The sequence below is a fragment of the Camellia sinensis genome, chromosome 10, assembly GCF_055761805.1.
Source record: "Camellia sinensis isolate YWXY chromosome 10, ASM5576180v1, whole genome shotgun sequence".
Taxonomy (NCBI): domain Eukaryota; kingdom Viridiplantae; phylum Streptophyta; class Magnoliopsida; order Ericales; family Theaceae; genus Camellia; species Camellia sinensis.
Window position 1 is genome coordinate 34,520,124 of NC_138970.1, and position 72,089 is coordinate 34,592,212.

At 41.5% G+C, this 72,089-nt stretch overlaps 1 protein-coding gene across 1 annotated transcript; it reads right to left on the minus strand.

Moving 5' to 3' along the window:
* Positions 1-14,460: 14,460 nt before the first annotated feature.
* On the minus strand, positions 14,461-47,568 carry LOC145800294 (receptor-like protein 6). The gene is made up of 8 exons (XM_082889949.1): positions 47,495-47,568; positions 47,200-47,311; positions 46,138-46,674; positions 45,951-46,049; positions 45,482-45,713; positions 16,598-17,614; positions 14,864-16,500; positions 14,461-14,814 (listed from the first exon to the last, which is right to left on the minus strand). The coding sequence occupies exons 1-8, from the start codon at positions 47,566-47,568 to the stop codon at positions 14,461-14,463; spliced, it is 4,062 nt and encodes a 1,353-aa protein (XP_082746075.1).
* Positions 47,569-72,089: the final 24,521 nt, after the last annotated feature.

A 72,089-nucleotide genomic window follows, 5' to 3' on the forward strand; every position in this document is an offset into this window, starting at 1 on the left:
CATAATGGTGGATCTGTCTGACGTCCACCAGCGCGCTCAACAGGCATAAGGGCACGGTGTTAGCCCGATCGGCGAAAAGAGTCGTCCAGAAGAGGAACATGATAAAGCCCCGCGCATACTGGTCCACCTCCTCTGGAGGCATCTGCGCCTCCTCTGCCAAGGCCGGCTGGACCCGAAAGTGGCTCTCAAACCAGGAATACCTGACGAACCCCGCTCGAGCGAGGGGAGGCTAAGTGCCGAGTAGGTACAGCTGGGTAGCGTCCCACTCATCCATATCCGTGTCGAAGGGGATCGGATCACCCCCTACCCCAATGCCAGTAAGCATCGAGAAGTCGTAAGGGGTCATCGTCATGTCCCCTGCGATGGAGAAGTGGAAGGAGTCGGTGGTATCCCACCACCTCTCCGCTAGAGCAGCGAGCAAGGGCCTGCAAGTAGTCAGTCGAGAGAGCCCCCTGCAGAAGATGCCAAAGCCGGCCTCGTCGACGATGTCACGAACCGCATCTGGCAGCTCGAGATACCAGTCCCGAGCGCTGGTGTTCCCATACCCGCGGATGGTATGGGAATCCCCCTGTAATCAAAAACAACAATTGCAAGGCAATATTCAAATGGCAGTTCTAAGAAGCATATAGATGTAGCATGCGTGCAAGTTTTAACAAATTCAAATAGATAACGGGTGCGGGTGTGCTCGCCAGTGAACTACAGCGTGTGATGTGTCAGCGTGTTTTGGTGGTTCAGCGCAGATATAGCATGCGTGCAAGTTTTAACAAATTCAAACAGATACCGGGTGCCGGTGTGCTCGCCAGTGGACTACAGCGTGTGATACGTTAGTGTATTCGAATGGTTCAGTGCAAATACAGCATGCGTGCATGTTTTCAGACTCAAGCCAATACCGGGTACCAGTGTGTATGCAGTGAAATACAGTGTGCGCCGTGTGTTTGGGTGATTCAAAGCCAGTGCAGTGTGTGTGCATGTGTCAGTCTCAAACAGATATCAGTTGCACGTATGTTTACGATCAACTACAGTATACAGTATATTAGAATTAAGCAGTTAAAGAGCATAACCAGCTACGACAGTTTTGCATCCTACATTGCGGAAAGTAAAGCAGAGAAAGAAAGTTACCTCGGAAGCGCTGAAGGACAGGTGGGAGGTAGGCTCACGCAGTAGTAGCTCAGAAGGCACGTGCCTATCAAAGCTCCTAAACTGGCGTAGTCTGTCAGCAAGCATCTCATGAACCGCAGGCCTGTAGGTCTCCGGATCGAACGGCCGGATACGGAGTGGCAAGGGCTCGGCCTCGGGGTCCATCTCGTGCTCGGGAGGGGCTCCGCCCTGTGGAAGATCGTCCGCCATCTCGAAGAGGATGTGAAAATGGCCGAAAGACGGAAAATCGGGCAAGAAGGCTAAAAGTCAATAAAAAGTCAAACCCCGAGAGGGTCGGAAAAGGCCGGAAAAGCCAGAATACGGAAAAGGCACGAGTATCAAAAAAAACTCGAGGAAACAAGCCCCGAGTGGCGAAAATCAAGAAAAAAACACCGAAACGAAGTTTTGTTCGGTTGAAAATGTCCGAAACGCGAAGGGGATCGCGAATCGAACAATGAAACGGGAGCTAGAACGCAAGAAAATGAGAGAATCGAGGGAGGAAAACACCCTAGAGAGAGAGAGAGAGGCAATTTTTGACCAAGGAGAAGTAAAAAAAATAGGGTTAGAAACCCTATTTTAAAACACCCGTGCCGAAATGACAGAACTGCCCCGACACAGGGAGTTTTTACCGGTCGGCCACACTCTTTGCCGGTCGGCAAAATATTGTGCCGATGGAATTGTATGATGGCCGGTGGACAGCCGGTGATGCATTTTGATGGCTGGTGGACATCCGGTGGTCTCCTACAGTGATTTTGGAGCCTCCTACACCCTTGTTTGAGTTATATGTGGGGTCCAGGGCCTTTAGTGCTCAAAACAGTGCAAAACAGTGCATTTCCGACGCTCAGCCGGCCTCCGTTGTGACCTCGGGTCATGTCTTCTATGCGTGGCACTCGAATTCGTGCAAGGTGTATCTTTTTTGTATCCTTTTGGCTTTTACAAAGCTCAAAAGTTGCCCCATGCGTATCGCATATCAATCGCACTGTCTTGTGCACTCGCGTTGTCTAAAGCGCATCGCGTAGTTTTGCGCATCTCATTGCATTTTGCATGTTTGTTCAATATCATTACTTGCGTAGACCGCATGTTTCGCTTGCGTAGACCGCATGATTGTTCAATTTCATTACCTGCGTAGACTGCATGTTTTGCTTGCGTAGACCGCATGATTGTTCAATTTCATTACCTGCGTGACCGCATGTTTTGATTGCGTAGACTGCATGTTTGTTCAATTTCATTACTTGCGTAGACCGCATGTTTTGCTTGCGTAGACCACATGTTCTGATTGCGTAGACCGCATGATTATTCAAATTTCATTACTTGCGTAGACCGCATGTTCTGACTGCGTAGACCGCATGATTATTCAATTTCATTACTTGCGTAGACCGCATGTTTTGATTGCGTAGACCGCATGTTCGTAATCAACTTCATTACCTACGTAGACCGCATGTTTTGATTGCGTAGACCACATGTTTGTAATCAATTTCATTACTTGCGTAGACCGCAATACTTTACTTGCGTAGACCGCATGTGTTTACCTGCGTAGACCGCATGTTTTCCTTGCGTAGACCGCATTCTTATAATTAATTACGTTACTTGCGTAGACCGCATGTTTGTTCAATATCATTACTTACGTAGACCGCATGTTTTGCTTGCGTAGACCGCATATTTGTTTAATTTCATTACCTGCGTCGGCCGCATGTTTTGCTTGCGTAGACCGCATGATTATTCAAATTTCATTACTTACGTAGACCGCATGTTTTGCTTGCGTAGACCGCATGTTTTGCTTGCGTAGACCGCATGTTTTGCTTGCGTAGACCGCATATCTGTTCAATTTCATTACCTGCGTAGACCGCATGTTTTACTTGCGTAGACCGCATGATTCTTCAAATTTCATTACTTGCGTAGACCGCATATTTTGCTTGCGTAGACCGCATGCTTGTCCAAATTCATTACTTGCGTAGACCGAATGTTTTGCTTGCGTAGACCGCATGATTATTCAAATTCATTACTTGCGTAGACCGCATGTTTTGATTGCGTAGACCGCATGTTCATTCAATTTCATAACTTGCGTAGACCGCATGATTGTTCAATTTCATTACTTGCGTAGACTGCATGATTGTTCAATTTCATTGCCTGCGTAGACCGCATGTTTTGATTGCGTAGACCGCATGTTTGTTCAATTTCATTACCTGCGTAGACCACATGTTTTGCTTGCGTAGACCGCATGTTCTGCTTGCGTAGACCGCATGCTTATGTTCAAATTCATTGTTTGCGTAGACCGCATGCTTATGATCAAATTCGTTGCCTGCGTAGACCGCGTGCTCCACTTACATGTTTGTGCTTTCACGGCATTGTTATGACATCCCACTTGCTTTGCGTTGTCACGCATTTTCAAATACATTAATATGCATTGTACCTGTTAAGTTTGTTTTCTTTTCAGGCACGATATTGTATGTACGGTTCATTTGAGGCTGGTGCAACCAGACGAACCGCACAGGTATTGTATGGTCTAGGAGACCCTAAATCCTCTAAAGGTGCAAGTCCTTCGGTGTTTGTCGTGCCCGAACGACTTTTGATAAGTTGCATTATACATGTACTTCAAGCAACTCGCGTCGTCGCATATTCAAGTTCACATGTATCTCAAAAGCCGCGTATTGTCGCGCATTCCATGCAACATGCATCATCATTTGCATTTCAAAAAACAAACAAAAATATAATTGCATTGTCATGCATCATCGTAAATAGTTGCATTGTCATGCATCATCGTAAATAGTTGCATTGTCATGCACCATCGTAAATAGTTGCATTGTCATGCATCATTATAATATAGTGTATACTGCATTGTACCTTGCATGCATTCACTGCATCATCCCCGCCTATGGCTCGCGCCTTTCCATGATTGAGCTTGGTCTGGTATGTGCCCATACTTTTCATGACGAAACATAGTTCAGTGGACCGTTCTATGTTAGTCGCGCCTTGTTTGTGTACATGCCTTTCCTAGGCAAGATTTGGTTTGGCCCGCGTGCCATTTCCATTGCATTTTAGATTGCATGTATTCATTGCATCATCTCCGCCTATGGCTTGCGCCTTTCCATGTTGAGCTTGGTTTGGTATGTGCCCATACTTTTCACGTCGAAACATGGTTCAGTGGACCATTCTATGTTAGTCGCGGCTTGTTTGTGTACATGCCTTTCCTAGGCAAGATTTGGTTTGGCCCGCGTGCCATGTCCATTGCATTGTAGATCGCATGCATTCATTGCATCACCTTCCATTTATGGCTTGCGACTTTCCATGTTGAGCTTGGTCTGGTATGTGCCCATACTTCTCGTGTCGAAGCATAGTTCAGTGGACCGTTCTATGTTAGACGTGGCTTGTATGCGTACATGCCTTGCCTAGGCAAGATTTGGTTTAACCCGTGTCCCATATCCATTGCCATCTCCCCAGCATATCTATATTACATTGTAGTGTAATTTTTGCATCCGGCATTAGGATCGTTGTCCTTTCCCCAGCGGGTCGTTTCCCCACCTTTGTCATCCCCCCAATACTTGTTCTTGCGTCTGTCTACATTACTCATAGTTCAGTTGATCGTTCTATGGTAGACAGACTTGTTACATCCATCAATCTATTTGACATAGGTATGGTTTCGAACCGCTCATGATTGGATCATGACTCAATTGCTTTGCATATAGTTTGCATTGTTTCAATTGCATTGCATTTTCATTTGCATTGTTTATACATAGTTTTGTATATATTGCATATCATTTTGCATCCACTTTTGAATTGTCATGCATGTTGCTAATAACATCGTACCAGTTGAGTTGTTTTCTTTACAGGCACGATATTGTATGTACGGTTCATTTGAGGCTGGTGCAACCAGACGAGCCGCACAGGTATTGTATCCTCCGAGTGAGACGTATCGAGAATTGCATAATTCTCTTACATCATTTCTGCATTGTAGTGTAGTTTGGTGTATGCTAGCTTAAAACTGTCGCATGTATGCTTCATTACAGCTTTCTTTGCATGATCACAAGTTATGTCCGGCTCTGTACATTGTCTTGCATTTTGCCCCTGCCTTCGGGCACATACCTTGTTTGCCTTGCATGTTTGTCTAAGTCTTCGGCCTTGTCAAAAATGGGTCGTCTCTGGGCTTTGACATTCAATCCCGTCATTGTTATGACTTCCGAGTTCTGTCAAAGAGGGGCAACTGTAGACACCCCATTTTTGACCGTCCACAAGACTTGGACGTCACCATTTGAACACTCGGTTATCATCCATGTTTGTGTTCGTCTTGAGTTCCCGGAGGTCTCGGCTCGCGCGTCTTGCCTCAGGATATCCGAACTCGACTGTTTAGTGTCTGGTTTCGCACCAAACACTTGTGTTTTGCCTTGGAGGGGCAGGGAATGCCTTGTGAGGCATCCCCACACATCACCGGCCATGGCCAGAGGCCACCGACTGGTGTTTTGTTGCCATCGGCAATGTATATTGCCGGTCGGCATTCTTTGCTGCCGATCGGCAGTCAATTTTGTCAAAATGACATTTTTGAGCAGCCGACTACTGTTCATCTGCTTTTGCAAATATTTTAATACAGCTGTCTTGCATTTGGCTCCCCTCCATACACGTGTATGGAGGGATTTCTCTCTTTAGAAGCTTGTCTTGTAAGCTTTACAAGACAAAAAGCTCTATAAGAGGAGCCCTCCTCTCCCTTGTTTAGGTTAGAGATTTTAGACAGCCATATTAGGGTTTTGAGTTCTAGGGTTAGGATTGATACACATTCTATCTCTATATCTCTCTCTCATTTGGCCTTTGTGTGTGTCTAGGTGCATGTGTGTCTTACTATTGCACACAAACACATAGTATTGCACCTTCCCTTGGCTACTGAGGTTCTAAGAGGTTGTTCTTGAGGTTCTTGGGTGGTTTTGAGCTTGGAGGAGTAGCTGGTCCGCCATTGTTGAAGAGGTCTTCAAGGGTAAGAAACTAGTCCCTTTATTCCCCATTTTTGCATTGTATTTTAGCCTATCTTAGAACTATTTTTGTGCTTAGTATATAACATAACAAAGTTCTGTTTTTAGGCCCTCTAAATAGTTTGTTTAGAGTGTTTTGTGGTTTGGAGGTGTTTGACCCCTCTTATGCCTTGAGAGGCCCCATTTTGAGCCATTTTGAGTGAGCTCCGGGACTTTGGTGTTTGGGCCTCCTCACCACTGAAATCTTGAGGGATTTTAGTGGTAAGGATGGTGCCTTGAAGTCCCAAGAAGGAGAGGGTCACCCCCTCTCCTTGTTGTCCTTGAAAAGGACCATTTTTGGCCTCTTGAGGGAGCACCTAGCTAAGCTTCATGTTGGCCATGGCATGCATTGTATAGCCCCTTTGCATTTTTGGCTTGTTGGCCTTAAGTGTGTGAATGTGTAGCATGCATCCTTGCCTTAATTTAGTGATTTGGGACCATTTGCCATGTTATTTCAGTCCCTTTAACATGCTTGTATGCTTGCCTTGGATGCCTCTTTGAAGCTTTGGAAGCTTGTGTATTGTTTTGGCATTTGTGCATGCCTTTGAATTTAGGACATTTGGATGCCATCTAAGTGATCTTTAGGCCTTGTCTTAATATGCTAAAATTCTGTTTTTAGTCATTTAATTCATGCCATGTGTGGTTTCACTAAGTGTAGTTCAATGCTTCTTTGGTGGGCCTTGGGAATTGGACCATGTTTGCATACATGTGTGCGTGTGTTTTGGGCCTCATTTCCTTGGCTTTGGCCACTGTTTTGGGCCTAGCATAGGGCTGTCCAAATTAGTGTAAGACCATCCTCTTATGTCATTGCACGCATGCCTTGCATATCATCACATATTCGCTCCATTTCACCTTGTGTTGCATGCCATGCGTAATTGCATTTTGTTGCAGTGCTTGAGTTGCGTAATATGTTGTTGTATGCTTAGGTTGTAATACATTTGGCATGTATTCTCTCCTTTAGCCACTTAACATGTTGTTGCATGTTTATGCATCGCCCATGTTCTTGCTTGCATGCTAGTTTGCATGCTTAGGATTGCATTCCATCTAGCATGCATGCCTTGTCCCTTGATCAAGTGATAGGAATTGGGCTTTGGTTTGTTGGTTTGCATTACATTTGACATCAAAATGCATAACTTGGTCTTTTGGCCCATCACGCATTGAAATGCGCGATTGATGGTCCAAGAACCAAGGATCATGGCCCTTTGAGTCACTGACATGATAGGGGACATAATTGGTGCATATATTGCTTGAATTGCATTGCCATGCTCTGTCTTGCCGTCTGTTGCTGTCAATTGCAGGTTCTGCAGGAGCTCTCTGCCGACCGACAGTGCTAAGTGCCGACCGGCAATCCTCCCTCTGCCGATAGCTTCACCAATGGTCGGTGACCACATACCACTGCCGGTGGCAGTCCTACTCAGCCGGTGATGTCTCCCAATGTCCAGGGAAGCGATCCTGAGACTATGGAAGTCTCCAGAGGAGTATAGCAAGGAAAACAGAGGCAGCGTGCGCATGGCAGTGTACTTCCGAGCAGGACCGAGCATGCATTGCATCGAGCTCTCTTCCCGAAGGCGGTTTACTGTTTTTCCTAGCTTAGTTAGTTTGTTAACTAATTAGGTAATTTGTAATAATTAATTAGCTAGGGTAGTTAATTCGTTATTCAATTTGTATTATTCTTTTGGTCCCTCCGAGCGAGGGCGAATCTGTAATAAGTGTGGGTGAGTGTGTGCATGTCTTCCAATCCCCACTTCTTTCTTCCCTTTTACTTACTTGCTTTGATGGTTAGTAATAGGACATGTTTAAATTAGCATACCTTATGCTATGCATGCATGCATCCATACATTTGTCTTGCATGCACCGGGCTCGGTACATCATGCTAACTGCATTTGTACTTCAATTCCAAATTGAATACGTGCATCAATTGATTGCATTTCACATGCCATGTTTAGGTTAGCCGAGCCTACTCTAATTACATCCTGTATGTGTCGCATTAGTCAATTTGACATAAACTAGGACCATGCATGTTGGCTAACTAGTTTATTGTTTTGGCACGGAGTACGATGTAAGTATTTATGCTTTAGCATCTCGCATGAGTGTGAATGCTATCATGACAGCATGCTTACCATGTGGCTAGATGCCTATGTGTTAAACTGTTTGAATGCCTGTGGGTGAAGGTTGGATTGTCTGAGTTGGAAAAACTCGTTAAAATCCGTATTTTAGCCTACTTGCGAGTAGCAAATTCCAAAGTGTTTTTCAAGACAAACGGATATGCAATGCTTATTTCCAAATTAGGCAATCTAGTCTATACTTGTGTGCTGTGCGCATAACATAGTAATTCTAGGATAATAATTGGAACAAGAACACATAACGTTTTCAAAACTGGATATCACGGTTAGTAGAGGCCGATCTTCGGATCGGGCGAGAGGGGGTGCTCACAGCTGACCTTCCCCGATCGTACCCTAGCTCCCGAGCCAAGGCAACTTTGGTAATGACGGACGCGTGGCCTTTGGCACCGAGTCAGGGTTTCCTAAATTCTCCCATTTTAAAATATTTAGGTGGCGACTCTATATCTGGCGAAGCAGTCCATGTTTGGCACTTCTTTTCAAAAATCTGTTTCTCAAAACGATTTGCCGGATTTGGACTCTTTGGTTCAGATTAGGAACCGTGACACAAATCAAGTCCGAACTGTAGCGAGGCCCACGCGGGCGCGTCTACAACATGTGTGAGTCACGTGCTTTTAGGGTAGTGTGAGCAACTAAACAAGTCAAATCATCTTTTCTCACCCAAATCTTTTTGGTCTTGGTAAATGTCTTGGCGTTGTGAACACCCTCATGAATTTTGGTATTCCGCCTAGACATGTAAGGTTGTCTCCTAACCCAAAAAGTATTCGAATTTCTACCCTTTTGAGACACCTTACCAAACAATTCATAGCAATAAGGACGAATGTGGCCATACCTACCACAGTGATGACAAATAAAAACAGGTTTTACCTCCTTTTTGTTGATCTTACCCCATTTAGGTAGATGAAGAGAAGGATCACCCTGGTCTACCTTCAGCTTTCCCTTTGCTTGAGTCTCCAGGTCATGTGAAGTAGAGGCCTGTCCCTTGTGAGCTGTCGCACCATAGCCTAGCCCACTTTTGTCACAACCCATTTGTTGAGACCCGAGGATGTCTTCTAAAGATTTGGAACTGTTGTTCCACATGGAAATAGTCGCTCTAGCAATACGGAGTTCTTCATCTTTCTGACAAACTATCTCTTCCAATGTGGTTTGTGACATCTCAAGACTTTCAAGCTTCTCTTTATATGTGGAATACACCTTCAGAAGTTCGTTCCTTTCAGTTTCATAGGATAGAAGTTTTCCACATAAGTCTTGCCTAGCACTTGAGATCTTGATGATATTCTGCTTTGCTGCTACAAGTTCTCCTTTCGGCTTGACATTCTCACTTTCACATGTTTTGAGCTTGAGAGTGAGTTTGTCATTGATTTTAGACAGATTCAGAGATTCATCATAATGCTTTTCGTAAGCTTGTTGTAGATCATCACTGGTAATCTCATCATTGTCTTCAGATGTAGATGTTTCATCATCATCTTTTTGCTCCTCATCCATCTTGACCTCATCCAGTCGGGCAACTAAGGCAAAAACGTTGCTGGATAGTAGTGAAGGTGAATCTCCTCTTTCATGGAATTGGCTCAGAATCTCCCATGCATCTTTAGCCTTTGTGCAGTGAGCAACCCGTTGCTGTTCTTCATCAGAAATTGCACCACGAATAGAAATCAGGACTCTCTGATTGCTCGGATTGTCAGCACTTTCTGTATGTTCTTCAATGGCTTGCCAGCCTTTTGGATCAGAAGCTCTCAGAAACGCCCTCATTTTGATCTTCCAATACAGGTAGTTACTCCCGTCAAAGGTAGGAGCATGATGCAGGTTCTGACCACGAGCTAACTCTGCTGGCTTTGGAAGAGGTTGAGTAAAAGTGGACCAAAATGCCATGAAAGCGCTATCCCCGTCTTCGCCGGATTCGGGTTCTTCGGGTTCTTGCTCCGACCCGCTTTCATCATCCCAAGTTACAGTGTAGACTTTCTTTCGATTCTTTTTCGAAGGACATTCAAGGGCAATATGGCCAAACCCTTGACATTCATAGCACTTGACCCCTTGCCCCTTTACAATCTTCTTTTCAGTTTTAGGAGCAAGTTTTGGTGGAAAGGTTTTGGGTTTTTCATTACTCTTGTCTTTTGAAATAGGGTCTCTAAAATTAGGCTTCTTTTTCTTCAAAATTTTTTTAAACTGTTTAGTAAACATAGCCGTCATCTCAGACTCTAAATCAAATTCAGTTTTCGGAGTTTTTGCAGTCTCATGAGCACTAGTGAAAGCCACACTATCTTTTTGTTTTTTCTTTGAAATCTGGTGCGCTTCATAAGTCTGCAAGTTTCCAACCAACTGATCAAGCTTGAGGGTATCAACATTCTGAGCCTCCTCAATGGCTGTCACTTTTGATTGGAACCTCTCGGGTAATGACCTCAAAATTTTTCCAACAACTTTAGCTTCTGGGATTTTTTCACGGAGTGTGAAACAGGAATTCACGATATCACTAAGTTTTGCATAGAAATCATCAAACGTCTCATCATCGCGCATAAAAAGAGTTTCAAAGGCGGATGTGAGACATTGAAGTTTTGACCTTTTGACAGAAGTAGTTCCTTCGTGAATCGTTTCAAGAATGTTCCAAGCCTCTTTTATTACCTCACACGTGCAGATACGACGAAATTCTTCAGGTGTGACGGAGCAAAACAGGGAATTGAGAGCCTTACTGTTCCAACTCGAGTTTTGGTAATCAGTTGTGTCCCATTTATCAAGGGTTTTAGGAATATCAACACCATCAATGGTGACAGTAGGTTCACTCCACCCATAGATCACGCAGTGCCAAACTTTCTCATCGATGGATTTTAAAAACGCTCTCATACGAGCTTTCCAATAAGAATAGTTTGTACCATCGAGTAAAGGAGGTCTATGGGTCGAGTTACCTTCACGAATAGAATCCATATCACTAATCACACAAAATCACACTCCTATAGTTTTGATAAAAACAAAGAGTTACCTGCTCTGATACCAATTGAAATTCCTAAGTGATTCGTGATTAGATCAAGATTAAAATATTTCAAATCCCAAATATTCAAAACACGCAATCTAAATCATCAAGCACTTACGAAAGTGATTTAGATTGTTGTTTTTTTCAATAAACAATAAATCGACACAAACGATTTTTACGTGGAAAAAACCACAATTGAAGGACCTTCAATTCTAATCAAAAACCACGGGCGAAACGCCACTAATCAATTCACTACTGAAGAAAGAAACATTACAAAGATAACACAAAATTACCCAACTCAGTCAATTTGTCTTCGAATCTTCTGTAACTCTTTCACCACGCCTTCGTCTTGGAACTGATCAATCCTGAAGTTGAATCCACAACTTCACTTGTCGAATTAACGACTATGTACAGAATCAAACGCCTTTTGAAACTCTACGTTTGAATCTTCGGAATCCACCGAAGAATAACACTCTTGTATGTATACGAACAATCTCCTTGATAGGTGCTTCTCAATTCATGAGTTGAATACTCATTCAATTTTATCAAGGAAAACTCACAAAAATCTCCAGAAGAAACCTCAAACAAAACCCTAAAAAACCTTAAACAAGATCTTGGAGAAGTAATCCTAAACCTGACCCAACACGTGAATTTGTAGAGCTGAGTTCATGTGGTCTGCTCGAGCGTGGGAATTCTCGCTCGAGCGGAGACTTCAAAATTGTGTGATTCATATTGGTATCAGAGCTTGCAATCCCCGCTCGAGCGTCACTTTCCCTGCTCGAGCGAGGAGAACAAAATTGGAAAATCTGGAAAACTGGATCTTGTTACAACCTTGGTTTTGATCCATGGAATTTGACAACAAAGGGTCCTAACAATATCACGTCAAGCTAAAAGTCATCTTCTTTTTTTTGGTAACAGGGGTATCTAGGGTTTTTCCCCAACCAATCTCCGGGTACATGCAGTTCCTGTCCCACACATACATACTAATTACTGGAAACAGATGCTGGAGTGGGCCAAGTAGGTTCATGGGATTCGAAATCATTGTGACTTTTGTTTTGCTCAATTTGCCAATTGGCTAATCCCCTGGGGTTTAGAGTCACCCTTCTATTTGTCTATTTACCCACTACATGTAAACAAGCTGATAATTCTTTCCTCATTAATTGATATCCATTTCAAATTCTCTTCACTACAATCTTTGTCTCACGAGAACTAGCCAAAATTTGTGAATTATGAACAACTTTCTCGATCAATTCCACAAAAAGCTTATCTTCCAACACCAAAATATAAAAAATTAAAAAATTAAACTATTCTTCGGAAACAAAATACTGAATTATAAAACAATTGTCATACATCACTGGACAAGTCACAACAATTTTTCACATCACAAAAGCATTTGTCAATTCAATTAGAACAATAGATTAGATGAAGCGAAACACATGTTGTTTGTGAATAAGGAAAACATTTTCTTTTTTGTACAAACTATGAACAACATGTAACAGTGGCAAAACATTTTCTGAGACTGGGTTTCTACTTTCATCAATATCTGCTTCGATTTGTTCGTTTATTTTTGGGAAGTGGTTTGTGTAGCATTTTCTGAGCTAAGCATTTCCTTTAAAAAAATTTACTAGGATAGACTGGAAAGAGCATTTTTATTTTTTTTTATTTTTGAATAATATGGTTAAGTTGTTGTTGTTGTTGTTGTTTTTTTTTTTTTTTTTTTTTGCAGCCTCTCTTGGTAAAATAAGCTAACCTAAACTTATGGATTGTCAAATACGTCTTACAAGTCACCTGATAATCTTTCTTTCGCTTTTTTCTTCCTCTTTTCGAATAATATGGTTTACCGATGCTATGCGACCAACAGCTCATCCAACAGTAATACTAACATGAAATTTTTCATTAGGGAATTATAGCCCAGTGGGCTTTAGCAATTTTTTTTTTACAAATACATGAAAATGTTTAGAATTTTAATTATTAATGTTTATAAGTTTACCACTTACGTGTAATCTTTTTTCTAATTGGGGAGAATACATCCCTACTATACATATACTGGATTAGTAATTGGTGAAATACCAAGAAAACTACACAAAATTTCAATGGACTATTGAAGCTATTAGTGTGATTGATCAAACAAGCGAAATTGAGATGAAAATGAGGGCAGTGGGCATTTCAAATCCGCACAACGCAAGGCAAGGAAAACAAGTCTGAAAGGGCTAGCTAAGACAAGGCAACTATAGCTAAAGGCAAGCGAGGATGAAGAGAGGGAAGAGAAAGAATCCCTGCCTGCCCTGCAGCTAATCGAAGGAGTGAAGAAAGCAACAATTAGCGCAGCCGTTTTCTAGCTACCCAAGCGAAACTTGTTTCCAGCTGACCCCTTGAATTACAAAAATATGGAGGGGTGCAAGTCTACAGTTTTTTATTTGCACCCCACCACATAATAACTTGCACCGCACATGTTTTTATAATTTTTTTTTCTATATCCCACTGCACTGTAATTCTCCCTTTTTAATTTTGCACTGAATTTTTATTTTCCCTTTTTCTTTTTCCATACTTTTCGCCATCAACCTCTGGTCGGTTAGTCTAGCAAAACAATAAATTGAATAATTAACACAAAAAAAAAAAAAAAAAACTCAATTAGTAGATATTAATGTGTGTTTGAGATGGAAAAGATTAGGTATATACTTAACCTTTGGCATAGTGCACAAAGTGGTTGTCTCGTGACTTGAACCCATAATCTCAAAGTTACTAGGCCAAGAATTTACCATTAAACCAATAGCCACCCCCTCCCAAACAAATATTATAAATAAAAAAATAGATAGTAGAAAATAAATTAGAGTTGAGAACATAATAACTTGTGAAAATCTAGGAGTTGCGTTGTCACTGTCCTAAAATTGGTTTTCTTTCCCTCATGAAGGTATTAACGAAGTGAAATAATTTCAAGAAAGTGACAGAATTAAATGGGTAATTAAAACAATGTTTGGAACACAATAATTGGAATAATAATATTTTATTTTTATTAAAAATATTCTAACAGCCTACCAATTTGATTTCTAAATTCTTGTATTCATTGGTGTTCTCGAAAGAGAATCTTGAAAAAGAACTTGATCAGCATGATTGACATTTTTTTTTTCTTTTCAGTCGACTTAACTTAGATCAATAGCATGATGAACCAAAAGGTTTCTAGGACCTATTATTAAGAATTGTGAATTACAATTCTCATTAACAACATTAATCAACATGGCAACCGAGATCAGAGCCTCCTTCTCTGAGCTGTGTAAGCTCTGTTTCCAAGATTGCCTCTTCCTAGTTGTTGCTTACCAAAAATCCTCCAAAGAACATGATCAACATGTCCATAGTACCATCTCCTCCATCTCTTGCAGAATACAAGAGACCATATGATGATTCCCAACCCAACCGCAAATTCAATTTCAGCGCTTATGATATTCCAATCAATCTCAAGCCCAGAATTCAAATGTTTATTTACTTCAAATGTTGGTAGTGACAAGCCTTCATCTATGCAGCTTGCCTTTAACGGAGGCCCGCATAAGCCTTTATTCCCTTGGAATGAAGCTACTGTGAATGTTTGGATTTGGTTGCCTCCCCTCTAGTTGATTGAATGAGAGGTTCAAGACTAAAAAGAAAGTGAGGCTTGCAAGCTGTAGAGGGATCTCCCCTATCAGGTTGTTAAGTGAGAGGTCGAGCGATTCAAGTTGTTTCAAGTTTCCCAATGTTGAAGGGACTTGACCTGTGAAGCCATTTTGCGATAAGTTGAGAACATAAAGAGATTTGAGGTCTCCAATCTCCTTCGGTATCACCCCTTGGAAATTGTTGCATGAGAAGTCGATGCTGGTGATGACATTCAAAATTGTCACAAGCTTCATCTGTAAACTTTTGTTTCTCACTGTTACCACGTCTTGGTAGTAAAAATGGTTTAGTGATAAGAATTCAAAGTGTAGGTGATTAAGCTTGGATGATGCTTCTTCTTCATTGGCCATCATTGTCTTCCAGTTGAAGAAAAATTGTGGTAGCAGCTTCCCACTAAAATTGTTGGAAGCAAGGTCAATAATTTGAAGCATTGGCCATACGGGTTTGATTGCTGGACATCCTATGGATCCATGAAATTTGTTGGATCGCAATACAAGAACCTGTATACTGGTTGAGTTCATCAACCAGCAGGGAAAGGTACTACTTATCAGATTGTTCCCAAGGTTCAAAACCTCTAGCATTGTGCAGTTAGCCAGAGATTCTGGAACCTCCCTTTCTAAGTGATTGTCACTAAGGTCTAAGGTTTGTAAACCACAATTTTCTGGAAATGTCATTGGAATGCTGCCACGTAGATTGTTTTTACTTAAATTTAGCACCCCGAGTGTGTCATTCTGTCCACTGGAATTCCTTTCAATTAAACATCGCGGTATTGTACCACTAAAAGAATTGTTAGACAAGTCGAGCACTTCAAGGTAAGTAGCATTGCACATTGATTCGGGGATAATTCCAGTGAGGTTATTATCTGAAAGAGAGATAAAATAAACAGAGGAGATGAAATTGCCAATATCGGTAGGGATGGAAGAGGAAAATCTATTGCTCGAGTAATCCACATAGAAAATGCATCTCAATGGTACTGGGATTTTCCCAAGGAGCTGGTTAGAATGCAGGTCAAGGACATCGAGACTACAAATTTCATAGGGTTCTTGAATCTCCACAAGGAAATTATGGGAAAGATTCAAGTAAAGAAGACTGCCATTACCAACTTCCCAAATCCAATTAGGTATTTTCCCATAAATTTGGTTGTTAGAAAGGTCCAAGTGAAACATTAGTGATTGGTTCCTTAGATCAGGAAAACTTTGCAACTTGCAAGAAGCCAGTCCTAATGAGTAAATCTTGGGGAACAAAGGCAGGCTAGAGTAACTTCCATTTCTTTCGATTGAGAAACTATTGTATGAAAGGTCGAGCCTTCTAAGTTGATGGAGGGTCTGGATCATTTCTAGTTGCATAATGCCACTGAAGTTGTTGGAAGAAAGATCGAGGACAGTTAAGCTTCTAAGCTCAAAAGCTGACATGGAAACAGACCCTTCTAATTTGTGGCTACTCATGTCGAGGAAAGCCAAGGAAGAGGAAGATGCATTTGGAAATTCAGCAATTTGACCTTCAAACTGGTTAAAGGGAAGATCGATTATTTGCAGTGATGAGAGTGTAAACAGAGACAATGGAATATTCCCTTTAAATGAATTGTGGCGTAGATTGATATCTACAAGATTCCTAAGGCCTTCAAAGTGGGTGAAAGGAATACGACCTGATAAATCATTATGAGAGAGGTCTATGTCGAAAAAGATTTTTCGAAAATGAAGGGATTGGACCAGTGAACATGTTAAATGGCAAATCCAAATTGCCAAGTTGGGTAAGGTTTACCAAAGAATTTGGAATTGGTCCGGTGAAATTGCAACTTCCAAGAATTAGTATAGACAACCCCTCAAGATTACCAACAGAATTTGGTAATTTCCATGAAAAGTTTGTGTAGCCAAGTAAAAGGGTATGAAAAGAGGTTTTCTGAGGAAATTCAGGCAAAGGGCCTTCAAGTAATCCATTGTCTGACATGTCAAGAGTTTGTAGTGTTGGTACCTTGATGATCTTTTCTGGTAATGTTCCAAACAACTGACAATTTCTAAGACGTAAAGAAGTCAAATTTGAGAAATTCACAATGAATTCTGGGATAGGGCCAGACAAATTGTTGTCACTTAATTGAATTACTGAGAGAGACCGGAGCGTCTGGAGGGAGGGGTGAAGAGGGCCCGAAAGATCACAGTTGGACAAGCTCAGCACTCTCAAATTTGGCAGTGACAATGAAATGGTCTGGCACCAATCATCTCCTTGAGCTGAAATTTTCGTGCCATCAAGATAGAGTTCTGTGAGCTTTGTAAGGTTCCTGACAAGGATTCTTAGACTTGGATTCTCAAGTTTTAGTCTAAGACTTCCAAGGAAGTAAAATGTAGATAGATCGAGTGTAATTAGCCTTGTCAAGCTAGAAAACTCTAGGGGAATTTGACCAACAAAGCATGAGTTAGAGAAGTTGACATGAACTAACCTAACAAGCTTTCCCAACCCAGATGGAATTTGAGCAGCATTGGAGGAGTTGTTGGCCAAATTCAAGCTCTGAAGATATTGGAGATCAAAGAGATTGCTCGTGTTGCCAATCCCACCTGATATTGATTCGCTACTGAGGTCAAGACCGGTAACATGGCTATCATTGCATGTCACACCAGCCCAAGAACAGCAATCAGTACTTGAATTCCATGACGTGAGTTTGGACTTGAGCTTGGAGGAGGAAATATAAGTGTCGAATGTGAGGCCTTGCTTCAATTTGAGCAATGTCAATAGTTCATGGTCAAGGCATTGGCTGGGAACAAGATCTAAATTTATTGAAAGTGTGATGAACAAGAAAAGCCATGTGGAGAGTGAGATGTTCATCGAAGGTGGATGCAAGAGGCTCTGGCAAGGTTGAACAAAGAGCTGTGAATATTTTGGCATTGATGTGTGGTTGTCACGACCCGAACCCGCCCCCATGGGTTAAGGACGTAACCGGCCAGTAATCATGAGATTACCTACGGCCTCAAACCAAACCAAATGTATTTTAACAGAGTTAATGCGGGCCAAACGGAAGCAATTTAAAACTTTGTCCATAGAGCCGTGCTTATATGCACATCATAACATTCCAGACATACATATGTTAATAACTCACAACAGAAACTGTAATGACATAAGATTCTATACAGACAGGATCATCCAAACTAAGTCAACCCATGAAAGCTATATACAGACGGATTCAAAACTTCGCCAACCTGACAAAATGTAAATACATAACAAAAGGGCGAAGACGGGTCTCGTGCGTGAGACACGAGGGCTGACTCTCTCAAAATCTTAGTTGTTCCATACAGACTTCACTGAGGCTGGGTCTGGACCTCTCTTGGCTCACCTACAAACACATGAATGAGCGTGACCGAAAGCCCAGTGAATAATATCAAATCAATTACAGAAGTTACCTAACAATGTAGAACAACATGTTCCAAACGGCCTTGGGCCCAATTCATATTTCTATTTAACAGATATATAACTATACGAAATTCAAATCAAGTGACTGTAGTTCAAAACATTCTGGCCTTTGGCCCATTCAGATTTCCATTCATGTCAAAACGGCCTTCGGCCCATTCATTTCTGTCAAAACGGCCTTCGGCCCATACATTTCTGTCAAAACGGCCTTCGGCCCATTCAGTTCTGTCAAAATGACCTTTGGTCCATTCATTCACATCAAAACGACATTTGGTCCATTCATTTATATCAAAACGACCTTTGGTCCATTCATTTACTTCAAAACGACCTTTGGTCCATTCATTTACATCAAAACGACCTTTGGTCCATTCATTTACATCAAAACGACCTTTGGTCCATTCATTTATATCAAAACGACCTTTGGTCCATTCATTTACATCAAAACGACCTTTGGTCCATTCATTTACATCAAAACGACCTTTGGTCCATTCATTTACATCAAAACGACCTTTGGTCCATTCATTTACATCAAAACGACCTTTGGTCCATTCATTTATATCAAAACGACCTTTGGTCCATTCATTTATATCAAAACAACCTTTGGTCCATTCATTTACATCAAAACGACCTTTGGTCCATTCATTTATATCAAAACGACCTTTGGTCCATTCATTTACATCAAAACGACCTTTGGTCCATTCATTTATATCAAAACGACCTTTGGTCCATTCATTTATTCCTGTCAGACTTTTGTCCACAATCCCAATTAACAACTCATAACGTTTATAAGGGAATAAACAATTGGACATTGACAAGTTTTCAAATATTGATATTACTCACAGTGATCAGCTTGTGGATTTGCCCTGGAGCTTGACCCTACACGTTTCATGAACACAAAAGGGTCATTAACAGTTCAATCCGTTCTTTAATTCACATATTCCTCTTTAGGCTTTATTATTATCTCATTAACTCATTTACAATGCTTAACATATGCCTAAGAGTGCTTGCAAGTGAAAGAGAACGGAAAACAGAACACAAAATGCAAAAACAGGATTTCAGAAAATAGGGTCCCCGCTCGAGCGTGGACTTCCCCGCTCGAGCGGACCCAATGGGTCTGCAAAAGTGCTGGATGTATCAAAAATACGCTCGAGCGTGAACTCGGGAGCTCGAGCGGAATGCTTGTCTACTTAGCTCCCCGCTCGAGCGTGAAATACCCCGCTCGAGCGGACACTAAGCCTGCAGAAAATGCTGGGAGCTCGAATTCCCCGCTCGAGCGGCACTACCCCCGCTCGAGCGGACGTCAAAAATTTTGGGTTTTTCCAGAACACTTTCTTGAGTTCAATTTCAACATCCCAACCACATTCTTGCATATAATGGCTCCAATTTCACATATATTCGTACTAACATGATAAAAACACCAAAACACATCATTATGGAGCTTAATTTCAAGGATCAAACACTTGCATGTCTCAAATTGACACCAAACTCAATTTTATAATACACATTCATGCACTCAAAGCTCCTATCTTTAATTATTCAACATGCATGCTAATCTTGACTTCATTTCCATTCCAAATAATGCAAATGGTGTTCATTCTCATGGAACACAACAAAAACATGCTTGCATGCATGATTCAACACTCATATTTCCATATTCAACTTAATACATGCATGATTATGCAAAATCATGGTGATCTTACACATACATGTGCACATTAGCTTCAAATTCATCAATTATAGCACAGCTCTTATTCTTGATCACCAATAAATCTTTAATTCACAAAATCACAAGTTCAATCTCATGAATTTACTCACCTAGGAACCTTAAACACCCAAGCTCTAGCCAAATCTTGAGCTAAATCCCCAATTTCCCAAGCTTGAGCCAAAAATTACACAATTCTCTCCTTCTCTCTCTCTATAGCCGGCTCTCTCTCTATTTTGAGTCCCAAATTCAGCCAAATGAAATGAAGAAGAGAGGATGGAGAGTGTAGTGACTTAACAACAAAACCCACTAAGGCCAATATAATATTAATAAGGTAATTGGGCTCTAATTCATCAATTTAATCAGTTTAAATTGACCAAAATCAATTTTCAATTAAATTTTGCCGTAGGCTCTAAAAATTATGCCAACCACAATGGCGTAATCAATTTCGAGTTCTGTGGCCGATGAGGCCCTCAATTTAATTCCAAAGCAGATTATTCAAACAGATATTCCTACGGTGGACAGATAGAATTCTAGAATCACATGTATTCACATAATTGGCACACAAAATTATATCAAACGTATAATCACATCATATTAAGGACCAATTAACATATTACGGAACAGGGGTATTACAGTGGTGGTGGTGCTATAAATTTTGAAACTACTTGGGGAGAATTTTGAAAGAGTAATTGTATTCACACGACATGCTTATGACTAAAGATTTACTTGGAGTTATGAAATCTTCATTCCAGACTCTGTATTCTTCATTTGACATAAATTTTGATGTGATGTTTGAGTTTAAATCTTACTTTTACAAATGTAATTTTTCTTCCCTTATTTCATTCCTATCAATTATAAAAATAAAAATAAAAATTTAATTCTTTGTTTGGATTTTAAATTTATGTAAGAATTTTTTGAGAGAAAAATGAAATAGATTTGTTAATAAAATTGAGAAATTTTTTTATTTTTATTTTTTTTCTTTGTAAATTTTCTCTCAAATGTAATATCCAAACATAACCTCAAATTGTTATTTGACTACTAATGTATAACTTTGTGAGACATTGATACTTTGAGCGATTGTGGATTATATTAGATGATATGTTTTGTTAATCATATGATTTCAGTGTACTGTGGTTAGAAATGTGAGGGAATTAATTAATACAAATGTTATGAATCATAAAAATATATTTTGAAATTTATCTTGAATTGAGTTGTATGGTGAGCTTTAAAATTGGTGTAATATGAATTTTATCTAAAATAATTATAACCCATAGATGTGTTTTTTTAATTTTTAGAATATATATATATATATATATTCTAAATTTATAATGCCATAGATTTGTCCTTCGATAGAAGGAATTGGAAGCCATTGGATTGAAGGCATTTAGATCCTCTAGAGTTTCATTCTCTGGAGTTTCTTTCAATTATTCAAAATGATGTCATTTTGTTGATGAAGAAAAAAAAAAGAGAAAGAAATAAACAGAGCAACAAGCAACGCCCTTCCAACTTTGTCATGTATGACAATTCAATTGGAATTTGCACAGCAACATTTGCATTTGACAAACTCAGATATAGACCAGTGACATGACCTACTTTGTTGCAAGTCATCTCCTTCCAACCACAACAATCGTTTGTTTGAGTCCAATTTAGCTACTTGACAGAAAATGCTGAATTGAATGTGAGGCTGTTCTTCAATTGCAGCAACAATGAGCTCTGATCATTGAGTTTGAGGCATTGGCTGTGTACTGGAACAATACAAATGCAAAAGATCAAGAAAATAGTGATAGAGAAAAGCCAAGCAAAGAATGCAATTCTGATGTTTAAGGGTATTGTGAAGCACAAGCACAACAATGGAATTGAAATGAATTGCTCAAGTTGGGAGTGGTGGCTTCTTTACTGAGTCTATTCTTCTAGTAAAAAGCCACTTGCAAAATCTAGAGGCTAGTGTTCCAATTTTTCTCCTTCAGTTGGTGCAGTTCCTTTGACTGTTTGGCAAAATAGCATCACCTTTCCTTTGTCATGGGATGATAATCTAAAAGGTACTCTTTTTGGATATTTTGTCTAGAGATTTCTCTCTAGACCCATTCCCAATGACTAGGTATATCATTTGGTCATTTAATTCATAGGATTTAATACAAGAAATTTTAAAAATTCTTACAATCAAAAGTTCTAATTTTTTAAAATTGTGATATTCTAAGGTCACGTTTTAATATTTGGACGAAATTCAAAACAAAAACACTAGAGATTCTAAAAACTCTATCGAAAGTTTTACTAAATGTCTCACATGGGTGTAGGACCTATATGAGACTCGCATTGTGTGAGTCTCACACCCATGTGAGACATTTGGTAAAAACTTTAATAGAATTTTTGGGTCTCTAACATTAATCAATTCAAAAAATCTAATCCACTACTGTTCTTGAGTTGATTCAGGTACACTACCCCTCAGCAAAGGTGCTAAAAGTTTTGGAAAGACTAGCAATAATACACAATAAGGGCTTGTTTGTTTGGCCATGGGAGTGGATTGGGTATGAGATGGGGTCCACCAATGACATGTTTGGTTTGGGCATACACTAGAGGATTAAGACTCTAGGTGGAATATTAATCTCCTACATGGGTGGATTAGCCTGGTTAGATTTTGGGTGGGATTAAGAAAATAATGAGTAGATTGAGTTTATTTTATATAAAAATGTTATTTTTTAAAATTTTATTTTTATCTTTATCAAATGCACCTGTTTATTTTAATATTTTGTTTAGTTTTTTTTTTAATATAGATATAATTTTTTATTTGTTTTATATAAAAATAATTTAACAATCCAATCGCTAATCATCTCCAATACTATCATCAAAACAAACACATTTTTACTTAGTCCTTTCATTAATAATCCTCGCATTAACAATCTCTTCACTAACTATTCTGTCACTAACAATCTTATCCAATCTAATCCGTCAAACAAACATGGCATAAGGAAAGTAGAGATCTCCATTTCAATTTATATGATTGTAATATATTAATAAATTTTAAATCAATGATTACTAGGTCAATATGAATTTAAAATCTACTACCTTAACTACTTTTGAAATATAGCAACCTACTCTGGCTGTTTCAGTAAAGGCCACGAAAATTTTCCACATACTCTGTTTTTACTATTTGTTTCTTCTATTTTACCTAATAGTTGGCAATTATGTTTGATAAAATTCCTTTTAGCTGCAACTTTATTCGGTTTTATGTTTCAATGTGGCTGTGAGTATTTAGATGCAAATTCAATCAGAATTATGGTTGTGTAGAGGAGTTTGTACTAACATTCCATATCTTTAGTCTTACTTGTTTGTCACTTCGCTGACTATGTACGGTCATTTGTTCACCCGAAACAGTGAAGTGGAACTTCCAATATTTCAACCTGCATTCAGAACTTCTGGAAAACTTGTTTTACCGCTCAAGAGGTGAAGTGTGCGCTCGAGCGGTTGGCCTATATGATTTGCACCACCATTACTCACACTGCTCAAGCGGGCAAGTGGTGGCTCGAGCGGTCAACACAACTCTATTTGTTATAAAATATGCCGTTTGTTCGTTTTAGGGTTTAACATGTCCAGATTCACAGAGAAGAAAAATACAAAGTGTTCTACTTTAAAAGGTGTTTTTATATAAGTTTCCTTGATGTATAGAAGGTAATCGATTGATTAATGAACTACAGAGTGTCAAACATCAATTGTTGGTTTTTTTATTTTTTTATATATTAAGAGAGAGGTGTTCTTCGGTAGATTCTGGAGAACTTGGACCTAAAACTTTTACATTATCTTTGATCACTTTCCTACATTGGCCCCTAAAGTTTATTTTTTTTCTCAATTGGGCCATTTATGTTTAAGTTTTTCTCATTTTACTCCTAAAACTAACTTATGTTCAAAATTAAATAGAAAATGTTACGATAACAATCACATAACATAAAAAATCTATTATTATATTCATATTTGAGTTTATGTCAAATGTGTGAGTTATATATAACAAAATATTTTTATGTCACGTGACTATCAATGTGTCATTTTCTGTTTAATTTTAACAAAAAATAGATTTAGGAGTAAATTGGAAAAAACTTGAAACATGAAGGGTCAAAGTGAGAAAAAATAAACTTTAAGGTCCAAAGTGGGAAAGTGACAAAAAATAAAGGGGGCAAAGTGTAATTTATCCATGTATTTTTGTAATATATCTTATATATTTCCGTGATAAATGTTACTTAATTTTTTAGTAGAATTACGATAATTTGTAATTCAAAAATAAAATTGCACATTTTTGTAGTAATATTACATATATTTATGGTAATGTTACACTTTTTATGATAAAATGTAACTTTAATTATGAAATATAAATTATCATAACTTCACCAAAATTGCGTAATATTTATTACAAAAATAAGCAACAAGTTACACATTATTTGCTATTAATTATCAAAAGATACTGCCAACTATGGTCTTTAAACAACAATGATTAACTGCCATGTGGTTGCTATAGTAAGCAGGAAAATGCTAGGAAAATAAGTAGGAAGATGTTAAGAAAATGAGTAAAACATAAGCCATTGAAGACACTGATGGCTTGAAAAGGTTTGTTAATGAGGTTAGCTTTTTTTAGTTTTTCGTTGTGTTTGGAAATATTTTTGAAAAACTTTTGATGTATCACTTATTTGATGGCTTTTTGACTATGAACAGAAGTTGATTTTTTCTTATGATGTTATTAATTGGCGCAAGATTTGGTTGAATGGACTCGACAAGAAATTGCTAGGAAAATAAGTAAAGTCCAGAACCATGGAAGACGTTAAATACTTACTACAACTAGAAATTTAATATAACAATGTTTATTATTTTATCATTGATATATAGTATTACAATTTAATAACAAATTATCAAATAAAATAAGGGGAGGTTTCTCTCTAGTCCACTGTTGGGTCTACGGGATCCACCACAGGTCTTTTTTTTAATAATTCGAACCATTCAATGTATAGAACTCGTCGAGTATTTTATGCTTGCAAAAAATCACATTGATCAGATATCGGTAGCCTCTTAATCGGAACACATTTTTGTCAATGGTAAATATAATTTTAAAAATTAACTATTAACAAAAATGTGTTCCGATCAAGGGGTTACCAATATCTGATCAAAGTGATTTTTGCAGGCATAAAGTACTCGAGGAGTCCTACATATTCAACGAGTCGGATTATCGAAATGAGACCCATGGTGGAGCCTACGAACCCAACAATATATTCCAATCCACTATGTGGATTGGAGATAAGTCATCTCCTAAAATAAGTGACTCTCTCCATTTAAATGTAAGTACAATTCAACTAACTGATTATAAAAAATTAAAAAAACAAAAAAGAAAACATGTGAAGTCTGGGTGATTTCCGGCACGACCTCTGGCGACTTCTAGCGAGTTCCAGAACCACTCCTCACTCATTTTCATCTGACCGCATCTCTCTCCCAGGAGGGGGAGTTGCAAAAGTATGATATAACAACCCTGACCTGTGATTAGCCTATAACCTATTATTAAGAATGCTTAATAAGTAATTAAGATGAAATTCTACATTAATTTCATGTGTTATGTATTATTTGCATTTATATATGTTCATGGTAGGAATATCTGTCTGCATTACTGATATGTTATGCAAATTGAAGGCCTTATTGGCCACAGAACATGAAATTGACTTGGTTTATGTGTTATTTAGAATTTTTAGAAAATTATGATAGGTTTAATTTAAATTTGATTTGGAATCAAATAATTAGAATAAAATAATGTAAATTAATTAACTTAAGCCTAGAATTAATTAAGCCCCACTAAGTAGCCTATATAAGGCCAAAATGACTCTAGGATTCTCTCATATACCACTTCATCTTCATTCCTTGAGCTAGGAAACGTGAGAAAGAAAGAGAGACAAAGGAAAGAGATTAAATTCAAGAAGATTAAGGGAGAATTGCTAAGATTGATCAAGAATTGAAAGGAATTGGCGATAGTTGTTCAAGCCTAGCTAGAATCTAAGGGAATTGTCGACTTTAGGTAAGAAATTAACTCACACTCTATGAGTTTAAGTTACGTTATACATGATTCAAAGAGAATTATGTTTAGATGGTAGACTTTAACATGATTTATGCATGCATGCTCATTTTTATCATGATTTGAGGTTGTTTTCCAAGAATTCCCACATGTATGTGTTCATCTTGCCTTTGTTTTGAGAATTCATGAAGTTTCATACCAAATTACTTCAATAGCTCATGTTTTGAAAGGTTTGAAGTCAAAAAAAATTACATGCATGTTATGTTTTCAACATTCCAAGTTTGATTTTGAACAATTGGGATGCTTTTTGGCCTTGATTTTGTGTAATGATCTTTAATTCATGATGTTTTGTAAGTTTATAAGTGTTTTCTCAAGTTTTGGGCCCAAAAAGATGTGTTTTGTTGGTTTGAAATTGACTTTTGAAGCTTGAACATCAATCTGGAAATTCCAGAATTTTGCATCTCTGCTCGAGCGACAGAACCTACACTCGAGCAACCACACTTATTTTTGTACCTCCGCTCAAGCGAAGAAATCTAAGCTCGAGCATAAAATTCATACTTCTAGAAATTAATTTACAAGTTTTGCAGACCGCTCGAGCGACAAGAATTGCGCCCGAGCGAGGATACTGTTTTTTTAGTCTTGCGCTCCAGTGATCGTCGAATGACCATTGAGCAAAAAAAATCATGCAACCAATACTTTTGCAGAGTTTACAGACCGCGACATCCTCATTGCATCCTAGGCATTCTTAAGTCCTAATTAAGACACAATAATGAGGATAAGACTTAGAAACACACCAAGAACGAAACAAAATTATTTAAGTACTATTTGAGTGTGTGTTTCAATATATGTATCTGTTCTGTGTTTGTATAGGTCACGCGCCATAAATCGCTTGATCGGTCTGCTATATATGTTTTGCTCTTAGAGCCATCTATGAGTAATAACTTTGTAAAGCTATGTTCACGTTTAAGTATTTTCCTATATGATATGACAAGAAATGATCTGTTTTAGGAAAATATTAATGAATGATTGTCCATATATTGAATAGTATTCGTGGCATCCTTAGCATATGGCCCTTGCTCGGGGGTAAAAATACGGTGATCTATGAGCACAAGGCCCTTGCCAGAGGATAATAATACTGTGGTCTTATGGCCCTCGCCCAGGGGTAACAATACCGTGGCTTAAGTATGTTATCTGTTCCCGGTACTAGAGATTCCTTTATGGAACTGGTCAAGTATGACCCTTAGTGCTCTGTATCTGATCTGTTAGTGCTAATGGGTGTACTACGTATGATCATTTATGAAATTGAATAAGTACATGCATCTGAACTCTAAATAAGAATATGAATTTGTTTTTAATCCGGAACTCTGCTTTTCGAATCTGATATGGGACATCATTAATTAAACTCTTTACTCTGTTATTATTCACTAGACTATCGCTCACTGTTTATGTTATGTATGTAGGTGATTAGGAGTGTGACCAGGCTTAGTGATGGCTGCCTGGAAGTCTGTTGTCAACCAACCTTTGTGCTTCCCGGGGAGGTTACCGTCTGAAGAAGTCAAGTTTTGTGGATCGTGTTAAGGACTTATTTTGTTTTTGTTTATCCATACACTAGGCTAAGTCCCTTTTGATAATATCTGTATGGTGATGCATGACTTATGTCATTTTGACGTCATATGTATATATTTAAGTTTCACATTTATTGTCTTATATATGTCTGCATAGCTCTATGGACATTGTATTTGTATATTTGCTTCCGCAATTCCTTATATTTTGTTATTCTAATCAGAGGCATTTGGTAATCCCAGGATTACTGACCGGTTATGGTGCTAAACCTATAGGGGTGGGTTTGGGTCGTGGCATATGATCTATCTATTGGCTATGCAATGAGCCGTATTCGATCTCCTTTTCCGGCAGTGAACTAGTCTTTCCATCCTTTGTTCTCACTCCATATTTAGTCTTGGTTTATGCTTTGGTTTTCTTGAAATCCCTATTAACTTGCAATATTTAGGAAGTTCGTAGGTGTGGTTCTTCTCTGCACTTAGGGTTCTATTTGTTTGGTGTTTTTTAAGTTTTTGTGATGTAGTTTCTTTACTATTTGAGGTCTCATTCGCTAGTGTAGACACCCCATTTTTGACCGTCCTCAAGACTCGGTTGTGCTTGCAGGTACATCCAGACACAAGTTCGATTGCTCGTCAGGCATTTGACTTTCACGACGGAACGTCACAGGTTCGAGCTTTCTAGGCCTTGTATCCTTTATGCCCCATTTTTGGACCTTGACTTGGTCCTTTCAGAGTGACCTTCTTGGTGCACTGTCGGCCATGTTCTGGCACTGCCGGCTATGGCTTTGTTCTGCCAGCCACTGATGAAGCCTGCCGGCCATCAGTGAGCTACTGCCACCCACCACTGATGGCCGGCACCCCCCTGTCTCTACTTGTTTTACTCCAGATCTTTTGAGCCAGGTGGTTTTTTGTTATCTGCCCTCCATACACGTGTATGGAGGGATGAAGCCCTTGCTAAGCTTCTTGAAGAAGCTTTGCATTGCCTTCTTCTATATAAGGAGGAGGCCTTCCTCTACATCAGAGGTTTAGCCATATTTGAGAAGAAATATCTCTCTCTCTCTCTCTCTCTATATATATATATATATATATTGTTGTATATTTGTGCCTTGAAGTTGATTTTCCTTGCACTTTTACACTACAACACTTAGAGATACACCACCACCACTGAAACAAGGTTGTTAGGAGGACCTCTTAAGCTTTGAAAGTGAGGTTCTCCCCCCTGAAGTGGCTGGTCTTGAAGTTGATCATCTAGGGTGAGTTTCATCCCCTTTTTAGCACTATTTCGTACCACATTTTGGCCCTCCTTGCATATTGTTTTAGTCGTTGCTTATAACTGAAAAAAGTCTTGTACTTAAGTGCATTTGAAGTTTCTTTAAGGTCTTTTTGCTGTTAAGGGTGTACAACCCTCTTGTATGCTTTGTTTAGCCTTGTTTTAAGCCATGCCTTAAGGCCTCCGAGCTAGCCTTGGTTTGGCCTTCCTACCACTGAAATCCAGTGGATTTTCATTGGTAGGCATGTGGTTTTGAGGTCTCAAATCAGAGGGGGTGGCCCCCTCTCTTTGTGTTCTTGTTTGCTTGCATTTTTGGCCTTCCAAAGGAGCATGCCTCTATGTACTTTTGAGGCTTGGTTCAGGCCTCTTTTTTTGATTTTTAGGACCTGCCTTGGCCCTGTCCATGGCTGGTTTGGTCACTTTTTACATGCATCTTGTATGTGTAGCGTATTCCCATTTGTAGCTCATCAAAGTAGCATGTTTGCTTAGCTTGTGTTGAGTCCATTTCAGTAGGTTTTTGGTGATGTTTTACCATGCCTTGGATTTTTTTTGGGTTGGTTTTGTCACTTCATGCTTGCATCACACGCTTGTAGTGTAAATCACCTAAACTAGCTTCATATGCTTCGTGCTTTGTCATGTCATTTTAGCTTGTTTGGTTTCCATTTCAGCATGTTTTTGGTGATGTTTTTCCATATCATGACTCTCTCCATAGCTGGTTTGGTCATCCTTTGCATGTTCCATATACTTGTAGAACAAATCTTGCTTACTAGCTTTATGTGCATGATGTTTTGACTCATCAACCTAGCATATTTTGGCTTTGCTCCAGCAAGATTTTGTCCTTGTTTTGGGCTGTTCTAGAACTTTTTTGGGCTGCCATGGCCATATCACTCATGTTTTGTATAGCTATAGTGTAAATGCTTAGGCTAGTCTTGGATTTTGAGGCCCCTACTATGCCATACATGTGATGTTTGCATGCTTTGCTATCATTCTAAGTGTTATTTCAGTCCATGAAATGTGGTTATATATTTGCATTTACCATGCTTTTAATGCCTTGAGGAGTTTGTGCTTTATGCCTCAAGAATGAACTTTTGTGCATGCCATTAAGCCTAAGCCTTTGGCTCATCATTTCAGTGCATTTTTGGTCTTGTTATACCATAATGTAACTCTGTTTTATGCTGTCCAAGTCATGCCATGTTTGGTTCCAATAGGTGTAGTGCATTGCTTCTTTTGTAGCCTTGCATGCTCCATGTGTTTTAGCATTGTATGCTAACTTGTTTGGCTTACTTCCATGCATGTTTTAGTCTCATCTTAACATGTACTAGGACTATTTTAGGTTGCCTTGGCCATATCACCCTTGCTTTGTATAGCTGTAGTGTAATTGGCCTTGCAAGCTTTGTGTTTTGGTGGCTCATGCATGCTGTCCTTGAGCTATTTAGATGATTTAGCATCACTTAATACTTCATTTCAGAGCATGTAGCATTGTCACATTCCCACTTCATTCATGCTTTAAGTGTCTTTGAGTGTTGTGCATTATTGCCTAGTTTATGGCTTAGCTTGTATGCTTGCATGCCTAGGTGTTTGAGCCTTCATTTCAGCATGTTTAAGTCTTTGTTTAGACCTAATTAAGCTCTGTCCATGCTTAGTTCATGTACTCGTGCCATGTATTGCATGCCCCCTTTGTATAGTCCTTTTGACGGCTTTATGCCTTAGTCCTTGTGTTTTGGTGACTTCGAGTGATGGAACGTGTCTCAATTCTCGGTCGCCGACGCTCTTGACTATCCATGATAGAGTTTTAGGCTTTATGTGTTTATTTGTGCATTCATTTCACATTGATTTGCACAAGTTGGATCTTTGGCCATCATGCATCGGGATGCGTGATTGATGGTCTTGGATCCGACTATGCCTCTTCCTTGATGTTTCGAGGTGATATGGGGTGGCATAGTGCGTACATACCCTTGGGAGACCCTTCCTTTTCTCTATTTTGTGCTTTGTTGCAGCTTGGTGTCACAGCACACCAGTGGCCAGCACCCTCTCATAGATGGCCGGCAGTCTCTCATCCTTGGCCGGCAGGTGGTTGGCAGAGGCTCCTCATGGCCGGCAGGCCACTGGTGCATTTCCCAGCAGTGTTTTGGTAAGTTTCAGCAACAAGCACTGGAAGACACCTTGCCAGCAAAGCCTCAAAAGAGCAACCAGAAGGCGTTTCGAGGCGAGAAACCGAATGCGAGCATGCATACTCTCCTTCTTCAAACAGAGCTGGAGCAGCTTACTTTTAAGTGCTTACTTGTTAGTTAGCTTCAATTTGTAATTAGTTAATGTGTTAATTAATTAAGTTTTGTAATAATTAGTTGTAGCTAGGTATTAATTCGGTTATATAATAATTAACTCGCTTGTAGGTTAGTTAATTAGTGGGCATGTATTATTTATTCGGACCCTCCGTCGAGAGGGCCAATTTTGTAATAAGTGTGCGTGCATGTGTGCATGTCTTCCAACCCCACGTATTTCTCCCTTTTACTTACCTGCTTTTGTTGGTTAGTTTTAGGTCATTCTTCAATTAGCATTCTTATGCTCTACATGTTTGCATCCATCCATCTAACTAGCATACTTATGCCTGCATGTTTGCATCAATCTATCTATATTGCATGCATCGGGCTCGATGCATCATACTAACTGCATCGTATTTCAAATTCCAAGTTGAATACACGTATCAATTATCGCATCTCATATGTCATCTCAGAATAGCTGAGCCTATTTCTAGTTGCATTTGTATGCATTGCATTAGCCATCTTAATATGAACTAGGATCATGCATTGATTACTAACTAGTTCCTATTTTGGCTCGGAGTACTAGGTAAGCTTTTATGCTTTAGCATACTGCATGTGTGTCATTGATTGCCATGATAGCATGCTTGCCATGAGGCTATTTGCTTAAGTGTTTAAACTGCCTGAATGCCTGTGGGTGAAGGTTGGATTACTTGAATTGGAACAATTCATTAAAATCCGCATTTTAGCCTACTTACGAGTAGCAAATTTCAAACCATTTCCAAACAAACGGATATGTGATGCTTTGTTCCAAATTAGGCGATCTAGTCTATACTTGTTTTGCTGTACGCATCACATAGTAATTCTAGCTAATTAACCGGAATAAGAACACATGTGTTTTCAAAAACAAAATATCATGTTTAGTAGTGGCCGATCTGTGATCGGGCGAGCAGGGGTGCTCATAGCTGACCTTCCCCAATCGTACCCAAGTTCCCGAGCCGAGGCCACTTTCGTGATGACGGACACGTGGCCTTAGGCAACGAGTTAGGGTTTCCTAAATCCCCCTAAAATAAAATATTTAGGTGGCAACTCTGTATCTGGCAAAGCAGTCCATGTTTGGCACTTCTTTACAACAAATTAGTTTTCCAAAACAATTTGTCAGATTTGGACTCTTTGGTGATTTATCAATCTGACATCGCACATTGTGACATCAGATTAAGAACCGTGACAATTTGGAGTCCGAACTGTAGCATGAAGCCCAAGGGCGCGTCTACAGTTTCTGGCGACTCTGCTGGGGAGTTAGAGAACTTGACTTGAACTTATGATATCTTGTTTTGATTACACTTATGTGTTTCTTTGCATTGCATTTGTATTGGTGCGCCAAGGACACAATGTTTGTCGTATGCTATTCCTGAACGGTTTGCCGGAGGCTTGCTTTGAGAAGCGTGCCATAAGGCTGACCGGTTGCAGGCTCTGCCACGACGGGAACACAAACCTCGGTTTTTACCGAGGCACCCTTTTCGACCATTCGACCAGGTGCATATCAGAATCCATAGTGACTATTCCAAACTAGGACAGTTACCTACCCAATTATAGGTTGTTCAAAACCGCTGCGTGCGTAGTGAAACCCTAGTTCCTGACAAAATAGGACAGGGAAACCCTATCCCAATATAGGGGTGTTTTCGCTCTCACTTATTTGCTATGTGCTTTTAAAGTTGGCCTCTACAGGGAATGCGTATATCAGTTTGCAAATCTGGGTATGAGGCCTGCGGGCATCAGTATTTTGAGAATCAATTATATTTGTGGGTATCAGATACAATTTTGGGGCAGTAATTTGGGGAACAGTGATCAGTGGTCGAATACAGTTATTCAGCCTTGTCCATGTCTGTATTGATTGGGCTGAGATGCTGCCTGTTTTCTCTTTCAGTCCAGAGACTCGGTTCAGAACGACCAGTATTCTCCTTTGCTGAGCAAAGATAGGAGAAGACTCACCGGTTCGTCAGATCCGTTAGTCACTAGTTATGCCATCTCTGTCAAGTTCAGTAGATTCATGACGAACCAGAATTCAGAAGAAATTGTGGGCATGGCAACGGCACTAAACCAAGGAATCACCGTGCAGGGTGAGACCGATGTTGACATACCCCACCCGCCTAGGTCACCTGCCGCATGTCCAATTTGGGAACCCCAGTTATTTCAAGCCTGTGAGCCCACCACTTTTGAGCTGATGGGAATGATCGGCAATCTTTAGAGATCTGTGGCTGATCTAGCCTACAAAATGTTGGCTCTACCACCAACTGCATCGTATGCCGGGAAATTCATACCGCAGGAGCCCCCGCTACTGGGGCGAATTGTAATTGAGCTTAGCTAACCTGAAGTTGTCGACGACAACGGGGCTTCGCACTGATGTAGCAACCCAAACCCTCGACCAAGCTGAGGCGAGTGGTAAGAACAAGGTGAAGGTGGACACTGATCCTCATGACCAACTCTGGCGGACCATTGAGGCTCTAAAAGCTGAAGGGTTGAATAAGCAGCAAGTACTTGCAGTTGTGGCTAAGACTGTGGATAACACTTTCCCTACTCAGACCGAGGGTAGTTCAAGCCAGGGAGAAAAGTAGGATAAGGACCGTCGTACCAGAACCGTTCCTTCCAACCCTAACCTTGCACCCAAAAAAGATCAGAAAACCAAGTCAGCACCTGCCGACCCTTTTGCCAGTACGTTCGGCAAAAATGCACAAAACTCGAAGTACCTGCCTCGAGGTCGCAGGGTATTCCATGCCCTCTACATGCCTTTGTCCAAGGCACTTCAGATCCTTGCCAAAAAAGGTCATCTCAAGCCCCTCGAGCCTTGGCCTCTCCCTAGTCGTCTTCCAGCTGGTCATGATGCTACCCAGTACTATGCGTACCATCAACAGGCCGGTCACCCCACCAACAACTGCTTCCGCCTTCGCCATGAAGTGCAGGATCTGTTTAACAATGAGGTTGTCCACCCACCTAGCCCGGCGAAGTCTGTCACTACTGAGTTGCTGGATTTCGAGGCTAACATAAGTATGTGATCAGGGGTTGGTCCACCTGCGGGCGGCGCTCAGTTTATTTCAGATGTGGCGTTTGGCACGCACTATTTCGAGCATTTGCAAATGCAAATTTTTGTACTTTCTGACTCGGGTGTTGAGTCAGCACTGTGGTTTTGTTTTGAGTCTGTCTCGTTGTTTTGAGTCTGTCTTTTTTTGATTTAAGTCTGTCTTGTTGTATTGAGTCAGTCTTGTTGTACAAAAATCAGGTGATTCTGGGAGTGTTACTTCGGACACCACTTTTTTTTATTATTTTGTGTTTGTCTTTTTGTTTTCTTTTGAGTCTGTTTCTATCTTGGAGCCAGTTGTGCCAACAGATTTTGAGTGGAACAGCAGTAATTTTCACACTCCTGTGTTTGCTTCTGCCTTGCGCCAGTTGTGCCAGAAGTTCGAATGAAACGACAATGCTTTTCACCTGCTCTTCTGTGCCTTGAAATCATTACATTGACCTATGTTTTTCAAAACTTTTTGACACTGTGATGAAAACAAAGAGGAAGGAATTCCTCGAGATTTGTGAAAATTTGATCAATTGAGAGAAAGAAAGGCCTGCTAAGCCCTTAATGAATGAAATCATGTTTGTTAATATGAGTACTGAGAAGGATCCTGGCTTGATCCAGATTGGTTCTGCACTATCTTCAGCGCGAGCGATTTGTCACTTTCTTAAAAGATTTCAAAAAATGTTTTGCGCGGTCCTATGAAGACCTGTGTGGAATCGCTCTTGAGATTGTGCAGCCTAGGATCGCTCTCAGCCTCGAGACTCGACTCCCCTTCACTTTCAAACCTTGAACCTTAATTCAGAATGTTCAACGGTCAACCACCATGTGAGGCTTGTGTGGCCAGATTCGAAGCAGCCCACGAACTAAGGGTAGGAAAGTCAAATGAAGGAGATTAAGGTGATCAAAGGAAGCTTGCAAAGCTAGATCAGAAGCACCCCTCAAACTAGGGGCCAAAAATATCAGATGTGCTCAAAGAGCTGAAGATGGATCATTCTGCAAATCAATGAAGATTGGCAAGAATGCCAAATCCCAGAAGGGAGAAAAGAAGAAAGTACTATTGATGGACAACCGAGTCACTATCCACAACACTAGGGGCAAATTCAGCACTCTGTTGGATAGACTTCTACATCATCAGCGAACAACAGCCACTCTCCTGAATTCTGATGGCTTCGAGATACTAAAACCATTTGACATGGACAAAGCTACACTTTTACCCTTGAGAGGCTCGCTGGGCCTAAAACCCGGAAGGGCGACCCAGGCAAAAGTTAGAGCAAGAAAAAGAATAAAAAGAACAAAAAAAAAAAGAAGAAAAAAAGCGAAGAATGAAAAAAGAAAGAAAAAAAAAGAAATGAAGACAATGAAAAGAAAAGAATGAAAAGAAAAGAAAAACAGAGCTCGCAAGGTTGAAAACCCAGAAAGGGCGACCTTGGCAAAAGTTAGAGCGCAAAAGGAGAAGTTAATACATGAGTATACCTTAACACCCGAACTACGTTAGGCTTGATTCCCGTGTTCGGGATACGTAGGCAACTTCATTCTGAAGTCCAGCCATAAATACTTCCAATTCGACTATGTCCATGTAATGGTTCTGATCATCTTTGTGTTTTCTGTATCCGAGAGTTCGGTTGTGATCATCACTATGAGAGCTGATTACAGTGTGCTGTGGTGCCTTTCAGACAAGGGGCAACTTTTCGTTGCCAAGCAATTGTAGACACCCCATTTTTGACTGTCCTTAAGACTCGGACGTCATTGTTTGAACACTCGATGATTATCCATGTTTGTGTTTGTTTTGAGTTCTCAAAGGTCTCGGCTGCGTGCCTTGCCTCAAGATCTCTCAACTTGACTGTTTTGTGCTTGGTTATAGACCAAACACTTGTGTTTTTGCTTTGGGAGGAAGAGGGAGGCTTGTTGGCCATTCCCCCCAACCCACAGGCCAAGGCATGATGCCACCGGCCCTTTTTTATTGCCATCAGCCAAAGGTTATGGCCGGTCGGCACCTTTTGTGGTCGGTCGGCCACCTTTGTTGATCAATCGGCCATTTCTGCTGGTCGACCCCTTTCCACCCGCTTTTGGTAGATATTTTATGCCAACTATCACAGCTGGCACGCACAATTACCCCCCTTGTATGGAGGGATTTGTCTCTTGCTTAGCTTGCTTAGAAAGCTTTGCATTTGAACCTCTATATAGAGGGAGCTCCTCCTCCCTCCTGCAGGGTTATGAAAATTAGGGTTAGAGAGTGAGATATAGTTTTGTATCTATATTCCGTTGTTTGATCCCATTTTGTGCATCAAAAATGAGTTTTTGTCTTACTTTTGCACTTGAACACCTAGCATTACACCACCCTTGGGTTGTTGACGCACTAGAGGGTTGTTGTTAGGGTTCTTGAGTTGATTTTGATTAGAGAAACCTACTGGAGCTTGGTTCTTGAAGAGGTTCTACAAGGGTGAGTTCCTTGCTTTAGATACCCCATTTTGGATTAGGCTTTTAGCCTTTCTTTCTCATTTTTTTAAGCTTGACTACAAACTGATAAAAGTTCTGATTTTACTTGCTTTAGAACTTTTTTTAAGGTCACTTTGAGGTCTGGGGTTGTTTCCCCCCTCCAAGGCCTTGTTAGGCCTTTTTTAGGCCATCCATTTTGGCCCTTGCTTTAGGCTTTGCATGACCTCTCTACCACTGAAATCCAGAGGATTTTCAGTGGTGGAGAGGTGGTTTTGGTGTCTTAAATAGGAGAGGGTCATCCCCTCTCCATGTTGTCTTCAATGCTTGCATAAATGACTTATGTAAGTGGCTTGTAGGCTTATCTTGTTTTGGCTTCATTTCAGTACATATTAGGCTTTGTTTTGCCATGGCATAGCACTATTTTAACCTAGTTTAGACATTCCATGCATGCTTTGTATACTTGTCTTGTAATCCTATAATTTGCCTTAACATGTACCTAGCATTTGGACCACTATGCTTGCGTGTTTTGGCCTAACTTCATGAAGCTTTTAGCTATGTTGTGACATGCTTGAGCTCTGATTTTGGTCTTCATGGTCACGCTTGCGTTGTTTTGTGTAGCTACCATGTATTCTAGCTTATAGGTTTCAAGTATTGAATCCTCTAGCATGCTCTATTTGGATAATTTCCGTGGTTTGGTGTCACTTATAATGTTATTTCAGTCCATATTGCATGCTTGAATACTTGCATTTATCGCTCCTTTAATGCTTTAAAGGGTTTGTGTTTTATGCCTCATAAATATGACATCGCGTATGCCAACACGCTTGGGTATTCGCGATGACATCTAAGTGGGTTTTTGAGCTTGTTTTGATGTGTCATGCCTCTGATTTTGGTTGCCTAAATCATGCCATGTTTGGTGGTATTAGGTGTAGTATAATGCGTTTTTCATGGCCTTGTATGCCTCTTGTCTTGCCCCTTTGTTTTTAGCTTGTTTTGGCTTGGGTCTTTGCATGTTTTAGGCTTACTTTGCCATGATTTAGGACTGTTTGGGGTTATGCTTCCCATATGCTCTTTGTTTTGTGTAGCTTTGGTTCAAGTCCTTTGATTAGCCTCAAGCTTTAAGCCTTAAGCATGCCATGCTTGACTTGTTTATGTGATTTGGCATCACTCTTAGCACCATTTCAGAGCATATAATGTTGTCACATTTGCATGCTTTTCATTCCTTTTAAGTGTACTTAAAAGCTGCCCTTTGATGCTTAAGTGTTGGGGTCAATTAGCATGAATGTTTGTATCTGCATTTGTCCCTTATCCTTTAGCATTTTGGCCACTGATTTGGACCTATTTGAGAGCTATCCATATTGGTTTAAGACCATTCCTACATGTTGTCGCACGCTTGCCTTGCATGTTGTTACATACCTGGCCCATTAACCATGTTGTTGCATGTTTAGGGGGTATTGCATTTGGCATGCTTTGTTGAGTAGCTTTGCTTGTTTGCATATATTGTCCCTTTACGTGTTGTCACATGTTTGCCTTGCATGCTTGAATGTCCATGTTGCATCTTGCATGCTTGTCTAGGTTGCATTGCGTTTGGCATGCTTGTTACCTTAACATGCTCATGTTGCATTAGTTTTGCTTTCATATTTGCATCCCTTGCCTCTTGATCAATCATGATAGAGTTTAGGATCTATTGTGTGTTTGTGTGCATTTCATTTGATATCAAATTGCACACTCGACACCATTGGGCATCATGCATTGAAATGCATGATTGACGGCCCGACAGTCGAAAGCCATACTCCCTTGAGCTCATGATATGATGGGGAGGGTGGTGGTGCAAACATTGCTTTGAAAATGCATTGCCATGCTCTGTCTGCCCTCTGCTGCAGCAAAACAAGATTCTGCAGGAAGAGATGGTCGGTCGGCTATCTTCAGTGCCGGCCGGCCATGAATTGTTAGCCGATATTAGCACAAATGGTCGATGACCAGTTCCCTATGGCCGGTGGCTTCACCTCTTGGTCGGTGACCTCCCACAACCCTCAAGGAGTAGTTTAGAAGCAACTTTGAGACTTGTGCAGTGTTTAGAGGTGCAGAGCAGTGTAAACAGAGGCAGCATGAGTATGGTGATGGATTTCCTAGCGGAGCCGAGCGTGTACGCATTCATCCCTCTTCCCGAGGCCTCTTTACTGTTTTCTTAGCTTAATTAATTCATTTAATTAATTAAGCATTGTGTAATAATTAATTAGCTTGTAAGTTAGTTAATTAGGTGGTTTGTATTATTCTTTCGGACTTTCCATCGAGAGGGCGAATTTTGTAAGAAGTATGCGTGCGTGTGTGCATGTCTTCTAACCCCCATTCCTTTCTCCCTTTTACTTAACCGCTTACGATGGTTAGTTCTGGGGCACGTTTCAATTAGCATCCTTATGCTATGCATGTTTGCATCATTCATCTGTATTGCATGCACCGGGCTCGGCACATCATGCTAATTGCATAGTATTTCAATTCCAACTTGAATATGTGTATCGAGTTGTCGCATTTCACATGTCATTCTTAGATTAGCCGAGCCTATTCTAGTTGCATTTTGCATGCGGCGCATTAGCCATCTTAGCATGGACTTGGATCATACATTGATTACTAACATGCTCTTTGTTTTGGCTCGAAGTACACTGTGAGTGTTTATGCTTTAGCATCTTGGATGTGTGTGAGTTCTGCCATGATAGCATGCTTGCCACGAGGCTAATTGCTTATACGATATAACTGCCTGAATGCCTATGGGTGGAGGTTGGATTACTTGAGTTGGAACAATTCATTGATTACGAGTTTTAAGCCCACATGAGAGTGGCAAAACCATGTTTTCTAAGACCACTTGAGGGTGGCAAAAATCCGCATTTTAGCCTACTTGCGAGTAGCAAACCGCTTTCATAGACAAACATGAAATGTTTTGTTCCAATCCAGGCGATCCAGTCTATACTTGTTTGCTGCGTGCATCACATAATATTTCTAGGCCAATACATCGGAATAAGAGCGCATATGTTTTCAAAACAAAAAATCATGTTTAGTAGTGGCCGATCTTTGATCGGGCGAGAGGGGGTACTCATAGCTGACCTTCTCCAATTGTACCCAAGTTCCCGAACCAAGGAAACCTTTGCGATGACGGACACGTGGCCTTCGGCACGAGTCAGGGTTTCATAAATTCCCCCAAACTAAAATATTTAGGTGGCGACTCTGTATCAAGCAAAACAATCCATGTTTGGCCCTTCTTTCTAAAAATCAGTTTTTCCAAATGATTTGCCGGATTTGGACTCTTTGATAATTCATCGGTCTTGCATTGCACTCCACGAGATTAGATACAGGGCCATGACATGTGAGTCCAAACTGTAGCGAGCCCAAATGAACAAAACGGGATCTCTCCCGGGACGTTCGGGGACGTCTACAGTTTCTAGCGACTGTGCTAGGGAGTTAGAGAACTTGACTCGAACTCATGGTATCTTGTTTTGATTACATTTATGTGTCTCTTTGCATTGCATTTGCATTGGTGCGCCTAAGTCACAGTGTTTTCCATTTGCTATTCCTGAATGGTTTGCCGGAGGCTCGCTTCGAGAAGCGTGCCATAAGGCTGACCGATTACGGGCTCTGCCACGATGGAAACGCAAACCCCGGTTGTTACCGGGGCACCCTTTTTGACCATTCGACCTAGTGCATATTCGGAATCCATAGTGACTATTCCAAACTAGGACAGGTTGCTTACCCGATTATAAGTTGTTTGAAACCGCTGTGTGCGTAGTGAAACCCTAGCTCCTGACAAAATAGGACAGGGAAACCCTACCCCTCCATAGGGGTGTTTTGGCTCTCACTTCTTTGTTATGTGCTTTAGAGTTGACCTCTACAGGAATACACATATCAGTTTGCAAGTCTGGGCATTAGGCCTGTGGGCATCAGCGTTTTGAGAATCAGTTATATCTGTGGGTATCAGATTCAGATTTGGGGCAGTAATTTTGGGAACAGTGATCAGTAGTAGAGTACAGTTATTCAGCTATGCTTATGTCTGTTTTGGTGAAATTGGGCTGAGATGCTGCCTGTTTTTCTCTTTCAGGGGGGGTTTTCTCTTTCAATTCAAAGATTTAGTTCAGAATAGCCAGCATTCTCCCTCGCTGAGGCAAGGCAGACATCTGATCCATCAGTCACCGATTACATCATCTCCGTTCAGTTCAACGGACTAATGATGACACAAAATTCAGAGGAAATTGTGGTTATGGCAGCCGCATTGGACCAAGGAATCATCTTGCAGGATGAGATCGATGTTGAAGTACCACATCCGCCTAAGTCAACTGTCGCGCACCCAATCTGGACACCCCAGTTGTTTCAAACTCGTGAGCCCACCACGTTTGAGTTGATGGGAATGATTGGCGACCTCCAGAGGTCTATGGCTGATCTCGCCTATGGAATGTCGGCTTTTCCACCAACCACATCGTATGCCGGGAACTTCATGCCGCAGGAGGCCCCACTACTGGGGCGAATTGTAATTGAGCTTAGCAAACCTGAAGCTGTCTCAAGCTTCGGCAATGACATATCGGCAACAACAAAGCTCCACTCTGATCAAGCAACCCAAACCTTACACCAAGCTGAGGCTAGTGGAAAGAACAAGATGAAGGTGGACACTGATCCCTATGAATAACTTCATCAAGCTATTGAGGCTCTAAAAGCCGAAGAGTTGAATAAGCAACAAGTACTCGCGGTTTTGCTAAGACTGTGGATGACATCTTCCCCACTCAGACAGAGAGTAGTTCAAGCCAGAGGGAAAATCGGGATAGGGACCGTCGCACCGGAACTGTTCCTGCCAATCCTAACCCTATGCCCGGAAAAGATCAGAGAGCCAAGGCAGCACCTGCCGATCCCTTTGCTAGTGCGCCTGGCAAAAGCCCGCAGACGTCAAAGTATTTGCCCCGAGGTCGTAGAGTCTTCCATGCCCTCTACATGCCTTTGTCTAAGGCACTTCAAATCCTGGCTGAAAAGGGGCATCTGAAACCCCTTGAGCCTCGGCCTCTCCCAAGTAACCTCCCTCTCTCACATGATGCTACTCAGTACTGCGCGTACCATTAACAAACCAGTCACAGCACCAACAACTACTTTTGTCTTTGCCACGAAGTGCAAGATTTGATTGACAATGAAGTCATCCTCCCGCCGGGCTCAGCAAAGTCTGTCAGCGCTGGATTGGTGGATTTCGAGGATAATACAAGTATGTGATCAGGGGTTGGACCACCAGTGGGTGGCACTCGGTTTACCTCGGATGTGGCGTATATCATGCACTGTTTTGAGCATTTGTGAATGCTGGTTTTTGTACTTTCTGACTTGGGTATTTCGTCAGCTTTGTTGACTTGTATATGGTTAGTCTTTCGTACTATGTCAGTCGGGTCTGTCTTGTTGTATCCAGTCAATCTCGTTGTATAGGAGTCAGGTGATTCTAGGGATGTTACCTCGAATATTATTTGCTTGTTTCGTATTTGTCTTTTTGCTTTCTTTTGAGTCTGTTTCTGCCGAGGAGCCAGTTGTGCCAACAGATCTGAATGGAACAGTAGTGATTTTCACACTTTTTGTGCTTGCTTCTGCCATGTGCTAGTTGTGCCAGAAGTTTGAACGAAACGACGGTGCATTTCGCCTGCTCTTCTGTGCCTTTAAATCATCGCATTGACCTAAGTTTTTCAAAAAAAATTTTGAACATTGTGATAAAAAAAAACGAAGAGGAAGGAATTCCTTGAGATTTGTAAAATTTGATCAACTTGAGAGAAAGAGAGGCATGCTAAGCCCTTAATGAATGAAATCATGCTTGTTAGTGTGAGTACTGAGAAGGATCCTGGCTTGATCCAGATTGGTTCTACATTGTCTTCAGCGTGAGCGACTAGTCGCTTTCTTAAAAAAGATTTCAAAAATGTTTTGCGTGGTTCTGCGAAGACCTGTGTAGAATCGCTCTTGAGATTGTGCAACCTAGGATTGCTCTCAGCATCGAGACTCGACCCCCTTTTGCTTTCAAACCTTGAACCTAAATTCAGTATGTTCAACGGTCAACTACAAGGTGAGGCCTGTATGGCCAGATTCGAAGCTGCCCTCGAACTAGGGGCAAGAAAGTCAGATTAAAGAAGATCAGATGTCATCAAAAGAAGCTTGCAAAGCTGGACCTGAAGCACCCCTGGAACTAGTGGCAAAAATGTCCGTTGCGCTCGAAGAGCCAAAGATGGATCACTCCGCAAATCAATGAAGATCGGCAAGAATGCCAAATCCCAGAAGGGAGGAAAGAAGAATTTATTGTTGAAGGACAACTGAGTTCCTATCCACAACATTTGGGACAATTCAGCCCCCCCATTGGATAGACTCCTATATCATCAGCGAACAACAGACACTCTCCTGGAGTCAGATGGCTTCGAGATCTCAAAACCATTTGACATGGATAAAGCTACACTTTTACCCTTGAGAGGCTCGCTGGGCCGAAAACTCGGAAGGGTGACCCAGGCAAAATTTAGAGCAAGAACAAAAAAAGAAAAGTAAAAAAAAAAAAAAAAGAGGAAGAAAAGATGAAAATACAAAGAAAAAAAATGAAAAGAATTGAAAAGAAAAGAAAAACATAGCTCGCAAGGTTGAAAACCCAGAAGGGCGGCCTTGGCAAAAGTTAGAGTATAAAAGGTGAGGGTTAATACACGAGTGTACCTTACCCGGAACTACGTAAGGCTTGATTACCATGTTTTGGATACGTAGGCAACTTTATTCTGAAGTCCAGTCATATAAACACTTCCAATTCGACTATGTCCATGTAATGGTTCGGATCATCTTTGTCTTCTCTGTATCTGAGAGTTCGGCTGTGATCATCACTATGAGAACTGTTTACGGTATGTTGCGGTGCTATTCAGACAAGGGGCAACTTTCCGTTGCCGTGAGCCGCCATGCAAACAAGGGGCAACTTTTCGTTGCCGTTCGGCGCCATTTAGGCAAGAGGCCATTTTCCATGGCTTCTGATCTGAGGTTGTGCATCTCAAGGGTAGGTTCCGTGCTCATTGAGCAGTGGTTGTTTGCAAACAGATTTTGAGAATTTTTACTGAGGTTGACTAATTTTCTCAAAAATTATTCCATTTTTCCAAAACTAGACCATTTCTTGGACCCAAAAAAGGAAAATTTTTAGTGCTCATAGACTGACTTGCATGATTTTAAATCAGAAAATTGAACAAACATGTTAATCTAACTCTCATATTGGTCAAAATTGTTTTAGTAGAAAGCCAAAACAAAAAATGGTCAAAATGATGAGCTAGGGGCACAGTCGAGTCAGGTGTTCTGTCTTTTCCCCATTTTCAACGCACTTGCCAAGAAGGGCACTCTATTTGCTAGAAAGGGCACAACTGAAGCTAACAACAAAGGGCTGAAAGCTCTCCCATTCTCCAAGCAGCGAGGTATCAAGCAAGGTGCGAAGCACAAATCGGAATGGATCAAGACACTCCACTCCCTCATCCGGGGCATCGACTAAACATCATCAGAGGAAATAGCCGCGAGATAATAATGTTGGGCATGAGCCCACAACTTCTTGTTTACCTATCAACTACCCAGGGAAGGGATAAAAAAATGAGAGATTAAAGAATAAAGAGATATGCGTGGAGAGAAAAAGTGGGGAAAAAGGCTTTTTTTCAGAAAAATCGAGCTTGAGGGCCGAGTGATGTGAGAATCACAAATGAGAAAGGGCGGGAAATAATATCCGAAGAAACTGGCTCCTCGGAAACTGAGAGGTCTCTCGCCTTTTGTAACACGTCTGAGTGTCGTGTCTTTTGTTTTGTTTGTCTCGATTCTTGTCTTGAGTCGTTTTGAGTGTCTGTACTTGTCTTTAGGTTGTTTACCTTTGTTTTCTGTTGCTGAGTCGTAGTGCACTATGTTCAGTCGTAGGCTGAATACCCGGTTAAGAACTCACTTCTTTTTTTCTTTATCTATTAAAAAAAAAAGAAGAAGAAAAATGTGATTTGTTTTGTGCTCAGAGTGCTGTACCATTCTCTACATTTGTGCAAAACAAGATTTGTTCTTTCATAAAACTGCAGGGGTTCAACCCAGGTCACGTGAAAACAGTGAACATATGGGCTCTGGATTGCGACTAAGGGTGTTTCAACTTCCGCCAATTCCATCTTTGCATCCAGTCTGTTCAGATTGAACTGTTTGTTCAAAATGCACTGTATGCCAAATAAACCAAGCATTGTGTTATGGGTTGTATGTTCAGAATGAGCAGTGCGTTGTATGAGCTGTGTGTATGCGCTGTGTGCCGAATAAACCAAGCATTGTGTTATGGGTAGTATGTTCAGAATGAGCAGTGCGTTGTATGAGCTGTGTGTATGCGTTGTATGCCAAATAAACCAAGCATTGTGTTATGGGCTGTATGTTCAGAATGAGCAGTGCATTGTATGAGCTGTGTGTATGCGCTGTGTGCCGAATAAACCAAGCGTTGTGTTATGAGCCGTATGTTCAGAATAAGCAGTATGTTGTATGAGTTGTTTTGGTCGTTAGTCGGTTCGCTACATGGTTATTACTATACAAATGTTTAATTTTCAGACAAAAGGTCAATTTCATTTACATTGTTGTGTAATGTGATGCGATGCGATGCGATGCATAGAATGTACAAATGTAACATTTTTTTAACAAAATCTTGTTTCATTCCATCATCTTTTCAAGTACAAAGTTTTGAAGAAAATAAAACGTGCCTACGGCAGTACAAGGTGCTCAAGTTACCAGCAAAAAGAAGGAAAATAAAACAAAAAAGGAGAAAAGAAATAAAGTGTCTGAACAAGGCAAGCAAAAAAGAAAAGCAGCAAGGTGTCTGGATCAACATCAAATGGTCTCAGGCACGGGAGTCGGTCCTGGTCCTCTTCCCGGACGAGGGTCCAGGATCACCACCACCATCTCCGGAGTTCGAATCTGAGTCATCTCCGGCCTCGCCCTGGGACAACTCCACCTCCTCGTCAGAATCATCAGGGGAGGGCTCTCGAGAACTACTCTCAGCGTGGGTGCGCCTATGTCTGCCTCGCTTGTGGAATGTCATCCCCCACCTGGTTTCCCCTCCACCTCGAGCAGGAGTAGATGGTCCAGCTGGAGCGCCTCCCGTGGCCGGAATCGGGAATGGAACCTGAAAAGAATAGATGGCAAATGCATCAGTTATGCTACGTAGTACAGAGTATGAATGCCAAATACAGTGTGTGAATACAGTGTATGAATGCAGTGAGCAATGCTGTGAGTAGTGTATGGTTATAGTGTGTCAGTGCCGTGAGTGCTGTGTATCAAGTGCCGTATTGATAGTGCGATGCATCAGATTATGTATGAAACAGATTAGGAAGAGTTCGATACCGCGGTTGAAAGAACTTACCAGGATGCTATAAATGGTCAATAGGTCCATGCACCGCTGCAGCATCCTTACCGCTGAGGCTGTCAACTCCAGGGACTGGCGGGTGTACTGGACGGAAGCCTGCAAAAGTGTTGAAGTCATTAGTATTCTGCGGAATGGCAAATGAATTGAAATGACTGAATAGAATGCAGAGTATAGCAATACATACCGGGGCCGAACCGTAGACTTCGACAAGCTCATGATCAGCAGGAGGAGGAGCAAAAGGGATCTGATAAGTCTCCCCACCCTGCCCTCGGCATGTGATCATCGTAGGCAGTGCTGGCCACCCAGCTCCCTGTCCTCTCCGAGACCCACTCTTGCCTCGGGCCCGAGGTGCCCGTGATACTCCTGCTTTCGCTGCTGGTGCTGCCGGTCTCTCTATCTCAACTCGACCAGCACCGGTCAGGGGCCGCATGATATAGGTCTGGACGTACTCCGTATAGTCGCCCTCGCCTATAAAGCGCTCATAGACCCAGCCGATGGTGTAGCTCTCCATCTCTGCCAAGGTGTACCTCGTGTGGGTAGGAGGATTCGCCGGAACTCGCTGCTCTGGCACGCCCAAGATCTGCCGCAAGAAGCGCTCCCTGAAGTACCAAGCACAGCAGACCGGGACCTCCAGTAGAACCCTCAATCGGGCAGTCTCCTGAGCGCCCTCATACCAATCCCTCACCACATCAGGCAACACGGCCCACGGCTGCCAGGTGATCTGCAAATGGCAGGATACACAGTTTGTTATCTGTTATCGAAACTACATTGTAAAGCGTAGCTTAAATGAACAATAAAGTTCAACATACCTCGGCTGCGGTGATGGTGTCAAAGTAGCGGCGGAAGAACATGAAGGACTCCCGCGGCCTCCGCTCGCATCTCACGCCGAAGCGGTGGGAAAATGAGACCGTGGGGGGCATCTCCTCGTCCGGTACTGGGGCAAGCCTCGGAAAGTAGGCATATACCCACAACTGCGAAGTGTAACAGAGAAAACATCAGTATGCTTACCAGATAAGGCAGAATGCAGAATGAAGCAGAAATCACAGAACAGTGTATGCAGTATACAATCAGTTGGTAGCAGATTGCGCAGTGTGTACAGTGTGTGCAGTATACAATCAGAAAAAAACAGATTACATGTGTGTCGTGTGTGCAGTGTACAACCAGTATGAAGTAGACTGTATGTGTGCGGTGTATAGAGTACAGATAATGAAAACCAGAATTGAAAAGGCAGAAAGGGAATGTGTACCTCCCAGGCTCGCCAATAGCCTCCAAGCAACTGCCCGCTGCGGCGGGACGATGAGCTCATATACCCATAAAGAGTGGCCAAGCCTGCGCCACCCCAGTCGTAGCTACGGATCCTGGTCACGTCAACTAGTGCACTCAACAAGCAAAGGGGCACAGTGTTCACCCGGTCGGCGAAGAGAGTGGTCCCCAGCAGGAAGATGAGAAAGCCGCGAGCATACTACTCCACCCCCTCCTGAGCCATGGGCTCCTGAGCCATGGGCGCCTGGATCCTGAAGTGGTCCTTGAACCATGAATACCTCACGAATCCTGCACGGGCAAGAGGTAGCTGAGCGTCGAGCAAGTATATTTGAGCAGCATCCCACTCATCCATATTCGCGTCAAAAGGGATCAGATCACCCCCTACTCTGATGCTTGTGAGCATGGAGAAGTCGAAAGGAGTCATCGTCATCTCCCCGGTGGCAGGAAGGTGGAGGAAGTCGGTGGTGTCCCACCACCTCTCTACCAAAGCAACAAGAAGGGGCCTGCTCGCAGTGAGGCACGAGAGTCCCATGCAGAAGGTCCCGAAGCCAGCCTGGTCGACGATGTGGCGGACCGCGTCGGGCAGCTCCACGTACCATCCTCGGGCAGCGACATTCCCATACCCCCGGGCGGCATAGGAATCTCCCTGTGTTAAAAAAAAAAAATAGATGCGAAGCAGTGTCAGATATACAATATTTGGGTGCGCTCAGAATTGTTGAAAATACAGCGTGTGTGCATAAGTTTGGGTGCCTCAGAATTGTTGTAAATGCAGTGTGTGTGCATGTGTTTGAATACGCTCAAAATTTGATGACAATGCAGTGTGCATGCATATGTTCAAGTTTAAACATATATTGAGTGTGAGTTTGCTCACGGCGAATTACAGCATATGATGTATCAATGTATCTGGTTTAAGCAGTTAAAGAACTGATTGACTATCACAGTTATATGTCCCACATTGCGGAAAATGAAACAGAGAAGGGTATACCTTAGAAGCGCCATGGGACAGATGTGACTCTGGCTCGCGCAGCAAAAGCTCCACTGGTGCACCTCGCGCATAGCTCCTGAAGTGACGAAGGCTGTCAGGAGGAAGCACGTGTATCGCCGGCCTGTAGGCCGCCGGATCGAACGGTTGGATATGAAGAGACAAGAGCTCGGCCTTGGGGTCCACATCCATCTCTGGAGGAGCCCCACCAACTGGAATGCCGTCTGCCATCTCAAGAATAGTATGACAATGTCCGAAAGTGCGGAAAATGAGCAAGAATGCGAAAAGTCAACTGAAAAGTCAACCCCGAGAGGATGGAAAATGGGTGGAAAGGTCGGAGTGTGGGAAAGGGCACGAAGACCGAGGAAAACTTGGAAAAAACAAGCCCCAAGTAGTGGAAACCAAGAAGAAGTCACCGAAACCAGGATTTGTTCAATTCAAAACGTGCGAAACGGGAAGGTTTTCGCAAATCGAATGACGAAAAGGGCTCTAAAACCAAGGAAAAGCACGGATTGAAGGTGGGAAAATCACCTAGAGAGAAGGGCGAAGGGTTTTCGAGCTTGGGCAAGTGAGAAAATAAGGGTTTGAAGCCTCATATTTAAAGACATGTGGCCAAAGGACAAAACTGCCCCGACACAGCAATTTTTGGCCGGTCACTAGATTGTTAGCCGGTCGGCTAACTAGTTGGCCGATGACCTTATTTCGTGGCCGATGAATGGCCGGTGGCCTCCCCTGGTGGTGGATGCACCTCCCACACCCTTGTTTGGTCAATTATGTGGTTTGGGACCTTCTTTGCTCAACACAGTGCAAGAAAGTGCATTTTTGAAGCTTAACCGGCCTCTGTGCTGTCCTCGAGCCGTGTCTTCTATGCATGGCACTTGATATGTACAAGGTGTATCCTTTCTTTTGTATCCTTTTTGTCTCTTGCGAGATTCAGAAATTGCTTTACATACGTTGCGTTACAACGTTTTATAATAAGCGCGCGTTGGTTATACGTCATTTCGCTCTTACTTTGTTATGCACATCTCGTATGCGTTGCAGCGCGCATCATACTCGCATTATCATGCACATATTTTATGTGTTGTCGCGCACAGCATGCTTGCATTGTTATGCACATTCTGTAGGTCGCATTGTCTTGCACCCCTCCATCCACTTTGTTTCGTTTGTCTCATTTGTATCACCTCGTACACGCATTGTCATGCATTTCAGTACGTGCATTGTCGTGCATTTCAGTACATGCATTGTCATGCATTTCTGTACAAACATTGTCATGCACACCTTATACATGCATTGTCATGCATTTCCTTATAGTGCATCGTCATGCATTTCCTAATACCTGCATTGTCATGCATTTCCTTATCATGCATTGTCATGCATTTCCCTATCTTGCATTGTCATGCACACCTTATACATGCATTGTCATGCATTTCCTTATCATGCATTGTCATGCATTTCCCTATCTTGCATTGTCATGCACGTTTCATTTACATGCATCGTCATGCATATCCTTAGCATGCATTGTCATGCATTTCCTTAACCATGCATTGTTATGCATTTCAGTATGTGCATTGTCGTGCATTTCAGTACATGCATTGTCATGCATTTCAGTACAAGCATTGTTATGCGCACCTTATACATGCATTGTCATGCATTTCCTTATCATGCATTGTCATGCATTTCCCTATCTTGCATTGTCATGCACGTTTCATTTACATGCATCGTCATGCATTTCCTTATCATGCATTGTCATGCGTTTCCCTATCTTGCATTGTCGTGCACGTTTCATTTCTATTGTCATGCAGTTCCTTGTCATGCATTGTCATGCATGTCTCTCTTGCATTGTCAGACATCCCCTTAACTTGCATTGTTACGCGTATCTTGTTGGCATTGTCGTGCATTTCTTTATCTTACGTTCTTCTTTTGCTTTACACATTGCATGCGTTTCCGCGTGTGCTTTACTTACATGTGTTCATGCATATTTCCAGGAGGTTACACATTGCTTGCATTAGCACGCTTGCTTTACTTACATGTGTTCATTCCTGCTATACACATTGTATGCGTTTCCGTGCGTGCTTTACTTACATGTGTATATTCAATTCTTGCTTTACACATTGCATGCGTTTCCGCGCATGCTTTACTTACATGTGTATATTCAATTCTTGCTTTACACATTGCATGCGTTTCCGCGCGTGCTTTACTTACATGTGTATATTTGTCTCTTGCTTTACACATTGTATGCGTTTCCACATGTGCTTTACTTACATGTGTTCATACATATTTCTAGGAGGTTACACATTGCTTGCGTTAGCGCGCTTGCTTTACTTCCATGTGTTCATTCCTGCTATACACATTGCATGCGTTTCCACATGTGCTTTGCTTACATGTGTATATTCAATTCTTGCTTTACACATTGCATGCATTTCCGCGTGTACTTTACTTACATGTGTTCATGCATATTTCCAGGAGGTTACACATTGCTTGCGTTAGCGCGCTTACTTTACTTACATGTGTTCATTCCTGCTATACACATTGCATGCGTTTCCGCGTGTGCTTTACTTACATGTGTATATTCAATTCTTGCTTTACACATTGCATGCGTTTCTGTGTGTGCTTTACTTACATGTGTTCATGCATATTTCCAAGAGGTTACACATTGCTTGCGTTAGCACGCTTGCTTTACTTACATGTGTTCATTCCTGCTATACACATTGCATGCGTTTCCGCGCGTGCTTTACTTACATGTGTATATTCAATTCTTGCTTTACACATTGCATGCGTTTCCGCGTGTGCTTGACTTACATGTGTTCATGCATATTTCCAGGAGGTCACACATTGCTTGTGTTAGCGCGCATGCTTTACTTACATGTGTTCATTCCTGCTATACACATTGCTCACGTTGTTGCGGGTGCTTTACTTACATGTGTTCAAGTTTCTCTTATTTTTACCCATTGCTCACGTCGTCGCGTGTGCTTTACTTACATGTGTTCAAGTTTCTCTTATTTTTACACATTGCTCACGTCGTCGTGTGTGCTTTACTTACATGTGTTCAAGTTTCTCTTATTTCAATTCTTACTTCACACATTGCAGGCGTTGTCGCGCGTGCTTTACTTACACGTGTTCAATTCTTACTTCACACATTACATGCGTTGTCGCGCGTGCTTTACTTACATGTGTTCAATTCTTACTTCACACATTGTATATGTTGTCGCATGCTTTACTTACATGTGTTTGTGCCCTTTTTGCATTATTATGTTTGTTTCAAATCACATTGTTATACTTCCTTCCGCATTGTCATGCGTCACACTTAGGTTGCATTGTTTTGCATCCATTCCACATTGTTATGCATCGTCCTTAGGTTGCATTGTTTTGCACCCCTCCACTCGCGTTGTCACGCAATTTCAAATTGCATTATTATGCATGTTTCTAACAATAGTGTACCTGTTAAAGTTTCTTTCTTTTACAGGCATGATATTGTATGTACGGTTCATTTGAAGCTGGCACGACCAGACGAGCTGGATAGGTATTGTATTCTCCGTGTGAGACGTAACAAGAATTGAATAATTCTCTTACATCCTCTCTGCATTGTAGTGTAGTTTGGTATATGCTAGCTTAAAACTGTGGCATGTTATGCTTCGTTATAGCTTTCTTTGCATGATCATGACTTATGCTCGGCTTTGTGCATTGTTCTTGCATCTTGTCCCTGCCTTTGGGCACATATCTTTATCTTTATTTCGCATTGCTTTGTCTAAGTTTTTGGCCTTGTCAAAAATGGGTCGTCTCTGGGCTTTGACACTCACTCCCGTCATTGTTATGACTTTCGAGTTCTGTCAAAGAGGGGCAACTGTAGACACCCCATTTTTGACCGTCCTCAAGACTCGGACGTCATCGTTTGAACACTCGATGATTATCCATGTTTGTGTTTGTTTTGAGTTCTCAGAGGTCTCGGCCACGTGCCATGCCTCAAGATCTCTTAACTTGACTGTTTTGTGCTTGGTTGTAGACCAAACACTTGTGTTTTGGCTTTGGGAGGAAGAGGGAGGCTTGTTGGCCATTCCCCCCAAACCACCGGCCAAGGCATGATGCCACCGGCCCTTTTTTATTGCCATCAGCCAAAGGTTATGGCTGGTCGGCACCATTTGTGGTCGGTCGGCCACCTTTGTTGATCAATCGGTCATTTTCTGCTGGTCGACCCCATTCCATCTGCTTGTGGCAGATATTTTATGCCAACTATCACAGCTGGCATGCACAATTCCCCCTGTCCATACACGTGTATGGAGGGATTTGTCTCTTGTTTAGCTTGCTTAGAAAGCTTTGCATTTGAACCTCTACATAGAGGGAGCTCCTCCTCCCTCCTGCAGGGTTATGAAAATTAGGGTTAGAGAGTGAGATATAGTTTTGTATCTATATTCCCTTGTTTGATCCCAATTTGTGCATCAAAAGTGAGTTTTTGTCTTACTTTTGCACTTGAACACCTAGCATTACACGACCCTTGGGTTGTTGATGCACTAGAGGGTTGTTGTTAGGGTTCTTGGGTTGATTTTGATTAGAGAAACCTGCTGGAGCTTGGTTCTTGAAGAGGTTCTACAAGGGTGGGTTCCTTGCTTTAGATACCCCATTTTGGCTTAGGCTTTTAGCCCTTCTTGCTCATTGTTTTAAGCTTGACTATAAACTGATAAATGTTCTGATTTTACTTGCTTTAGAACTTTTTTTAAGGTCACTTTGAGGTTTGGGGTTGTTTCCCCCCTCCAAGGCCTTGTTAGGCCTTGTTTTAGGCCATCCATTTTGGCCCCTGCTTTGGGCTTTGCATGACCTCTCTACCACTGAAATCCAGAGGATTTTCAGTGGTGGAGAGGTGGTTTTGGTGTCTTAAATAGGAGAGGGTCATCCCCTCTCCATGTTGTCTTCAATGCTTGCATAAATGGCTTATGTAAGTGGCTTGTAGGCTTAGCTTGTTTTGGCTTCATTTCAGTACATATTAGGCTTTGTTTTGCCATGGTATAGCACTGTTTTGACCTGGTTTAGACATTCCATGCATGCTTTGTATACTTGTCTTGTAATCCCATAATTTGCCTTAACATGTACCTAGCATTTGGACCACTATGCTTGCGTGTTTTGGCCTAACTCCATGAAGCTTTTAGCTATGTTGTGACATACTTGAGCTCTGATTTTGGTCTTCTTGGTCACGCTTGCGTTGTTTTGTGTAGCTACCATGTATTCTAGCTTGTAGGTTTCGAGTATTGAATCCTCTAGCATGCTCTATTTGGATCATTTTCGTGGTTTGGCATCACTTATAATGTTATTTCAGTCCATATTGCATGCTTGAATACTTGCATTTATCGCTCCTTTAATGCTTTAAAGGGTTTGTGTTTTATGCCTCATAAATATGACATCGCGTATGCCAACACGCTTGGGTATTCGGGATGACATCTAAGTGGGTTTTTGAGCTTGTTTTGATGTGTCATGCCTCTGATTTTGGTTGCCTAAATCATGCCATGTTTGGTGGTATTAGGTCTAGTATAATGCCTTTTTTGTGGCCTTGTATGCCTCTTGTCTTGCCCCTTTGTTTTTAGCTTGTTTTGGCTTGGGTCTTTGCATGTTTTAGGCTTACTTTGCCATGATTTAGGATTGTTTTGGGTTATGCTTGCCATATGCTCTTTGTTTTGTGTAGCTTTGGTTCAAGTCCCTTGATTAGCCTCAAGCTTTAAGCCTTAAGCATGCCATGCTTGACTTGTTTATGTGATTTGGCATCACTCTTAGCACCATTTCAGAGCATATAATGTTGTCACAGTTGCATGCTTTTAATTCCTTTTAAGTGTACTTAAAAGCTGCCCTTTGATGCTTAAGTGTTGGGGTCAATTAGCATGAATGTTTGTATGTGCATTTGTCCCTTATCCTTTAGCATTTTGGCCACTGATTTGGGCCTATTTGAGAGCTATCCATATTACTTTAAGACCATTCCTGCATGTTGTCGCATGCTTGCCTTGCATTTTGTTACATACTTGGCCCATTAACCATGTTGTTGCATGTTTAGGGGGTATTGCATTTGGCATGCTTTGTTGAGTAGCTTTGCTTGTTTGCATATCTTGTCCCTTTACATGTTGTCACATGTTTGCCTTGCATGCTTGAATGTCCATGTTGCATCTTGCTTGCTTGTCTAGGTTGCATTGCATTTGGTATGCTTGTTACCTTAACATGCTCATGTTGCATTAGTTTTGCTTGCATATTTGCATCCCTTGCCTCTTGATCAATCATGATAGAGTTTACGATCTATTGTGTGTTTGTGTGCATTTCATTTGATATCAAATTGCACACTCGACACCATTGGGCATCATGCATTGAAATGCATGATTGACGGCCCGACAGTCGAAAGCCATACTCCCTTGAGCTCATGATATGATGGGGAGGGTGGTGGTGCAAACATTGCTTTGAAAATGCATTGCCATGCTCTGTCTGCCCTCTGCTGCAGCAAAACAAGATTCTGCAGGAAGAGATGGTCGGTCGGCTATCTTCAGTGCCGGCCGGCCATGAATTGTTAGCCGATATTAGCACAAATGGTCGATGACCAGTTCCCTATGGCCGGTGGCTTCACCTCTTGGTCGGTGACCTCCCACAACCCTCAAGGAGTAGTTTAGAAGCAACTTTGAGACTTGTGCAGTGTTTAGAGGTGCAGAGCAGTGTAAATAGAGGCAGCATGAGTATGGTGATGGATTTCCGAGCGGAGCCGAGCGTGCGGGCATTCATCCCTCTTCCCGACGCCTCTTTACTGCTTTCTTAGCTCAATTAATTCATTTAATTAATTAAGCATTGTGTAATAATTAATTAGCTTGTGAGTTTGTTAATTAGGTGGTTTGTATTATTCTTTCGGACTCTCCGTCGAGAGGGCGAATTTTGTAAGAAGTATGCGTGCGTGTGTGCATGTCTTCCAACCCCCATTTCTTTCTCCCTTTTACTTAACCGCTTACGATGGTTAGTTCTAGGGCACGTTTCAATTAGCATCCTTATGCTATGCATGTTTGCATCATTCATCTGTATTGCATGCATCGGGCTTGGCACATCATGCTAACTGCATAGTATTTCAATTCCAACTTGAATACGTGTATCGAGTTGTCGCATTTCACATGCCATTCTTAGATTAGCCGAGCCTATTCTAGTTGCATTTTGCATGCGGCGCATTAGCCATCTTAACATGGACTTGGATCATACATTGATTACTAACATGCTCTTTGTTTTGGCTCGGAGTACACTGTGAGTGTTTATGTTTTAGCATCTTGCATGTGTGTGAGTTCTACCATGATAGCATGCTTGCCATGAGGCTAATTGCTTATATGATATAACTGCCTGAATGCCTGTGGGTGGAGGTTGGATTACTTCAGTTGGAACAATTCATTGATTGCGAGTTTTAAGCCCACTTGAGAATGGCAAAACCCTGTTTTCTAAGCCCACTTGAGGATAGCAAAAATCCGCATTTTAGCCTACTTGCGAGTAGCAAACCGCTTTCATAGACAAACATGAAATGTTTTGTTCCAATCTAGGAGATCCAGTCTATACTTGTTTGTTGCGCGCATCACATAGTATTTCTAGGCTAATACACCGGAATAAGAGCGCATATGTTTTCAAAACAAAATATCATGTTTAGTAGTGGCCGATCTTTGATCGGGCGAGCGGGGGTGCTCATAGCTGACCTTCCCCAATCGTACCCAAGTTCCTGAGCTAAGGCAACTTTGGTGATGACGGACACGTGGCCTTCGGCACGAGTCAGGGTTTTCTAAATTCCCTCAAAATAAATATTTAGGTGGCGACTCTATATCTGGAAAAGCAGTCCATGTTTGGCACTTCTTTCTAAAAATCAGTTTTTCAAAACGATTTGCCGGATTTGGACTCTTTGATGATTCATCGGTCTTGCATTGCACTCCGCGAGATTAGATACAGGACCGTGACATTTGAGTCCAAACTGTAGTGAGCCCAAATGAACAAAACGGGATCTCTCCCGGGACGTTCGGGGACGTCTACAGCAATGTGCCGCCGCGCCATTCAAGCAAGGGGCAACTTTCTGTTGCTATGCAGTGCCCTTTGGAACAAGGGGCAGTTCTCCATTGTTTTGGATCCAAGGTTGCGCACCTCGAGAGTAAGTTCCATGCTCGTTGAGCAGTGACTGTTTGTGAAAATCATTTTTGAGAATTTTTACTGAGGTTGACTAATTTTCTCGAAAATTATTCCATCTTCCAAAACTGGACCATATCTTGGACCCAAAAAGGGAAAATTTTCGGTGCTCATAGCCTGACTTGCATGATTTCAAATCAGAAAATTGAACAAGCATGGTAATCAAACTCATATATCGATGAAAACAAAAAATGGTCAAAATGATGAACTAGGGACACAGTTGAGTCAGGTGTTCTGTCTTTTCCCCATTGTCCCCACACTTGCCAGAAAGGGCACTCTACTTGCCAGAAAGGGCACTCTACCTGCCAGAAAAGGGCACAACTGAAGCAAACAACAAAGGGCCGAAAGCTCTCTCATCCTCCAAGCAGCGAAGGTATCAAGTCAAGTATGAAGCACGAACTGGAATAGATCAAGATATTCCACTCCCTTATCTGGACGGATTTGATCACGTCCAAACTCCCCAGAAGCGCACCATTAACCGAGGTTAGTTGCTGATCTGCTACCCATCCAGTCATACCGCAACCCCTCTGTGGGAGAAGCTCACTGTTGTGAGCAGAAGAAGAAGAATCTAGCAGAATACTAGGGGCACAAGCCCACAATCTCCTGTTCATCCATCAACCACCCCAGGGGAGGGATAAAAAATGAGAGATTGAAGAATAGAGAGATGTGCGCTGAGAGAAAAAGTAAGAAAAGGGCTTTTTCAGAAAAACAGAGCCTGAGGGCCGAGTCATGTGAGAATCACAAATGAGAAAGGGTGGGAAACAATACCCAGAGAAACAGGCTCCCTGTACACGTCTGAGTGTCGTGTCTTTGTTTTGTTTCGGTTCTTGTTTTGAGTCGTTTCGAGTGTTACTCGATTGAGTTTAGGTTGTTTGCCTTTTGTTTTTCCTTGTTGAGTCGCAGTGCGCTGTGTTCAGTCGTAGACTCAATACCCGGTCAAAAACTTATTCTCACTCTCAATTTCAAAATAAATCGTTTTGTGCTCAGAGTGCTGTGCCATTCTCCACATTTATGCAAAACAGGTTTTGTTCTTTCGTAAAACTGCAGGGTTTGACCCTGTTCATCTGAGAACAGTGAAACAAGGACCTATCTGAAGCTGCATAGGTTCCGGGCTGCGAAGCAAAAGAAAAGAGGAAAAATTTGGAGCATCCGAGTTTGTTTCAATTTCTGCATGTCCCGTTATTGCATTTCGTCTATTCAGGTTGGACTGTTTGTTCAGAATTCGCCATGTGCAGAATAAACTGAGTACTGTTATGAACTGTGTATTCAGAATGCATTGTGTTCAGAGTAAGCTGAATACTATGTCGACTGCTTCAAAGCCAGAATGGCGATCAGAAGTGCTCCCTCCGAAAAACAGTCCTTGTCAGAGGCATCTTGGCTATATTTGCAATGAGTTCCAAGGAGATCAATTGCAACGGTGAAAACTAGAGTTCGAATGGTTGTTGCCTAGAACACAAAGGTTTGGAATTTCCAAGACTAAAGTCTGGTTTAAATACCCAGGGGTGTATCCCCGGCTTGAAATCTGTATGAAAGCCCCATAGGTTGAGACGACATCTATGCACTTCAATTCTAGATACTGATCCACCCTAGTCCGTCCCCCCGTTGAAGAACAGGGAAAGTTGTGAATATGGTTAGGAAAAAAAGCGGTATCCGTGGCTTCTACATGCAGAAGATACCCCTTGTCAGCATACCAAAACCTTTGCACTGTGAATTGAAGGTAAGTGTTCGAAGAACACAAGGGGAGATCTCCGTCAGAGTACAGCGGTTTATCGCCACTCACCCCATGAGGTCCTTTCTAAAGCGCCGCTATACTTGTTTATTGCATTCCTTTAGTATCATGCATTGTATTGCATTGTACCTGTCTAGTTTCTTTCTCATTCTTGCACGGTATTGTATGTACTGTTCAATCAGAGAAGTTCCGGTTCAGTTTGACTGATACCTTTCTCCTCTCGCGTTTGGCACGCGTTTGGATACCTTTCTCCTCTCGCGTTTGACACGCGTTTGGATGACTGTGCTTTCTTGCACAATCCTTTCCTCTCTCGCGTGTGCTACGCTGAGAGATCTCTTTTTCCCCTCTCGCGTGTGCTACGCTGAGAGGTTTTTCCTTTCCTCTCTCTCGTGTGCTACGCTGAGAGGTTTTCCCTTCCCCCTCTCGCGTGTGCTACACTGAGAGGTTTTCCTTTCTTCTCTCGCGTGTGCTATGTTGAGAGGTTCTTCTTTTTTCTGAGACACGGGGATACGTCCTTATGTCTCTTCTTCTTTGGAAACACGGGGTTGTCTCCCTTTGTTTCTCCTTCTCTGGTTACGAGCATTTGGAATACGTTCCAATGCTCGCGCCATTTCCAAGACACGGGGATACGTCCTTTTGTCTCTTCTTCTTTTTGAAACACGGGGTTGTATCCTTTTGTTTCCCCTTCTTTGGTTTAGAGCATTTGGAATACGTTCCAACGCTTGTACCGTTCCGAAACAACTGGGATATGTCCCTATGTTTCTTTCTCTCTTGTTCCTTCCTCACACGATTGCAGCGTGTTTGGAATTGTTTACGTCTTCTCACAATTTTAGCGTGGTCAGAGTTTTGCTCCTTCCTCACACGATTACAGCATGTTTGGAATTGTTTACCTCTTCTCACGAATTCAGCGTGGTTAGAGTTGTTCCTTCCTCACACGATTGCAGCGTGTTTGGAATTGTTTACCTCTTCTCACAATTTCAGTGTGGTTAGAGTTTTGTTCCTTCCTCACACGATTACAGCGTGTTGGGAATTGTTTACCTCTTCTCACGATTTCAGCGTGGTTAGAGTTTTGTTCCTTCCTCACACGATTTCGGCGTGTTTGGAATTGTTTACCTCTTCTCATGATTTTCAGCGTGATTTGAGTGTCCCCTTTCTCACACGATTTCAGCGTGTTTGGAATTTACCTCAGGTTACGTTGTATACGCTCTTGATTGTTTGTTTTTAGACCTCCTCTCATGGTTCCTGCATGGTTGGAGTTTGTCGCCCTTTTCGCATTTACTTTACTATCATCTTGCATCGCACTATTTTGTGCACCCAACTTGCATTTGCACCTGTCAATGCATTGTTCGCACTATTTTGCGCATCGCACTATTTTGTGGATTGCATTTCATTTCGCGCTATTTTGCGCATTGCGCTATTTTGCGCACCCTCCTGCACCTGTTAGTGCATTGCTCGCGCTATCTTGCGCACCTTACTTGTACTTGTTAATAGGTTGCATTGTCTTGCATCCCTTTCCGCATTGTTATGCGTCACACTTAGGTTGCATTGTCCTGCATCCCTTACGCATTGTTATGCGTCACACTTAGGTTTCATTGTCTTGCATCCCTTCCGCATTGTCATGCGTTACACCTGGGTTGCATTCTTTTGCATCCCTTACGCACTTCTTTTTCTAACTTGCGCTGTTACGCAGGTTATGTGCGCTATTACGCACTTCTTTTTCTAACTTGCGCTTTTACGCAGGTTATGTGTGCTGTTACGCACTACTTTTTCTAACTTGCGCTGTTACGCAGGTTATTTGCGCTATTACGCACTCCTTTTTCTAATTTGCGCTTTTACGCAGGTTATGTGCGCCGTTACACACTTACTTTTTTCTAACTTGCGCATTTACGCAGGTTATGTGCGCAGTTACGCACTCACTTACCTGTTTTACTTGCGCTGTATCGCATGCCTACTTCTTTACCTGCGCTGTTACGCATGTTTTACTTTCTTAAACCTGCGCTATTACGCATGTTTTATTGTTTAAACCTGTGCTGTTACGCATATCTTACTTCCTTAATGTGCACTGTATCGCATGTTTCACTTCTTTAATTCGCACTGTCATGCATATTTTACATATTTTATTTGCGTTGTTCCGCATTTCTCTGACCTGCGTTGTCTCGTATGTTTTATTTGCGTTGTTTTGCATGTCTCTATCTTGTGCTGTTACGCATGTTCCACTCGCGTTGTCTCGCACCCACAGGATTGCATTGTTTTGCACCCCTCCACTCGCGTCGTCATACACTTTTCACTTAAATTGCTATGCATGATTCTAACAATATTGTACCTGTTAAGTTTTCTCTCTTTTACAGGCACGATATTGTATGTACAGTTTGTTTGAAGCTGGTAGGACCAGACGAATCGGACGGTATTGTATTCACTCCGTGTTGTAGACACCCCATTTTTGACCGTCCTCAAGACTTGGACGTCACCGCTTGAACACTCGGTGATCATCCATGTTTGTGTTCGTCTTGAGTTCCCGGAGGTCTCGGCTACGCGCCTTGCCTCAGGACCTCTCGACTCGACTGTTTTGTGTCTGGTTTTGCACCAAACACTTGTGCTTTGCCTTGGAGGGGCAGGGAATGGCTTGTGAGCCATCCCCACACTCCACCAGCCGTGGCTTGAGGCCACCGGCTGTGTTTTGTTGCCACCGGCCAAATTTTTGGCCGGCCGGCACTATAGATGGCTGGCCGGCTATCTTTTCTTGGTCAATTGTATTTTTGGCCGGCCGACTACTGTGCATCTGCTTTTGCAGATATTTTTGTGCGGCTGCCATACACTTTCACCCCCTCCATACACGTGTATGGAGGGATTGCCCTCTTGTTAGCTTCCTTTGGAAGCTTTACAAGACCATTTTGTCTACAAAAGAGAGGCTCTTCTCTCTTGTTTAAGGGTTAGACAAGTTAGGCATTATTTTTCAGAGCTTTGAGTTCTAGGGTTAGGGTTTGTATATATCCTATCTCTATATCTCTCTTTCTTGGTGTATTTGTGTGTGTTTTAGGCCTTAGTATTGCACACAAACACCCACTACTACACCATTCTCTTGGAACTGAGGTTCTAGAGGGTTTTTTTTGAAGTTTTGAAGCTGGTTTGGACCTAAGGAGACTGTTGGTCCGCCATTCGTGAAGAGGGTCTACAAGGGTAAGAAACTTGTCCTTTTTCTCCCATTTTTGCATAGCTTATTTACTTATCTTGCATCTATTTTTGAGTTTAGTGTATAACATATAAAAGTTGTTTTTTTACTTGCTCTAAGTAGTTTCTTAAGGGTGTTTCAAGCTTTGGGGTTGTTTGACCCCTCTTAAGCCTTGAAAGGCTCCATTTTGTGCCATTTTGGTTGAGCTCTGGGACCATTGTGTTTGGGCCTCTTCACCACTGAAATCTTGAGGGATTTCAGAGGTGAGGATGGTGCCTTGAGGTCCCAAGAAGGAGAGGGCCACCCCCTCTCCCCGTTGTCCTTGAAAAGGGCCATTTTTAGCCTCTTGAGGGAGCACATAGTTTGAGTATGTATTGACCATGCCTTGGCTAATTTTCAGTCTTATTATGTCATAATATAGCATTGTTGTATGTTGGTTTTGGTACACCATGCTTGTCTAGCATACGTACCTTGTAATGCCATGATTTGCCTCAATAGATGCATAGCATTTAGACTACCATGCTTTTGTGTTTTGGCCAAGCTTTGTGAAGCTTATATGCATATTTTGATGTGCTAAGGGACTGTTTTAAGTCATTTGAGTCATCCATGCCTTGCTTTGTATAGCTACCATGTAATCCCTCTTGTATGCCTTAAGCTTTGGCCCTTCTAGCATGCCATCCTTGCTTTGTTTCAGTGGTTTGGAACCACTTGACATGTTATTTCAGACCTCATGATGTGCCCATATGCTTGCATTTGATCCTCCTTCAATGTGTTTAAAGGTTGTTGCAGTATGCCCCTTGTTTAAGCCTCGGAGTATGCTTGCATTTTTAGACCACTTAGATGCCATCTAAGTACATCCTTAGCTTTGTTTAGGTCTGCATTAGACCTATTTTAAGTCCCTTTGGCCTTGTGAGGCTTGGTTGACCTAGCCTTGGTTTACCTCCCCTTTGGCTTGCCTTAAGTCTCGGACCATTGTTGCATGTTTGGCTTGCCTTGTTTAGTTGGTTTGGCACCATCCTTAACATGATTTTCAGAGCTTGGTATGTATGCCATATGTCCATGTTTATCTTCTTTTAAGTGTGCTTAAAAGGTGTCTCTTTGATGCGTAAGTGTTGGTCCATTTGCATGCATGTTTGCATGTGTATTTGCCCCTCATTCCATAGCATTTTGGCCACTGTTTTAGGTTAGTTTGAGGGCTGCCTAAATTAGTCTAAGTCCATTCTTGCATGTTGTGACATGCTTACCTTGTGTGTTGATTGCATGCTTGGCCTATCACGTGTTGTGGCATGTTTAAGTGACTTTGCATTTGGCATGCATTTCTCTTAGTTGGAATTGCCTAACATGTTGCATGCTTTGCATACTTGCATGCTTGAGTAACTAGCATAGTTGTCACATGCCTTGTATGCTTGTTTGCATTACCATGTTGCATGCCTAGTTAACATGCTTAGGTTGCATTGCATGCATGCTTTGCCTCTTGATTATCCATGATTGAGGTTGAGCTCCTCACTTGTTTGTTTTGGTTTGCATTGCATTTAAAATCAAAATGTATACTTGGTCTCTTGGGCCATCATGCATCGAAATGCGCGATTGATGGTCCGAGAACCAAGGAGCACACCCCTTTGAGTCATGAACATGATAAGAGGTGTGTTGGTGCATACATTTTCTTGAAATATCTTGCCATGCCATGTTCTGCCCTCTGCTGCTGTCAAAACAGGCCCTGCAGGAAGATTTGGCCGGTCGACTACACAGAGTGCCGATCGACCAAAAGTCTGTGGCCGATAGCTTCATTTGTGGTTGATGACCACCAACCCACGGCCGGTGACCATTCCCCTTGGCCGGTGGGGTTCTACAGTGTTTAAACAGTGTACCTTGGAGTTTGTGCAATTTTCAGAGGTGCCAAACAGCAAGCAGAGGCATCTTGTGCATGGCAGTGGACTTCTGAGCAGAACCGAGCATGCATTGCACTGGACCCACTTCCCGACGCTGTTTATTGCTTAAATAGATTAGTTAATTTTCTTAACTAGTTTAATTGGTCTGTAATATTTAATTAGCTTATAGGTTAATTAACTGTATTATTCTTTCGGACCCTCCGAGCGAGGGCAACTGTGTAATAAGTGTGGGTGCGTGTATGCATGTCTTCCAACCCCCGCTTCTTTCTCCCTTTTATTTACCTGCTTTTGATGGTTAGTATTAGGACATGTTTACTTTAGCATACCTTATGCTATTCATGCGTGCATCATTCATCAGTATTGCATGCACCGGGCTCGACACATCATGCTAACTGCATCGTATTGCAAATCTAACTTGAATACATGCTGCTTGCCGCACTTTACATGCCATTTCAGGATTAGCCGAGCCTATCCTAATTGCATTCTGTATGCGTTGCATTAGCCACTTTAACATGGACTTGGATCATGCATGTTTGCTAACATGTTCTTGTTTTGGCACAGAGTACTAGGTAAGCTCTTATGCTTTAGCATCTTGCATGAGTGTGAGTGTTTGCCATGACAGCATGCTTACCATGTGGCTAGATGCTTATGTGTTATAAACTGCCTGAATGCTTGTGGGTGAAGGTTGGATTGTTTGAGTTGGAACAACTCGTCGAAATCCGTATTTTAGCCTACTTGCGAGTAGCAAACCTCAAAACGTTTTTTGAAACAAACGGATATGCAATGCTTTGTTCCAAATTAGATGATCTAGTCTATACTTGTTTGCTGTGCGCATAACATGGTAATTCTAGGCTAATAAATGGAATAAGAACACATAACGTTTTCAAAAACGGATATCATGGTTAGTAGAGGCCGATCTTCGGATCGAGCGAGAGGGGGTGCTCATAGCTGACCTTCCCCAATCGTACCCTAGCTCCCGAGCCGAGGCAACTTTGGTGATGACGGACACATGGCCTTTGGCACCGAGTCAGGGTTTCCTAAATTCCCCTTAAAAAATATTTAGGTGGCGACTCTGTATCTGGCAAAGCAGTTCATGTTTGGCACTTCTTTTCTAAAAATCTGTTTTCTCAAAATGATTTGCCGGATTTGGACTCTTTGGTTCAGATTAAGAACCGTGGCACAAATTGAGTCCGAACTGTAGCACGAAGGCCTCACGCGGGCGCGTCTACACGTGTGAAGCGTGGTGAGAATTGCATAATTTTCTTACATCCTTTCTGTTGAAATATGTAGGGATGTTATTTCTCATTCACTTGCTTAAAATGTTGCATTTATCTTACATAACTGCTTCATTACAGTTTTCTCTTTGCATAATCATAAGTTATGCCTTTGCATCTTGCATACCATTTGCATTTTACCCCAGCCTCCGGGCGCATCTCTGCATGCCTTTATTGATTGTCTACCTGAGACTTCAGCCTTGTTAAAAATGGGTCGTCTCTGGGCTTTGACACTCACTCTCGTCACTTTATGACTTTCGAGTTCTGTCAAAGAGGGGCAACTGTAGACACCCCATTTTTGACTGTCCTCAAGACTTGGTTGTGCTTTCATGTACATCCGGACACAAGTTCGATTGCCCGTCGAGCATTCGACTTTCGTGGCAGAACGTCACAGGTTTTGAGCTTTCTAGGCCCTGTATCCTTTCTGCCCCATTTTTTGGACCTTGACTTGGTCCTCTCAGAGTGACCTTCTTGGTGCACTGCCGGCCATGGCTTTGTTCTGCCGGCCACTGATGAAGCCTGCCGGCCATTAGTGAGCCACTGCCGGCCACCACTGATGGCCGGCACCCCCCCTATCTCAGCTGGTTTTACTCCAGATCTTTTGAGCCAGCTGGTTTTTTGTTGTCTGCCCTCCATACACGTGTATGAAGGGATGAAGCCCTTGCTAAGCTTCTTGAAGAAACTTGGCATTTCCTTCTTCTATATAAGGAGGAGGCATTCCTCAACATCAAAGGTTCAGCCATATTTGAGAAGAAATATCTCTCTCTCTCTCTCTCTCTCTCTCTCTATATATATATATATATATATATTATTGTATATTTGTGCCTTGAAGTTGATTTTCCTTGCACTTTTACACTACAACACTTAGAGATACACCACCACCACTGAAACAAGGTTCTTAGGAGGACTTCTTGAGCTTTGAAAGTGAGGTCCTACCCCCTGAAGTGGCTGGTCTTGAAGTTGATCATCTAGGGTGAGTTTCTTCCCCTTTAGGAACTATTTTGTACCTCATTTTGGCCCTCCTTGCATATTGTTTTAGGCCTTTCTTATAACTGAAAAAAGTCTTGTATTTAAGTGCATTTGAAGTTTGTTTAAGGTCTTTTTGCTGTTAGGGGTGTACAACCCTCTTGTATGCTTTGTTTAGCCTTGTTTTAAGCCATGCCTTAAGGCCTCCGAGTTAGCCTTGGTTTGGCCTTCCTACCACTAAAATCCAGTGGATTTTCAGTGGTAGGAATGTGGTTTTGATGTCTCAAATTAGAGGGGGTGGCCCCCTCTCTTTGTGTTCTTGTTTGCTTACATTTTTGGCCTTCCAAAGGAGCATGCCTCTATGTGACTTTGAGGCTTGGTTCAGGCCTCTTTTTGTGATTTTTAGGACCTTCCTTGGCCCTATCCATGGCTGGTTTGGTCACTTTTTGCATGCATCTTGTATGTGTAGTGTAATCCCATTTGTAGCTCATCAAAGTAGCATGTTTTCTTAGCTTGTGTTGAGTCCATTTCAGTAGGTTTTTGGTGATGTTTTACCATGCCTTGGATCTATTTTTGGTTGGTTTTGTCACTCCATGCTTGCATCACACACTTGTAGTGTAAATCACCTAAACTAGCTTCATATGCTTCGTGCTTTGTCATGTCATTTTAGCTTGCTTGGTTTCTATTTCAGCATGTTTTTGGTGATGTTTTACCATATCATGACTCTCTCCATAGCTGGTTTGGTCATCATTTGCATGCTCCATATACTTGTAGAACAAATCTTGCTTACTAGCTTTATGTGCATGATGTTTTGACTCATCAACCTAGCATATTTTGGCTTTACTCCAGCTTGATTTTGTCCTTGTTTTGGGCTTTTCTAGAACTTTTTTGGGCTGCCATGGCCATATCACTCATGTTTTGTATAGCTATAGTGTAAATGCTTAGGCTAGTCTTGGGTTTTGAGGCCCCTACTATGCCATACATGTGATGTTTGCATCCTTTGCTATCATTCTAAGTGTTATTTTAGTCCATGAAATGTGGTTATATATTTGCATTTGCCATGCTTTTAATGCCTTGAGGAGTTTGTGCTTTATGCCTCAAGAATGAACTTTTGTGCATGCCATTAAGCCTAAGCCTTTGGCTCATCATTTCAGTGCATTTTTGGTCTTGTTATACCATAATGTAACTCTGTTTTATTCTATCCAAGGCATGCCATGTTTGGTTCCAATAGGTGTAGTGCATTGCCTCTTTTGTAGCCTTGCGTGCTCCATGTTTTTAGCATTGTATGCTAACTTGTTTGGCTTATTCCATGCATGTTTTAGTTTCATCCTAACTTGTACTAGGACTGTTTTAGGTTGCCTTGTCCATATCATCCTTACTTTGTATAGCTGTAGTGTAATTGGCCTTGCAAGCTTTGTGTTTTGGTGGCTCATGCATGCTATCCTTGAGCTATTTAGATGATTTAGCATCACTTAATACTTCATTTCAGAGCATGTAGCATTCCCACATTTCCACTTCATTCATGCTTTAAGTGTCTTTGAGTGTTGTGCATTATTGCCTAGTTTATGGCTCAGCTTGTATGCTTGCATGCCTAGGTGTTTGAGCCTTCATTTCAGCATGTTTAAGTCTTTGTTTAGACCTAATTAAGCTATGTCCATGCTTAGTTCATGTACTCGTGCCATGTATTGCATGCCCCCTTTGTACAGTCATTTTGACGGCTTTATGCCTTAGGCCTTATTGCATGCTTTACTTGCATTGATTAAGTGATTTGGCATCATTTCCTACTTGTTTTCAGAGCACATAGTATTTCCATGCTTGCTTGCTTCTCACTCTTTAAGTGTGCTTGAGAGTTGCATCTTTGTGCCTTAGCCCTTGAGCCTTCGCATTTTGCATGCTTGTGTGTGTTTTGGTGACTTAATTCTATCACCATTGGCCACTGATTTGGGCCTATTTGAGAGCTACCCACATTGGTTTAAGCCCATCTCCTTGCATGTTATTGCATGCTTGTCTTGCGTATTGTTGTATGCTTGCTCCATCTTTGCATGTTGTCGCATGCTAGTTCCATTACATGTTGTTGCATGTTCACTATACTACATTTTGCATGCTTAAGTCATATTGCATGTTCGAGTTAGCATTGTGTATGCCATCCTTGCATTACAGTGTTGTTTAGATTAAGTGTTAAACCGAGCACGAGGAACGAGGGGCATTTCATACTTCGAGGGATGGAACGTGTCTCAATTCTCGGTCGCCGATGCTCTTGTCTATCCATGATAGAGTTTTAGGCTTTATGTGTTTATTTGTGCATTCATTTCACATTGATTTGCACAAGTTGGATCTTTGGCCATCATGCATCGGGATGCGTGATTGATGGTCTTGGATCTGACTATGCCCCTCCCTTGATGTTTCGAAGTGATATGGGGTGGCATAGTGCGTACATACCCTTGGGAGACCATCCATTTTCTCTATTTTATGCTTTGTTGCAGCTTGGTGTCACAGCACACCAGTGGCCGGCACCCTCTCATAGATGGCCGGCAGTCTCTCATCCTTGGCTGGCAAGTGGTCGGCAGAGGCTCCTCATGGCCGGCAGGCCACTGGTGCATTTCCCAACAGTGTTTTGGTAAGTTTCAACAACAAGCACTGGAAGACACCTTGCCAGCAAAGCTTTAAAAGAGCAACCGGAAGGCGTTTCGAGGCGAGAAACCGAATGCGAGCATGCATACTCTCCTTCTTCAAACAGAGCTGGAGCATCTTACTTTTAAGTGCTTACTTGTTAGAGCTTCAATTTGTAATTAGTTAATGTGTTAATTAATTAAGTTTTGTAATAATTAGTTGTAGCTAGTTATTAATTCGGTTATGTAATAATTAACTCGCTTGTAGGTTAGTTAATTAGTGGGCATGTATTATTTATTCGGACCCTCCGTCGAGAGGGCCAATTTTGTAATAAGTGTGCGTGCGTGTATGCATGTCTTCCAACCCCACGTGTTTCTCCCTTTTACTTACCTGCTTTTGTTGGTTAGTTTTAGGTCATTCTTCAATTAGCATTCTTATGTTCTACATGTTTGCATCCATCCATCTAACTAGCATACTTATGCCTGCATGTTTGCATCCATCTATCTACATTGCATGCACCGGTCTCGGCGCATCATACTAACTGCATCGTATTTCAAATTTCAAGTTGAATACATGTATCAATTATCGCATCTCATATGTCATCTTCGAATAGCCGAGCCTATTTCTAGTTGCATTTTGTATGCGTTGCATTAGCCATCTTCATATGAACTAGGATCATGCATTGATTACTAACTAGCTCCTATTTTGGCTCGGAGTACTAGGTAAGCTTTTATGCTTTAGCATACTGCATGTGTGTCATTGATTGCCATGATAGCATGCTTGCCATGAGGTTATTTGCTTAAGTGTTTAAACTGTCTGAATGCTTGTGGGTGAAGGTTGGATTACTTGAATTGAAACAATTCATTGAAATCCGCATTTTAGCATACTTACGAGTAGCAAATTTCAAACCATTTCCAAACAAACGGATATATGATGCTTTGTTCCAAATTAGGCGATCTAGTCTATATTTGTTTTGCTGTACGCATCACATAGTAATTCTAGCTAATTAACCGAAATAAGAACACATGTGTTTTCAAAAATAAAATATCATGTTTAGTAGTGGCCGATCTTTGATCGAGCGAGCGGGGGTGCTCATAGCTGACCTTCCCCAATCGTACCCAAGTTCCCGAGCCGAGGCAACTTTGGTGATGACGGACACGTGGCCTTAGGCAACGAGTTAGGGTTTCCTAAATCCCCCCAAAATAAAATATTTAGGTGGCGACTCTGTATCTGGCAAAGCAGTCCATGTTTGGCACTTCTTTACTACAAATCAATTTTCCAAAACGATTTGTCGGATTTGGACTCTTTGGTGATTTATCAATCTCACATCGCACATTGTGAGATCAGATTAAAAACCGTGACAATTTGGAGTCCGAACTGTAGCATGAGGCCCAAGGGCGCGTCTACAGCTAGTTGGTTTTTTGGTCTTTCTTGGTGCTCTTAGAAGGTTGTCACTATGGTGAAAAAATGATTTTTGCTCAAGTCTATTCCGGTCATTAAGAGGCTATCAAGGACAGAAAAAGGTAAAGGTATTGCGATAGAAAGTGACTCAAATCATAACAATTCGCAATATTTGTTGCAAGATGATATGATTTCGTTTTTGGACCCCTTTGAAATTGCATTTATCAATGATACGCTAGATGATGATTTTCGTTTTGATTGGGAAAAGGTTGAGTAGACTTTTCAAAATAGGGATTTTGAAGCTATAGATGAAGATATTGGTATGAATGGTAGTGCCTTTTCTAAATTCCCTCCTAGGTTCCCATCAAATTTTCCAATTCAGTGTGGCATAGGAGTTGATTCTAGTAAGGGGGGTCCATCAGGAAGCACACGTTCGTATGAACATAATGGTAGCGAGGTAGGAAGGGGCACAAGTGGAGCCACTCTAAAAAAGCCTATCAAGCGAAAGAAAAAGGTGATCTTAGGCAGAAATGTTCTTTTTATTGATCGTAGTCTGCGTCACAACCTTAATGATGGTGGTACATTCGGATTCTTTCATTGCCAGTGTCACGACCCAAACCTACCGCTATAGGTTTAGCATCGTAACCGGCCAGTAATCCTGGGATTACCGAAGGCCTCTGAGACAGATTAGCTTAATATTAGGGGCTAGCGGAAGAAAATAACAAATATACAACATCCATTAAATTGTGCAGACTTATATGAGATGGAAAAATTTTAAACTTTTTATATACATATTTACACATCACCCTTACGTCATCATATATATAAAGATTAGACAAAAAGGGACTTAACCCTATTTACAAAATAAGCAAAGACTTGTTTAACCAAACAAGAAAACAAAACTTGAACTTTATGCACTTAGCCATAACCACGAGAGGCACATAAGTTGGCTGACAAAATAGAATCCAGGCAGAAGCTCTAGGCCTTGTCACGCGTCTGATCACCTACATACATAAATAATACAGTGAGCTGGAGCCTAGTAAATAATAACAGAGTAAAGATTTTAATGAATGATGTCTATATCAAATTTAAAAATCAGATTTCAAATCTCTTATCAAATCAGAAACATAGTCATGTTCGTATTCGTATCAGAAACAGAGTCGTATTCATATTCATATTCATATCCAAATCATGTGTGGTACTTCCTTTAGCATAACATATCATGGTGGCCAAGCATATCAAGTTCTATAATGGAACCTCTAGTACCGGGTAACATATCTCATACGTAGGCGACGGTATTGTTTCCCCTGGGCGAGGGCATGTGCCACAGTATTATTTCCCCCGGGCGAGGGCCTGGGCCACAGTATTATCTCTCCTCGAGCAAGGGCCTCATGACCATAAGCCACAGTATTATTTCCCCTGGGCGAGGGCCTCCTCTAAGGATACCACAAAGACATTTCAAAGAATTGGATCATCATTCATGTAATCACAAAATAGCCTTTTGTATCATTCAAAAATAGTTCATATCATATCATAATGTTCAGAAAGTATTTCATATCGAACATAGCTTTACTAAGTTATTACTCACAGATAGCTGCAGAAGCCGATCAAACAGATCAGGCGCACAATAGCGCGTGACCTACACAAACACATAACATATACACATTGAAACACAATATCAATTCCTTGATTAAACTTGACTTTTCTTGTCTTTTTTTGTCTAAGTAGTCTGAAGTTCTACTATGCTTATTCTTTCTTATTCAAATGAATTGGGTTCTCATTTCACATATTCTTTCATTACTAAATCATTCTTTTATGAATAAACCAATTCCTTACTTGGCTTCTTAATCAATTACTACTAAGTTAATGACTTATTCTTCAATCAACTAATTAATGTTGATTGTTAGCTTATTAATCTTTATTGAACCATAAATCATGTCTAGAATGCTTTGGAAAGAGATGAGAATAAAAATGTGAACTAAATGCAATTTTCCAAAATATGCTAAAAATAGGCTCTTCGTTCGAGCGGACCTTTGGTCGCTCAAGCGGTCTGCAAAGCTCTGTAAAAAATACTGGTTAGCCTTAATGTTCGCTCGAGCAGTGACTTTACCACTCGAGCGGCCAGCAAATTTTCTGTGTTTTCAAAATCAACAAAATAGTTTCCAAACACATTTTCAAAACTTAAACTCTTGCATGAACCAATTTAAACATGTAATTTTATTAATAAAGATGAAACCATGACTAATTTTCCAATTTCTAATACAAAAGTCTCTTTGATCATTAAGATTAAAATCAATAATTTCATGAATATAATAATTCCAACATTCTTCTTCTTTGTTTTATCAAACATAAATTAAAGCTATAAAGCCCTTTCAAAATATTTACACGTAAGAAATTTAAATCAAAATCAAACAAATTTTCAATTCTCAAATATAAATTATAATTTATTTCTAAATTTGTCCAAATTTAGATTTAATTTATTTTCTCCATATCAAACCCAATTTCAAACCCACAAATTTTAAAACATGAATTAAACTTTCAAAACTCTTGAAAAATTCATAATGCATGTACAATTGAAACTCAATTTTATGTTAAGACAACTAAATTCAAACCTAAAGTGATTAATTTCTAAGTTAATTTCCATAAATTTGAACCTAACTCCATTGCATGGATCAAATCCTCAATACATCATT

Bases quoted from the DNA above. Each gene is read 5' to 3' on its own strand.
- LOC145800294 (XM_082889949.1), bottom strand. From the start codon at position 47,568: ATGGATGAGTGGGATGCTGCTCAAATATACTTGCTCGACGCTCAGCTA. The intron at 47,312-47,494 runs GTATTCATGGTT...TGACGTGACCAG, and splicing joins GCCCGTGCAGGATTCGTGAG to GATCCGTAGCTACGACTGGG. The intron at 16,501-16,597 runs GCAATTTGGATT...ATGATTTATCAG, and splicing joins GGTAAACCTTACCCAACTTG to GTCGTATTCCTTTCACCCAC.